This window comes from Brassica oleracea, chromosome C7 (genome assembly GCF_000695525.1).
Source record: "Brassica oleracea var. oleracea cultivar TO1000 chromosome C7, BOL, whole genome shotgun sequence".
In the NCBI taxonomy this organism is placed as follows: domain Eukaryota; kingdom Viridiplantae; phylum Streptophyta; class Magnoliopsida; order Brassicales; family Brassicaceae; genus Brassica; species Brassica oleracea.
Genome location: NC_027754.1, coordinates 18,598,905 through 18,652,304, shown reverse-complemented (window position 1 = coordinate 18,652,304; position 53,400 = coordinate 18,598,905). Strand labels below are relative to the sequence as shown.

Sequence of the window (53,400 nt, the reverse complement as noted above, 5' to 3'; positions counted from 1 at the left end):
GCTCAACAGGCGGGCTATGAGGCACAGAGGAGGCTGAACCAGCAAATGATGGAGATGATGCAGAGGATGTACCCGAACGAGGTGTTCCCGGACGTGCCAGACCCGTAGTTTTTTTTTTTTCCAAAAACTCGGAATGTTTTATTTTTATTTGTGAAACTTTGAATATTAATTAATATGATTTCAATTTTAATTTTAATTTCATATTTTCGAATTTAAATTTCAGAAATTTTATTTTTTTTAAAAAAAATAATATTTTTTACATTCCGAGGAAATTAGTTATATTTTTTACTCGATCGATCGATGCGTTTTTGGACATAAATCCATCGATCGATCTGTTTACAAAAAAACGTTCGGAATATACTGAGGGACCTGTTCCTATTGATCGATGTATATATGTCTAAGAACGCATCGATCGATGAACGTCCGAGGAAATATCCCGACGAAGTTCTCCCTCGGTATATTCCGAGGACCTTTCCGACAAACTAGTGATCCTCGGAATTTCCTCGGAAGTTTGTTTCCTCGGAATTCCGTCGGAAAATTCCGAGGGATTTCCGAGGAAAGAAGAAATTCCGAGGAATTATTTCCGACGACTTGTTTCGTCGGTATGTCGTCGGAATAACGATATTCCGACGAAATTCCGACGATTTTTTTCCTCAGAATCCTTGCTGTTTTCTTGTAGTGGCAATGTCGTAAACTTTGGATTGACGCATCCGAGCGTTGCTCTGGATTCGCTGTCCTACTATCTTAGAGCGTTTGCTATCTTTTATGTTGTATTGTCTTTTGTTTGGAGAGTTCTACACAACTTTCCTTTTAATTGTAATTTGGATTTGGATGTTTAAGTATGAATGAAAGTGGTGTTTCAAACAAAAAAAAGATTATACTATAATGAAGAACAAAATTTAGGAACAATATATGTAGAAGAACTCTACAAATCTTGGAATCTCAGTGATAGAATCACGGAAAGTAGTCGTACGTAACTGTTAAGAGTACGGTGGGTTTCTTTTACGGTGAAGCCTGATCTCATTAGGTTCATGCAAAACTATGCTATATCGAGTTTGCGTAGTTACATGCATTAGTATTGGGCTTCAAAGAGATTTAATAATATTGGTAGATATAGTAGAAGCATAGAACATCGTCTTTCCAATTATATGAAAGCATTTGTAAAACAAGAAATATTATAGCTTTACTAATTAAGGTGAAGGAGAAGCCATTTGTACGTATGCTAGATAAAGAGACTTGCTATGGCACGTATTGCAAAGAGATCTGCAATCTCTCATAGTCACAATGCTAAGGCTAAGATTAAGTGTTTTGTTCTATTTCTTTAAGTTTTGTTCTATTTTCAAGCTTGTGGTTACGTTTTTTACATGATTGTACGCCACCCTATGTGATAGAACCTTTTGAAACCGAGAACAAGAAAGCTTCTGAGTGTAAAGTGACAAGAAGCAGAAATGGTATGAGTGGATGAACATACTGTATGAGTTTGGAGAAAAGAATTTGTATGTGTATAAAATTTGAGATTTGCGGAATCTCGTGTTGCATAAGAAGGTTGCCCCTGAAGAGTTCGCCTGTCATTGGTTCCGGACATCTATATGGAGAAAGAACTATGAAGAAGGACTTCTCTCGGTTAGAGGTACTCTATTTTGGCCTACAACAGATTTTCCTAATGTTCATATGCCGCCTGAGCCAGACTAACCGGGGAGGAAGAAGATAACTAAGACTGACAAACAAAGGGAGAAAGGTGTTAACGAAAGCATGAGAGTAGGACTATGCACCGTGTAATATATGATATATGGCGAACCTGATCGAAATCAAGGTTTCACACGAAAAATAGGCTCCTCAAGGTACTTCTCAAGTTGCTTGGGAAGTTGCTTCTCAAGGTGATTATCAAGTTACTTTTCTACTTGGTTGTCATGTAATTTTTTGATAAGAAGATATGTGTTGATGGTTGGTGCTTTGTTATATATTATCTACTAGGGTCAGCTCCCCCTACGGGCGGAAATTTATAATAAAAACTATTTTATATGAATTTATATTAATTTTATGAAGAAATGATATTATAAACAAAAAATTATGAAAATAATTCTGAGATCATATTGTTATTTTTAATAAATATTTTTGGTTTGAATTAAAATGAAAGTAACTTTCATTATTCTCTATTTTTAGATAATATAATATTAGAAAAAATAATTCAGAAAATGTAATAATATAAATATTCTTATCATTTCTATTTCAATTTGACACAATAAAAAATCTAAAGTTTATATAAATAATACTATATTTATTTCAAGAAGCTTCAAGTTTTTAAAAACATTAACATAAATTATTTCTTTTAAAATAATAAATTAGGCTACCTCCAAGCTAAATCAGCAAAAAATATAATACAATTTGAAGAAAAAAAAATCTCAATTTTAAAATAATATATATAGATACTTTAATAATATCATCAATAGTTATTATTATTTTCTCATTTAACAGGAAGATGATGTTTTAGAATATATTTGTTTCAGATCATAATTATATTTGGAATGATATATTAATTAAATTTTAGGGTTTTACTGGTTATGTTTTGTAACTTATTAATTATAGTTTTTGTTGAACTCTGTTTAATAAGATTTCGTTGAACTCTGCTTAATAACAAAATGATTCGTTAAGAATTTTTTTCATGCTATTTTACAGCAGATTTTTACTTTATTTACATACCACTTCATATTAAATAGCTTATTGGATGTTACACTGAAGAAGTTAGAGCGAAGATAAACATAACTAAACAATGAAGAACTAAAATAATATTTAGTTTAACTAATAATAAATTCTTATTTAAAATTATAGGTATCTAACTAATAAGAATTTATTTATTTTTAATCATGTAATCATTTTACATTTTTCAATACTGGTTTTACCTCTATTATAATAATAAAATAAAATTATTCAGAATTACAATTGAGATTCTTTCAACACATAATTTTTTTCCTCTAATATACATTTGTTTTTTGAATACATTTTACTCATTTTCTTTGAAATCTATTGTTTTAAATTATACAAAAAGTAAACTTTAACTATCATTTTTTATTCAACTTGAGAAATCACCACATTACTATTTGAAGATTTACCTATTTATTTTTAAAAATTATCAAATAAACCATATTATCCAAAATAATTAAACCTTTTTTGAAAAATATTATTGTTTAGTTTTCAAGGTATAATTAGTGATTATATTATTTTCGATTTCTTTTTGTAATATGTGTTTTTTACATTGGTTATATATCTGTATATATAAGTATGGTTATGGACTTATATTGACGATTTATAATTAAATTAACTCCTAACCAATTTAAACTATGGTTAGAAATCCTAACTTAGGATTCAGAAATGGCAGATAAGAGTATAATAACGTTGGGATGACTTAACAATTTTAGGTACAGACATGAAGACTCTGACCTCTGTTGTGAGGATCCATAAGCAAATTATAAGAGATGAGCCCGTATATAACATGTAAAGACACTTGAATGAGGAGGTTAATACGCACTTTGTAATTGCACATGTGAGAAACAGAGAGCGAACAATATCCGATAATAGATATGTGTTTGTGTAGAGAAATAAGACTTCAAAGAACCCCTATGAACAGTCTAGCAATAGAGATGTTTAGACGGTGGTTGGCAGGTACACTCGGTAAGCTTATAAGGAACAAAAGCACATGAGCATAAGAATTTGATTATACAGTAGTCTCAGGAACCTACAGTCCAGTAAGTGAAGAGCCTTGTATTATTGTCACCATATAAATCCGGCTAACCTGTAATAAACACACACAAATCATTATACAGAACAGAGGATCAAAATCAAATTCACATTCCCTAGAAGTTAACTAAGCGTACCTTCCAACCAGCTTCTATGTTGTTAAGATATTTTCTGAATAAATCACTGAGAAGTCATATCTGCAAGAAGGTGAACTCGTGCTGCTGTTGTATCTTTGGCTTCCACACATTTATAGTTGCTTTAGCTCCATAGTAATTATCCACTTCCAGATAAGCTATGGCATTCTACAGTTCAACAAACCAAAACAAATAACACATCTCAGATCAAGAAACCAACAAAAAAAATAAAAAACTTTGACTCATCTGATGACCACTGGTTCATGCATGAGGTCATGTTCCTCAGATTTAGGAAACGGGAAAGTTCTATGCTTTTTCATGCCATATCTTTTGTATGAACTTTCTCTCAAGACAACATCTTCCTTTGGCATCCTCATGGGAATGATTCCTTCGGCACATTTACCATATCGATGCCATAACTGAGGGATATGTATGTCTTTCTATTTCTGACTTCGTAAAGACAGTTTGTTGTTATCAAAGAGTCCCTCAGGATGGTAATTATGCTTCATCTAAAGAAGGAACCGCATGTAAACTAAACTAACCATCAGCACTTAAAACATAAAACACAAAGCTCAAAGAAAATCTAAGTATACGTTGTATCTGTGTACCTGAATGTCTTTGAGTAAAGAATGGTCAAAAGCTGGTTGCTTTGTGATAGGAACACATGCAATTACATCTCCTTCTGGGTTTGTTTATCACATCCAAAAGTTATAAATTTTCTTTAGATAAACCTTTAAAAAAAATCTCGACACAATTCAATTAGAAATTTTTTTTTTTTAAAAGCCAAAAGGTAAAAGAAATAGAAATTGGATTATGATACTTACCAAAATCAGCCCAAGCAGAAAAGACTCAAAAAAAAGATAATGGATTTATCTTACCTAAATGCTCTTGACAGCAGATTTGTTCAGCCAGTTCAAATGTTTCTTCATTTCAAACTTCTGCTTAGATATGTCGGACCTTGCGTAGGATGGCGAGACGGACCTCCATAGCCATAAACACAGTAGGAACTTCAAGCTTGCTTCTCCCTGCAAGCTGACATGATTTAAGATAACAAAAAAAATTCTGGGGAATAATTTTGATAATGAAGACATTAATTACGAACTATTAGGGTTGAAAGTTTGACAATCAAAACATGTTCAACGCGAGACGGGATAAAAAAATAAAAATTAAAAAAAAGAAACCGGAATTACCTTTGCGTCCGGAACGAGGAAAGAACTGATGCATTTCATGGGGTCAAACATAGCTTTTTATAGTTGAAATTTATGGTGAAGGCAGTAAATGAGAAAGCATTGAAGGATAGATCGACAATGGTTGACGACTGCGTTGAAGACCACCCTTAGCTTGAGCTAACCGCAAAACGTTTCTAGTTTCTCGCGATCAGGAAGATGAAGAGAATCATGGATTTGGGTTTCAATGAATTTTTCTCTGGAGACGGCGAAGTTTCTTAGAATGGACCAGATATAAGGCCCAAACAAATAGCAAAGCCCGCATGCATCAAAAGATTATAAATGAAACGATGAGTTTTAAAAATAGGGACAGGTGTCGCATCAGCAGCGTCTTATTTGATGACATGGCATCAGACGTGGACACTCTGGGAAGGATTCAAACTGTTCTTTATATATAAGGATGGTGTTTTAGGAACCTTTGTCTCGACATTTGTAGTTTAATCTTATCTAGAATTCTTTTAATCTGTTGTAAGCTTTTATGGATAGCAGTATGTATTTAAGCATAAATTTTGTTTAAACCAATGCTATTTTAACCTTATATATTTTATTTTATTTCACAATATTATATATTATTTTAAAATATACAGTTTAATATTGTCTATTTTAATTAGATTATTTGATATATTTATGTATGTTGAATATATATGGTAAAATACAAATATGCTTTATATGTAATTCGGTAAAATAACACCAAAAAATGAAAAGTTCAAATAGGGAGGAAATTAATTTGAAGACAAATAAACAATAAAATATTTTGTTTATTCTTATATAAAATTTTTATATATACTAATAATTAATTTATGACCATATATTAAGCTAAGATTTTTTAATCTTATTATCATATTATCTTATCGAACTATGTTTTATTTTACACCGGCTAACTTGGGAACGGAAAATATTATTAATTTATATCGAATATTAATTTATAAAGTTTGTATTGAATATAGTTTCATTATTTTTTGTTTTACTTTTGTATGATATTGTGTTATAAATCAGTTTCAGTAAAACAAATGCTAAAGAATATATAGTGTCTTTATATATAAAACTGCGGCAGTTAATTTTATTTAAATGTATCTTACGATACTTTTTGGCAGTATTATTGTATTTGGAAAAGCAAATCATTTGAATAAAATTAACTGCCGCAGTTTTATATAAATGATGTGGTGATGCATTTAAATAAAATTAACTGCGGCAGTTTTATGCAAATTAATATTTTTGTTGTTTTGCTTTTGGTAAGAAGTTCCGATATGAGTAGTTGGCGTTTCCGCGGAGCTGCTTTGAAGACATGACAGCCCAATCAATCTGGACACTGAGAATGGGCAGAAAATAATATCTTTTCTTTTTCTATCCAAAATTATAAAAAAACATACCGCTCAAATGCTAAACGCATTCTTCCCATTTAAAAAATCAATTAAGCATTCTTCGCATTTTAAAATGAATCGCGATAGTAATAATTCAAAGATTTTTGTATTGTATGATTCACGTGGCAGTGAGTATTGTATGATTCACGTGGCAGTGAGTATCGTATGATTTTTGTATTGTATGATTCACAATAATAATACATGTGAGTATGTGACAGTGAAAGTGTTGAAAAGCAAAACGAGAAAATTTGTTTGACGGTGAGTTTGAATAGAAAATCTAAATAAAGAAGATAATATATTGCTTTGTAGTCATGATTTTGATAACATGACAATGCTATTTATTTTCAGTGACAAAAAAAAGACAATGCTATTATTTACTTGGAGTTTTGAGCTGTTTTATGTGTAAAAAAAACTATCAAATGTTGCATGTTCTGATCCGTTTTATTTTGAAGCTAGAGAGAAATTTATAGATAAGTTATTGAAGAATATATATGGATTAAAAACATCTATCTATAGAGCATAAATAATTTTGTTTGGTCCACCATGTGGAACCATGTGGAAACCACTATCTAAATGTGACTTACAAGCGAGAAACCACTAGGACTCACATGCACAGTCGACTATATAAGTGTTTCTTTATATCACATAAAGCTCCTTACACAAAAGATAGAATGGGTTCTAAGTTTGGAATCGGCTCTTTGAGCATTGTAATGACTCTGCTTCTTTCTTTGGTTCCAAAACTTGAGGCAGAGTTCACAACGGTCGAACAAGCAATAAAATCTGATGGCTCGATCAGTTTCCTGGTGATTGGAGATTGGGGAAGACGTGGACTCTATAATCAATCCCAAGTTGCCCTTCAGGTCTCTCTTTTTTTTTACAGAATATATACATACATATACAATATACAATATACCCATCTCTGCTGTATATTATAAATTATTTGATAAAAACGTAGATGGGGAAAATCGGGGAGAAGATGGACATCGATTTTGTGGTTTCCACGGGTGATAACATCTATGATAACGGGATGAAAAGTATTGACGATCCTGCCTTTCAACTCTCCTTCGCTAATATCTACACTTCTCCTAGCTTGCAAAAGCCTTGGTACCTTGGTACGTAATATATTAAGTTCATTCTAAAGTAATTACTGCTAGAACCAAAAAGAGAATAACAATTATTATGTCAATGTCCATGTTCTATTCAGTATTGGGGAATCACGACTACAGAGGAGATGTTGAAGCACAGTTGAGTCCAGCCCTCAGATCAATAGACAGCCGTTGGATTTGCATGAGATCCTTCATCGTAGACGCTGGTACTAGTCACATTATTTAGATATAGAGTAATGTTTATACCTAACCATATTTATGGCTTGAAAATCCTGGCAGAGATTGCAGAGCTCTTCTTTGTCGACACAACTCCTTTTGTAGATGCTTATTTCCTCAATCCCGAGGGACAAAATTACGACTGGAGAGGCGTATCACCGAGAGAATCCTATCTTCAAACCACTCTAAAGGTATCTGAGAACACTATATATATATCTTAACCATCAGTTTATAGGATTATCCTTGAGATCACAAGTGCCAATTGTAATGTGTAGGACTTGGAGACGAGTCTGAGAGAATCAACAGCAAAGTGGAAAATTGTGGTGGGTCATCATGCCATCAAGAGTGCTTCCATTCATGGAAATACTAAAGAGCTTGAATCTTTACTCTTACCCATCCTTGAGGTTAATTTTCTTCCTACTCTTATTAGAGTGTCTCCAACGCTATTCAAAACAAAGCCAACTTATGCCTTTGGTCTTTATATTTATAAAACAAATAAATAAATATATAATTGCGAAAATTTTGGTAACAAACGCAAATGAAGACGAGTTGACAGAATTTTTGTTTTATATACCAAAAATTGTGATTTGCTTCGGAGAATAAACAAGCTAATGTAACATGTATTTTTTTATTTTTATTTGGATTATCCAGGCGAATAACGTTGATCTCTATGTGAACGGTCATGATCATTGCTTGCAACATATTAGCACATCTCAGAGGTAACACCTATTGTCTTCTTTTGGATAAAGTGGATAGTATTATAGTATACGGGTGTGAACTATAATTGACTATAAATATATTTTTTGCAGTCCTATCCAGTTTCTAACGAGTGGTGGTGGGTCAAAAGCATGGAGAGGCTATTACAACTGGAAAACCCCAGAGGATATGAAATTTTTCTATGATGGGCAAGGTTTCATGTCGATTAAAATCACTAGAACTGAAATGGGTATCGTTTTTTACGATGTCTTCGGCAATATTTTACACAAGTGGGACACATCCAAAGTGTTGTACACGGATTTAGATTTCTCATTGTAATTACAGTACAAATTACTCACACACCTGGTGTTCCATAATGAGTGACTCCGAAAATTGAAAAAGAATATGAAGTGATAACATTGGAGAAATTTATACAAAATGTTGGAGAAATTGCAATGTGAGCCCCTCCCTCACGTCACAATCTTTACCTTTCAACTAATTATTAACCCAAAAAGATCATATGACTTGCCTACTGATTAAGCACGTGGTCCATGTTTTCCATAAAACGCATCGCTTTACCTATCAGCTCTCTCAGAGTCTTCTTCTTTATATATAAAAAAAAGTTCATCTCTCTTTTGGAAGCAGAGAAGGATCTTTTGATTTCCGACAATGGCGGCTAGGACATTGTACAAGTAGTCTTTGTCCCTTGTCTTCTTCAACCCAAGTCCCGCTCCACCACTCGCCTAAACCCTTCTTCTCCTGTCAAACTCTCTCCTAATTCGACCAGTAAGTTTCGCTGAATCTCGGTTTCTTAGGCGTTAGTCGAATCAAAGGCTCAATCTTTGTTCTGTTTCCTCTGTGTGATGGGATAGGAGTTTGGGTTAGTAGACATGTCGCTACGAAAGCTTCAATTCCTCTAAGAAGCAGAAGGGTCCTATCATCGTGATTGATAATTACGACAGCCTCACCTACAATCTCTGCCACGAATCCTCCTTTTACGCCTCTTTATCAGCTGAAATGATTTGATTAATAAAATAGCCAAGAACACAAACTTAACAAAACGGTTTCTTTGTTTTATTAACTCTTTCTTTCTTAGCTTTCTTCATTACAATTGATCCTCTTAGCTTAGATCTCTTTATATAGGTCCTAACTTCTCCTATTATATGTTTATCTAGGAATCCTTATCTTTATCCTAACCTATAAGTTATTCTACTTATCTTTAATGAATAACTTAATTACCAAGTTATTTTTGAAGCTTATCCAACATTCGACCCCTTAAGCTTCAAGCTCTTGTTGAATGTCTCTTGTACTCCAATCTTCTTTTTCATGTCGTTGAACTTTGTCCTTGCCAACGCCTTAGTTAGGATGTCTGCACATTGGTCTTCGCTTCGTACAAACTCCACTTCGATTTGCTCCTTTTCAACACACTCACGGATGAAATGGAACCTCTTTTGTATGTGCTTACTTCTACGGTGAAAGACTGGATTCTTGGCAAGTGATATAGGTGACTTATTGTCAACATAGATCTTCGTTCTTCCTTGCTCTTTTCCTGTAACTTCACTTAGGAGATCTTGAAGCCAGATGGCTTGCTTTGCAGCTTCCGTAGCTGCCATGAACTCAGCTTCGCAGGAAGATAAGGCCACCGTTTGCTGCTTTTGAGAACACCACGTTATAGGTGTGCCTCCAAAGAAGAACATGTGTCCTGTAGTACTCTTCCCGTCATCTGGATCGGTATTGTGACTGCTGTCACTAAAGCCAACGAGCTTCTGCGTTCCTCTTTTCTTGAACACCAAGCCATTGCCAAGAGTTCCCTTTAAATACCTTAGAACTTGCTTCAGGGCGTTTGCGTGTTGCTCTCTTGGAGACTGCATATACCTGCTTAAGATCCCCACTGCAAATGCAAGATCGGGTCTCGTATGCATTAGATACCTGAGACACCCTATCCTTCTTCGGTACAACGTTGCATCGACTTCTTCATCATCATCGGCCATTGATAACTTTAAACCAAACTCCATGGGCACTTGAGTTGAGTTGCAGTCGTCCATCCCAGCTTCTTTTAGGATCCAACTAGCATATGCTTCTTGCTTAATCATTATACCGTCAGTGCTTTGTCTCACCTCAATACCCAAGTAGTAAGTCAGCTTCCCTAGATCAGACATGTCGAACTTACTTGCCATTCCTTTCTTGAACTCCATGATGGTTTTCATCGAGTTTCCTGTTACAAACAGGTCGTCGACATAGATAGCAACAATGAGAAGCTTGTCTCCTTCCTTCTTTCGAGACTGATGACTCCTTTGAGAACTTCATAAACTTCATGTCGATCAAAATCTTGTTGAGCTTTGTATTCCAAGCTCTTGAAGCCTGCTTTAAGCAGTACAAAGCCTTAGAGAGTTTGAAAACCTTGTGCTCTTCTCCCTTCTTTTCAAAACCCTCAGGCTGCGATACATACACATCCTTAGTTAATTCACCATGTAAGAACGCCGTCTTGACGTCAAGATGATGAATCTCGCATCCCTTTATTGCAGCCATTCCAATCAGGAGTCTTATAGTTTCTAGCCGAGCAACAGGAGCGAAAACTTCATCATAATCCACTCCATGTTCTTGCACATATCCTTTTGCTACCAAGCTTGCCTTGAACTTATTGATTGTTCCATCTGCGTTTCTTTTAACTTTAAACACCCACTTAAGACCTATGATCTTGACTCCTGATGGTTTATCAACTAAGTCCCATGTTCTGTTCTTGTTGATGGAGTCAATTTCATCCCTGTCGGCGTTTGTCCACTGAACCAACTTCTTTGCTTCTTGGTAGTTCCGTAGCTCGTCGTCGAGTGAGAGAAGGAGAATCTCGCACTCTAGGTCAGCTAACAAGATGTAGTCTTCGAGATGACTTGGACAGCTTACTTGCCTAGTCGATCTTCTAGGGAGTTGAGGTTCGGTTTGGTCTGTGTTTGTGTTGACAGTGGCAGAATCTTGAGATGTCTGCGCTTCAACCCCTGCAGCCACGTCTTCTTCTTGGTGCGTACTGATCAAGTAAGGACCATAACCGTTATCCATGGCGTCTCCCCATGTCATTCTGAACATTCCCGATTCTTTTATCTCCTCTGTTTCAGCTCCCTTCCAGTTCCAGCTTTCTTTCTCATTAAAGACCACATCACGACTTACAATTATTCTTCTGGTGGTTGGATTGTAAAGACGGTAAGCCTTCGTTCCTGGTTCTATTCCGAGATGCACCAGCTTCATTGATCGATCATCAAGCTTTCTTAGTTGCCCTGAGTCGATCTTTGTGTGTGCTATGCATCCAAAAATCTTGAGATGAGCTATGCTTGGCTTCCTGTTCTTTAGACACTCGTAAGGAGTCTGGTTCTTCAAAGCTCTCGTGGGAACACGATTAATTATATATGTGGCATGACGAACTGCTTCTCCCCACATATAATTAGGAACCTTCATTGCTTTTAAAAGGCTTCTTGTCATCTCCATCAATGTACGGTTCCTCCGTTCAACCACACCGTTTTGCTATGGCGTATATGGCGCTGTTAAGTTGCGTTTGTTCCCTTTCTTGTTGCAAAAATCTTGAAACTCATTTGAGGTGAACTCTCCACCTCGGTCTGTTCTTAAAGTTGCATTCTCCTTATTGATATCCTTCTCAACAAGTGACTTGAAAGACTTAAACTTCTCAAACGCTTCATTCTTTTCCTTCAATAGTATTGACCACATGTACCTTGTGTGATCATCTATGATGACGAAAATGTATCTGTTGTGTGACTGTGTCGCTGGTGAGATTGGTCCACAAAGATCTGCATGAATCAACTCTAACGCACGACAAGCCCTGTAACTCGTTGCTTTTGGGAAAGCCTGTCGAGTTTGTTTCCCAACTAGACACGAATTTCACATCTGTTTCTCTCCTTCGATGCTTGGTAGTCCTAAAACCATTGACGCCATAGTCTTTATGGTTTTAAAGCTAATGTGCCCGAGTCTTGTGTGCCACTTCCATTGCTTGTCATCGAGTTTCGCAAGAAAACAGGCTAACTGATCTTGTACAGCCGGTTAGGAGATCTTGGTACCTTCACAAGCAATCTTCCATTAGGGTCTTGTAAAGTCAAGTAATCATCCTTCATCCTTACTTCACAACCCTGTTCCGTAGCTTGTCTGAGACTAAGAATATTACTCTTTAGTTCAGGTATGAAGTAAATATCTCTTAGAAGCTTCTGCTCCCCTGTCTTAGCCTCAAATAATATTGATCCTTTGCCGTTGATGCTGACACAAGATCTATCTCCAAACTTTACTTTTCCCTTTATCTTTTCATTCAGCTCCGAGAAGTATGACCTTTCACCAGTCATATGGTTACTTGCGCCGTTGTCTAGGTACCAAATTGCTTCTTCCTTCTTGCTTGCTTCATACGTTTTTGGCATCACCTTCTCTTCGTTTAAAAACACGACTTCGTGCATGCACAGAGCTGCATCCGCAGTTTCCGTCTCTGTCTTATTTACTTCTTCTTCATTCTGTTTGTCGGGACAGAAAGAGGCAAAGTGACCCTTCTTGTGACAGTTGAAACATTCGATTTGAGAGTAGTCTTTCTTCTCCTTGCTTCTCTCTTGTGAATTGTCTCGTCCTCGTCCTCTTCCTCTGTTGCCTCTACCACGTCCACGATTCAATCCTCTTCCTCTTCCTCTGTTGCCATACGAATTTCCAGAGTTGGAGTAAAGAAGATTGCCTTGTTGCTCATGTGCTTCTTCTTCCTTTATTCGTTCTTCGTAAGCTTTGAGCCTCCCCACAATGTCTTCATACTTTATTGTGTTTAAGTCTAACAGCTGCTCCAAAGATGTGGCTATGTGAATAAACTTGCTTCTCGGTAGGCTATTAAGCAACTTCTTCACAATCTTAGGTTCTTCAATGCTTTTACCTAACGAAGTTGCTTGAGACGCAAGTTCCGACAACCTTCCTGAGAAAGTGTCTATCGTCTCTGAATCACTCATCCTCAGGCGATCAAAATCGTTCATTAGGGTCTAGAGACGAGCCTCTCTTACGTGCTCTGCACCAAGATTCCTCGATTTTATAGCTTTCCATATATCCTTCGGAGTTCCTTGATCACCAACTTGCATCAACAAATTCTCTGGTATGGATTGGAATAAAAGAGCAGTAGCTATATCATTCTTCTCTGCTTCTTCTGTTCCCGGATCTATTACTTCCCATACCTTGTAGACCCGAAGAAGAACTTTCATACGCATCACCCACACCGTATAATTTGTCAACGTGAGCATCGGACATACGACCGCACTCGGAACAGCTTCCTTCAACTTCACCAATGCTTTAGAATCATCCATCGTATTATCTTGACTATCAAAAGAATAATCAACCTGGTTGCTCTGATACCAAATAAAGTAGCCAAGAACACAAACTTAACAAAACGGTTTCTTTGTTTTATTAACTCTTTCTTAGCTTTCTTCATTACAATTGATCCTCTTAGCTTAGATCTCTTTATATAGGTCTTAACTTCTCCTATTACATGTTTATCTAGGAATCCTTATCTTTATCCTAAACCTATAAGTTATTCTACTTATCTTTAATGAATAACTTAATTACCAAGTTATCTTTGAAGGTTATCCAACAATTAATTGAAGAATTTTAAAGTTCTGATTTTCGCTCAATCAACAATATTCATTAGGTTAAGGTGTGCCTTGTGATTAATTGTTAGAGTCTCATTATTTCACCATCCAATCTTCGTTTGACATGCTTTATTGTCGCCAGCTGAGTCTTTATTGTCGAAAGCTCCTGTGTTGTAAGAATTCGTTCTTGATCCAGCAAAAGCTAACACACACTTCTTTTCATAGTTTTTTTTAGTGCTCTGATTATCTCACATAACGCATAGATCCATAATGTACAATTTGATCTTGTCGCATTCCTAGTGCATTCCATTTGTATTTACCGTTTTTAGTATATGGTTGTGATAAATAGTATACCTATTTTTTTTTCATAGGATATGGGAGAGCTAGGGTGTAATTTTGAAGTTTACCGCAATGATGAACTTACAGTAGAGGAGCTGAAAAGGCGAGAAGAAACCAATGTGCATTCAAAACGTTATCTGGCTAATCAAGTGGTGTTGATTCCTTTATTACGCTCTCATTTTTTTTTGCAGTAAAAAGCCAAGAGGGGTGCTGATTTTCCTGGCCCTGGTAAATATTTTAGTCTCCGATATCTTTTAAGACTCTTATAGTGAAGGAAAGGTAGATAACAGCTCTCTTAATATTGATAGGTACCCCCACAAGACTCTGGGATTTCCTTACAAACTGTTTTGGAACTCGGACCACATGCCCCTTTATTTTGGAGTATGTATAGGAGAAGCTTTTGGAGGTTAGTTTGCATAAGAAACAAAATACATCTATATTGCCCTTTTGTTGTTCTGACATTGTTGTATAGTTTGTGTAATGGATCCCTCAAGTGTAATGCACTTTTGTATGAACTTTGGTTGTAGGAAAGATTGTGCGGTCACCATTTGGTGTTATGCATGGGAAAAGCTCCATGGTTTACTATGATGAGAAAGGAGAAGAAGGCTTGTTCTCTGGCTTATCAAAGTATGAATCTAACAAGATTTATGAATAAAAACTGAAGATTTAAGCCATTGTAATGTGAAGTCAGTGTCTTGTAGAACCCATATGTATAATATATATGTTATGAATCTTTAAAACAAGATTTATAAAATTTAACATAAGCGTTCTGAAATAATGATAGGATGAGCATATATTAAGGAGTGGTGTTAGGACCAAGTCTCTACACTCCACCACAGTTGTTTGATACTTTAAGGAATAGCAAAGAAGTGGCACATGGGTGCGTGCTTCCCTTTATCCTCCCTTTCTTTCCATATTAAGTGGCGACGTCAAAACAGTTTGGTGGCAATACCGTTTGTTAGATAAAAACAAAAAAAGAATCGGCGGTACAAAAGTTATGGTGTTTTCAAATTAACTGGTGACGTTAAGATCGGTTTTCAAATATGGTGGATATGATCTAACGTGAAAATACCGTTTAGTTTTTTTTTTATATATCTTATCAGCTGATCCCGTTAGTCTACTGCTACAAAATAGATTGGTTATAGCACTATCTTATCCGAATTTAAAGTGTTTTCCGACTAATACCAGAGAATAACTAGACTAATATCAGAGGATAGCCGGATCGCAATCCAGTTTGTTAGACAATATTATAACGAGCTAGCGGTAAAACTAGTAACGTTATTGCTCTGCGCCGCATATATCACAAAACATGTTGTAAGATGTTTATTAAGAAGTATATACGAACTTATACTTTTGTAGTCATAAAACTTTTTTTTTTTTTGGAACGGTAGTCGCAAAGACTCTAGAAATCGATTTTAATGGCTTTATGCAGTTGAAGTACTGAATATGCTTCTCTGAAACCCATACTGCAGTTGGTCAAATGCCGGAAAATGGTCTATTTCAATCTAAATTTTCCCAGTCGTGTTTTTTTTTCTTTTCAAACTTTGTAGTAGTTTGAATTCTCTACTGAGTTGAATATAATTTCAAAATATAATACATGAACTTTACGCATCATGTTTTTACCTTTCCGAATTTATGTTTATTTCATATTAAAATAAACAAAAATTTGAAAATACTACATGAACTCTCAAAATCGTGCTTATAGATATATTGACCGTCAAAAGTTTTAGTCATCTATTAATTCATCAAACTGATGTAATTTTGGATAAATTCTATAAAATTAAATTTTTTAAAATACTATATAAACTCTCAAAATTGTGCTTATATATATTGATTGTCAAAGGTGTTAATCATCTGTTAATTTATCCAAAAAACGTCATTTTTGATAAATTTTGTAAAATAAAATAAAAACAATTTTGAGAGGTTCGAACTCTTACACAGGTGGACAAGTAAGAGCATACTAACTTCTAGATCAAAGTAACTTTCTTGTATAAATTGTATAAACATTAACTTATATATAAGTTTTAGTTTAATCAAATAAATGTTATCAAATTTTTATTGTTTTAGTTTTATCAAATACATCTATAATTATTTATGTTTTTTAATTTAACTTTAAAATAGTTATTTTATAAATTTAAATTAATAATTATTAATTTAAATATTTACTATATAGTATTACTAAAAATAAAATATATTGTAAAATTTAGAATTTTGTGTTGTTTATGTATATAAAGTTACATTTAAAAATATAACTAAATTTTCAAAAAAAATAATTTTAATAATATTAATAACGTAATAATTTAAATTAATAACATTGTTTTATTAATTTAAAATGTGACGGTCAATATATATATATATATATAATCATGATTTTCATTTTTGTAGTACTTGTCAAAAACAACATCGTTTTGATAATTAATGGTTGGTTGATAACACCTTTGACGTCAGTATATATAAACACGTTTTAAGATTTCATATAGTATTTTTGAAATTTTGTTTAGTTTAATATGGAATATGCACTATTTTAAAGTTTGAGAAGGAAAAGACATGATACATAAAGTTCATATAGTATTTAAAAATAAAAATTTGTGTAGTTCAATATGAAATACGCATTACTACAAAGTTCAGGTAAAAAAAAACGCAGGACGGATAAAATTCAGCACAATTCGATACCTTAACCCTCCTTATTTTTGTTTGTCGCCTCCTCTTTCTCTTATTCTCTTCTTCTATCATCTCTTCTCTCTTACCTTCTTCACCACGCTACCTCATCACCATGTCTGAAAACTCAACTCCGACCACTGCTCACGAGACCATCGTCGTCTCCAACAACTCCACCATCCTTAACGTTAACATGAATAAAGTTACAAAACTAACCAGCCTCAACTTCTACATGTGGAACCGACAAGTTCATTCTTTGTTGGATGGGTACGATCTTGCTGGCTATGTTGATGGATCTACCATTGTCCTGCCGCCTACTGTTACTGAAGATGGAGTTGTCAAAGCCAACCCGACGTACGTTCTCTGGAAACGTAAGGACAAGCTGATCTACAACACCCTACTTGGTGTGATCTCCCCATCGGTCCAGTATCTACCCTCGACGACCACCACCTCGTCTGAGATCTGGGAGACTCTCTCCTCCACGTATGCGAAGCCCAGCTGCGGTCACATCCGCCAACTCAAGCAACAGCTCCGCCAGTGGACCAAGGGAGCCAAGACAATTGATGAGTACTTTCAAGGGCTTACTTCCCGATTCGATCAGCTCGCGCTGCTTGGCAAACTAGAGGATCATGAGGACAAGAATGAGTATGTTCTTCAAGGCCTCTCTGACGACTACAAAACCGTCGTGATGTCTCACCGTCTCTAACTGAGATTCATGAAAACTCATCAACCATGAATTGAAGCTTGCGATGAAAACAGAGGTGATCTCATCTCTTCTGATCACTGCTGACGTGGCCAATGTTCGAGGCAATAACAATGCCTCTCGCAATCAGGGCCGCACAACAACAGAGGCAATCACATCAACAACAACTGGGGCAATCGACAACATAACACTCCACAGAACCAGTATACTCCGCGCCCTTACAATGGGAAATGTCAAATCTGTTGCGTTCATGGACACAACGCATGCCGCTGCTCTCAGCTCCAACTCCCTGGTGGTTATGGTGGCTCAAATCAGTCTTCTGTTTCCTCCTATGCCCCATGGCAACCAAGAGCTCACCTTGCATCCTCTCATCCCTACAACGCAGCCAACTGGCTCCTGGACAGCGGTGCGACGCACCACTTGACGTCTGACCTGAACAATCTCACCCTTCACCAGCCTTACACTGGTGGAGAAGAGGTTACAACTGCCGATGGTACTGGGTTACATATTTCATATACTGGTTCTGCCTTACTCCCTACACCTAATCGTTCATTGTCTCTCAAAGATGTTCTGTTTGTGTCTGATGTTCAACGCAACTTGATTTCTGTTCACCGACTGTGTAACACTAACAAGGTTTCCGTTGAATTCTTTCCTGCACATTTTCAGGTGAAGGATCTCAGCACGGGGTCCAATTGCTCCAAGGTCGAGCTAATCGGGAGCTGTATGAGTGGCCAATGAATCCCAAGAACCCGACCTCACTCTTTGCTTCCCCATCTCCGAAAACAGACCTCTCCTCTTGGCATTCCCGGCTTGGCCACCCAGCTTTACCGCTTTTAAAAACTCTTGTTTCCAAGTTCTCCTTACTTGTTTCGTTGTCTTCACCGAAACACTTATTTTGTTCGGATTGTTCTATTAATAAAAGCCACAATCTACCTTTCTACTCAAACACAATTGTCTCAAAACACCAACTCCAATATCTCTATACCAACGTTTGGACCTCGCCAATCGTCTCTGTTGATAACTACAAATACTACTTAGTTATCGTGGACCTCTATACGAGTTACACATGGTTGTATCCGCTGAAACAAAAATCGCAGGTCCATGAGACGTTTGTGACTTTCAAGACACTTGTGGAGAACAAGTTCAAAACAAAGATTGAGACTCTATACTCGGATATTGGTGGAGAATTTGTTGCTTTGCGATCGTTTCTAACGACTCATGGTATCACACATCTGACCACACCGCCTCACACTCCTGAGCACAATGGTGTCTCAGAAAGGAAGCATCGTCACATTGTCGAGACAGGTCTCACCTTGCTCAACAAATCGTCAATGCCTAAAGCATATTGGAGTTATGCGTTCTCTGCTGCTGTTTATCTTACTAACAGGATGATCACACCAGTTCTTGGTAATGAGTCTCCATATGCGAAGCACTTTGGTCAGGCTCCCAACTATCTCAAGCTCAGAGTGTTTGGATGTCTATGCTTCCTGTGGCTTTGTCCCTACACGAGCTAGAAGCTAAACGATCGGTCAAAGCCATGTACCTTCCTTGGCTATTCCTTAAGCCAAAGCGCATACTTATGCTTGGAAAAAGAGTCTGGACGAATATATGTCTCGAGGCATGTCCAGTTCGTGGAGACAATCTTTCCGTTTGCCAAACCTGCTTCAACGGTTACTCTGGAACCGATTACTGAAACTTCAGCTGGGATTTTGAGTTCTCCAGTGACTCCAGTACCGATTACGCCACTCGCTACAGCTCCCTTGCCAGCTCCCCTGTGCAACAATCCTCACCTGCCTCGGAACCAACAACACCAACATGACATCTCGACGTCGTCTTCGGATCCTGCTGCGCCTCCAGCAACTTTAACACCTCCTACAGACCAAGGCCAGACTTCCAACCAAACCGTAAACCCAACTACACAACCTTCCTCTGTTTCTCCAACCCAAAACAGAACAACATCCCCAACACCACCTCCTAACCCGACAGCACCACCTTCCACATTACCACAAAACAACCCGATACCACCACCACCACAAGCCAATAACCATCCCATGAAAACTAGATCCAAAAACAATATCACCAAACCAAAAACAAAGCAGTCATTTACCGTCTCCACTACACCACTCAAACCCATAATCCCAAAAACTGTAGCTGAGGCAATGCAGGATCCCAATTGGAGACAAGTAATGTACGATGAGATAAATGCTCAAATCCGGAATGGAACTTCTGAGCTTGCTGTCCCAACTGATGACATGAATATTGTGGGCTGTAAGTGGGTTTCTACCTTGAAATATTTACCTAACGGACAACTTGATAGGTACAAGGCACGGCTCTTGGCGAAAGGCTTTCATCAACGCTACGGCCATGATTTTACAGAGACCTTCAGTCATGTCGTCAAGTCCACAACGATCAGAACTGTTCTGCATCTAGCTATTAACAAAGGCTGGAGTGCTCCCCAGATAGATGTCAACAATGCGTTCCTTCAGGGTACACTCGAAGAAGAGGTATATGTTACTCAGCCTCTGGGATTCATAGACCGTGATCATCCACATCATGTGTGCTGTCTTCGCAAAGCCTTGTACGGACTTAAACAAGCCCCTCGGGCTTGGTATCAGGAGCTGCGACAATATCTTCTCATACAAGGCTTCATCAACTCCACATCAGATGCTTCGCTCTTCATCCGGAATACGGGCCGCGACATCACATATATCTTGGTCTATGTCGATGACATGATCGTTACGGGTAGCAACTATGGACTCATCTCCTTTATCATTGCAAATCTTGCGCAACGGTTTTCTTTGAAGGACCTTGGGGAACTGAGTTACTTTATGGGCATCGAGGCTACTCGTACATCTAAGAGATTACATCTAATGCAGAAAAAGTATGTGATTGATCTCCTTACTCGGACCAACATGCTTCAGGCTCGACCTGTTTCTACTCCGATGTCTCCGACTCCTAAACTGTCGCTCCACTCAGGCACACCACTGGAATCGTCTACAGAATACCGCACAGTCCTTGGCAGCCTCCAGTACCTGGCGTTCACGAGACCCGATATAGCCTATGCAGTTAATAAGCTCTCTCAGTTCATGCACAAGCCCACTGATCTTCATTTGCAAGCTGTGAAACGGGTTCTTCGTTACCTCACAGGCACGTCGGCTCATGGAGTATACATCAGGGAGAACACACCATTGACACTCCATGCTTACTCCAATGCTGATTGGGCAGGAAACGTCGATGACTAAACATCCACAAACGCATATGTTTTGTATCTCGGTGCAAATCCAGTCTCCTGGAGCTCTAAGAAGCAACGTGGTGTTGCGCATTCTTCAATGGAAGCTGAGTACCGCTCGGTCGCAAACACAACTTCTGAGATACGCTGGGTCTGCTCTCTGAACTTGGCATCTCCTTATCCACTGTACCGGTCATCTTCTGCGACAACATAGGTGCGACGTATCTCTCGGCTAACCTTGTTTTCCACTCTCGCATGAAACACATTGCCCTTGACTACCACTTCATTCGAGATAATGTACAAGCTGGAGCTCTCCGCGTTTCACATGTCTCTACACGGGACCAACTCGCTGATGCTCTCCCCAAAGCACTCCCGAGACCACGGTTTGATGAGATCATGTCCAAGATTACTCAAGTACCTTCATTTTGATGGGGTTTATAAGAGATATATTAGGAAAGGATATAATATATTAGACAAGTCTTACCCTAATCTCTTGTATAATCTCAGTATATATTGTAACTCTACACGTCTAATACAATCATTCAGACTTCATATCACGTTTCTTTATTCCTAACTTAATACCGATATTCTCGAGTGATCTCTAAGAATCTGGATTCTACATTGTAGTAAAATAGCTGTTACCCAATTCATATACTTTTCTTAACGTCTTTTATTGGTTTTTACGATGGAACCCAACTACCTTACTTGGAGAAAAAAAGAAGAAGCATTATCCCTCGAAAAAAGGAAACAGTGAAAACAAATATTTGGGACATCGAACATTTTCTCTCTTTTTACGCGCAAAGCATATTCACTAATTACTAATTACACATTTTTCTTTCTAATAATAACTAATCAGATAATTAAAACATATTGACATCATCATATTTTCACCATATTTTATCAGCAATTTTTTTTTTGTTTGACAATATCAGCAAAAGTAAGATCAAAGATCTCATCATAAAAGATTAACATTTTACCAACAAAAAAAAAAAATCTCATCATATATAATATAAACCGCTTATAATATTAAATAGTTACATAAAATAAAAACTGAATGGTGTTCTCTCTTCTATAATTATATTTGTTTTTTGAAGAGAATTTTTTTCTATCTTACAGAAAAAATTAAAATATTTATTAAATTAAACGAAAAACAACTTTTTCATAAAATCTCCAAACAAACTCTTATGATATAATATTTTTTTAAAGGGAAAGTTGGATACCGTTGTCAATAATTTTCTTCTTTTATATATAAAAACTAGAATTTTATTCTACAAAACTCAGATTTATTCCATCTAATATCACTTTTATATTATAAAAACAAACAAAAACAGTGAGCTATAAAAGATCTGGCGACATAAATTACTGTAAGCTAGTACTAAATAAAAACAGTAGAAAACGTAGTGCTAATCCCGATTTTGAAACTTAGTTTATTGACTAATCTGAAAAGTAGCATGTTCAAACTCATTGATTAAGCTAAGAGATAATGGATTAATTATATAAACCTCCGTCATCCTCTCGTGTCTTGTCAAATCTAATCGAAAGAGAGAGAGACAACTGTAACATCATCATTTAAATTTCTCTTCTCCCTAATTTCATTTTCATCTCGCACTAGAAAAATAAAGAAGAGGAAGAAAACGAAAGAGTTCTCAACTCTCTCTCTCTCTCTCTCTCTCTAGATTATAGCATCATTCTCTCCTCGTGTGTCTCCTAATCTGAAAACAAAAGAGCATTTGTATGTCATTACTCTCTCTCTCTCTTGAGCTCAGCATTATTCAGCTTAGTGCAGTGCTGATACTCTTTTGGTTGGCATATATCAGTCTGTAGCATTTTGGATTATAAGTGATCTGATCGGAGATGTCGGATGTTTCCGGTGACGGAGATGCAACGGCGACGTATCCATCACTGACGGTGTCGGCGTCTTACAAGGAGAGCGGGGGAGGAAAAAGCTCGTCGACGCGAAGGCCAATTAGGCCGAGCTTCGAAGCAGCGGCCGACAATGAGCTCATCACTCTGCTTCATGGCTCGGATCCAGTGAAGGTTGAGCTTAATCGACTTGAGAACGAAGTTAGAGGTTAAACACATACTTGCTCGATCTTTACTTGTCCGATTCTGCTTTTTGTTTTTTTTTGCTTCTTCCTGATTTGATTTTTTCTGATGCAGATAAAGGTCGAGAGTTAGGGGAAGCACACGCAGAAATCAAAGCGTTAAGGTTGTCTGAGAGACAGAGAGAGAAAGCTGTTGAAGAGGTTTGAAATTATTATTACATCATGTGTTTTTTTACTGCCACTTCTTGTTTGATCAGTTATGACATCATGTGTTTGCTCTTTGACTTTTTGTCTTAAAAATGTCAGAGACTTAGTATACATTCTCTTTCTTGGTCTAAGTTGATTTTTTTTTTTTGGGAATATTAGCTTACAGAGGAGCTTGCCAAGTTAGGAGAGAAGCTCAAGTTGACCGAGTCCATTCTCCAAAGCAAAGTATTGCTCAATAATCTTTCCTTAAGCTCGATTATGTTACACCTTCCATTTTGTTTATATGACTTTAGACGTATGATATATTATCCATGGTGCAGAATCTAGAAATCAAGAAAATCAATGAAGAGAAGAAAGCATCAATGGCTGCTCAGTTTGCTGCTGAAGCCACCTTAAGAAGGGTCCATGCTGCTCAAAAGGATGATGACATGCCTCCCATTGAAGCTATTCTGGCTCCATTAGAAGCTGAACTTAAGCTTGCACGATCAGAGGTATTTCCATTTACCTTATAAATCTCTAATTTGCTAGTGACTCATTATCTGCCTTGGATAGATTAGGAAGCTTCAAGAAGATAACAGCAACAGGGCTTTGGACCGTCTGACTAAATCAAAAGAAGCTGCCTTACTTGATGCTGAGAGGACCGTTGAAGGCGCCCTGGCAAAAGCAGCAATGGTTGATGATCTTCAAAACAAGAACCAGGAGTTGATGAAACAAATAGAGATCTGTCAGGTTCTCTAGTATTCATCTTATTACATGTCATGTGGCAACAATCTGATTAATTATATCATTATTTTTTTGGTTTTAGGAAGAAAACAAAATAATAGACAAAATGCATAGACAGAAGGTTGCTGAAGTGGAGAAGCTGACTCAGACAGTTCGAGAGCTGGAAGAGGCCGTTCTCGCAGGTGGTGCTACCGCAAATGCAGTGAGGGATTACCAAAGGAAAGTCCAAGAGATGAATGTTAGTAATTACACTTCACAAAGAGCCATAAAGTCTTTAGTTTCTTGCCTATTAATGAAGGATTTGTTCTTGCTGTATCTTTTAGGAAGAGCGGAAAACACTTGACAGGGAGCTTGCACGTGCGAAGGTTACAGCAAACAGAGTTGCCACGGTGGTAGCAAATGAGTGGAAAGATGGTAACGATAAAGTGATGCCTGTGAAGCAATGGCTTGAAGAAAGAAGGTTTCTACAGGTTTAATCCCCTCTCCTAGACTCTTAGGATGCAAACATCTTTGCAGTGAGCAAGACACAGCCATGTCAACATTCTCACATCTTGATTCTCTACTCTTTGCAGGGAGAAATGCAGCAACTTCGTGACAAGCTTGCCATAACAGATCGAGCTGCTAAATCAGAAGCACAGTTAAAAGTAATGGATTTTATGCGTTCTCATTTAATATATTTTGGATCATTTATTTACTCTATATAAAATTTTAACAAAAAATACATAAATTATGTTCAAAACAAAATATATTAATTATGTATAATACTTAAAATATAAAATTAGATTAAATAATTATATTTTATTATACAAGCTTAAATTTTATTAACCAAAAATAATTTTGTAAAGTTCAGGTCAAAATCCAGTTTAATCTTGTTACATAACACATCAAGTAAAAATATTTGTTTAATGCAATTACCAGGAAAAGTTTCAACAGAGGCTTAAAGTGCTTGAGGAGACACTTAAAGGAACTTCAAGCAGCAGCAGCACCACCACTACCAGAAACTTATCCGAGACAAGAAGCATGAGTAACGGACCCTCTCGCAGACAGTCACTTGGTGGATCTGACAACTTACAAAGACTTCCATCAAACGGTTCTTTTCCAAAGAAAGCTCCAAGTTTTCAGATGCGACATTCCTTGTCGATTAACTCAACTTCTGTGTTGAAGAACGCTAAAGGAACATCTAAGTCGTTTGATGGAGGCACAAGATCCTTGGACAGGGGCAAAGCACTCTTAAACGGACCTGGGAATTATTCTTTCAACAAGGCTTCTTCTGATGAGTCTAAGGATTCGGAGGAGAAGCCACAAAGTGAAAACCCTGCAGCAGCAGCAGCAGCAGCAAGTGAGGATAGTGTCCCGCGTGTTTTGTATGATTTGCTGCAGAAAGAAGTAGTTTCTTTGAGGAAAACCTCTCATGAAAAGGATCAAAGCCTCAAAGACAAGGATGATGCCATTGAGGTGAGTTTCCACATTTATTTCTTTTAAACGTAATGATGTATGATAACATTGATGTTTGTAGATGCTAGCGAGGAAGGTGGAAACATTAACAAAGGCAATGGATGTTGAAGCAAAGAAGATGAGAAGGGAGGTAGCCGCGATGGAGAAAGAAGTTGCTGCAATGCGTGTGGAGAAAGATCAGGATAATAGAGCCAAAAGGTTTCCAAATAGCAATAGCTCATCCAACACCGCTCAGATTCTTGCTGCAAGGTATATATCTATCTAGTTTCACTATATATCCCCCCTTCATGGTCAATCATGATCAGTTTATGGTTAAGAGTGATAGTCTGGTAGTGAGATTTAGTTTGGCGTTTGGATTTGTGCAGAGCTGCTGGACGAAGCAGCTTAACGAAGAGTACCCAGTGAGATGAGATTCCGAAATAACAAGTAAAAAGAATTTTATAGGCTCTGGTTATTAAGTTGGTTAACCTTGTACATTTTATTTAATTCACTTGCTTATACTTATTTTATCACCATATAGATAACATGCTGATAATATCATCCTCACACCTATATATACCGAGTTAAGAGAGAAGAGTTTGGCTAACATTTTAAGTTTGTTTGGGTGTATAGGTTTTAAAGAGCTGTGGATTGGTTTCTCTGGAGAGAGTTTGTGTACCTCTGATTCCTTATTTGGTTTTACTCTACTTTCAATCTTTGTGTGATTATTCGTTTATATGTTGAGTTTGATAATATATGAGATATGATTAATATAAATGATCTAGCATAATCCAACACATGCAAACCGGAACCCATCTTAGGCGGGCAAGAACACAGGGCAAGAGAGAATTAAAGCTTATTACAACTTAATTAAACAAAAATTAAGAACACTTTGGTACTTTGGTGAATCTCTTTAATCACACAAGGCGTCTGCAGAGAGTGACACCATCACCAATGGAGACTTGAGAGAGCTCTATGCGAGGATCAGAAGCGAGCTGCTTGTTCAGCTCCATGAGGGTTTTTCTGCACACCCTCAAATGCTCTGGCACACACTCCTCTTCCTCAGCCACATACCCAAGCCACAATGTGTTATCAAAAGCTATTATCCCCCCAACCTTCACCAGCTTCATTAGTCTCTCGTATGCGTCGGCATACTTTGTCTTATTAGCATCAACAAATGCGAAATCAAACTCCGGTTTTGGATTCTCCTGTTGTCCACCATCATGTATAAACCAATTTCATCATCATAAAACGTCTATTTTGACATCTTCATTATAAGAAAATATAACAAAAGATAATGAGAAAAAGACAAAAATAGCACTAAATCAAGTTTATGTTCCCAAACTAGCATTCAAGGTCAAAAGTCACAAAAATAGCACTTAATGTTTTATCAAAAATCACAAACTTAGGGTTTAGAGTTAAAGCTAAACCTTCAAATCTAAACCCTAAAACATCAACTCTAAACCCTAAACGTAAACTCTAAACCCTAAAACCCTAAACCTTCAAATCTTAGGGTTTAGGGTTTAGGGTTTAGATTTTAGGGTTTAGGGTTTATGATATAAAGTTTAGGGTTTAGAGTTTAGGGTTTAAGGTTTAGAGTTTAGGGTTTAGGGTTTAGGGTTTAGAGTTGATAAATGAGGTTTTGGGGATAAGATTTCAAATTTTGAAAAATAAAAAAATTAAAATTTTCAAAGGATAAACTTAGAAATGTGCTATTTTGATCATTTTAGTTTTTGAATGCTATTTTTGTGATATAAACTTAGAAATGTGCTATTTTGGAGATTTGCCCAAAGATAATTGCTAATGCCTAATACTAATACTAATATAACAAAGCAAAATAGTTGAATGATAATTGAAAAATAGAAAATTCTGATTGAAAAACACGAAACAAAAATAGTTGAAAACAATAATATAAAGCGATAATATTAAAAAAAAAAAACTTGTTTCAACATTACGTACACTCAACATCTTGTCTAAGGCCTGGAGACCATCGGATTGGGTGAAATTGATTTTGTGATCAACACCTGCGTTCTTGATGAACTCTAGACCCAACTCGTAAGCTTCTTTATCAATGTCTATTGCAGTAATCTGTAATATCTCCAAACAGTTCAAAGATGTTAGCAGTTGTCATCATTTATTTTTTGGAAATTAAGGATTAGTGTTGCATGCATATATATACACGGCCATCTTCAGGCAATGCGAGAGCCGTCGTGAGCAACGAATAGCCCGTGAAAACACCGAGTTCCAGCGTGTTCTTCGCATTCATCATTTTTATAAGCATCGATAAAAATTGGCCCTCATCAACTGGTACCTCCATCTCGCTTCTACACATATGAACGCAAATACTTTTTGTTAGTTAGTATAATCCTTGAGTATATTCAGTTAGTATACTTCGATCTAAGCAATATATATGGTTGAATTAGGTCTTTATTTTTTGTTTGCGTTCACTTTTGTATTCATCTGAAACTACACCTTTATTAATATTTCAAATAGGCATGGGCATTTTAACCTGGACCCGAAAACCCGAACCGGAACCGACCAAAAAAAACCTGACCCGGAACCGAACCGAAAATTTACAAGTACCTTTTGGATCTAAATTTATTTTACCCGAAAGAACTGGAACCGAAAGGAACCGACCCAAATAGACCCGGACCTGAAAAGAACCGACCCGAATAGATCCGACCCGATAAGAACCGATTTGTACCCAACTTAAAAACATGTATATCTAAAACTATGATTTTTTGTGTTCTATTTTATATATCTTATTTTAGGACTTAGTTGAAATATCTTTTGTTAACAATATTTGTTATTATTTTGTAACATTTTTTAAGTAACATGAAGCGTTAAAATGTAAAATTTAGAGTTTAAAAATGTTTTATTTAAATTATTAATAGTTTCATTTAAGTTATTTTGTAAAATTTTAGATATATATGACAAATATTGATTAAATTTGATAGAGTTGGGTATGTCATGTTCTTTTAGATCTTAAATACCCGAATCCGATTCGGACCCGATATGGACCCGAAAATTACATGTATTTTATGGGTATTTTAGTTACAGATCCGAACCGACCCGAACTCGACCCGAAATTTTTTAAGTACCTATTAGATCTAAATATTTAGGATCCGAAAGACCCGGATCCAAAAAGAACCTGTCCGAACCCAATCCGAAGATCCGAACACCTAGGCCTAATTTCAAAGGGTTGACATCTGAAGTATCGTATTACATCAAATACAACCCAAACTAAGATCCCACGCTAAATTTTCCGAAAAAAGTGCGAAACCTAAATCTTCCCAATTAAAACTTTGAAACTTTGTATTGGTTATTTTTTGTAACCCAAGGATAGCTAGTTGTTTACACTTGGAAACGTAAGTCTTTTAGTTAGTGTGAACGCAAATGTTAAAAATAGCTAGTTGTGTTTACACTTGAAATAAGATTTTACAAAAAAAAAAAATTGAAAATGACTTATGTTTCAAAGTTTGAAGATACAAGGTGCGAACATGTCTAGGATAAGACTCTTGACGTTATAAAACTTGCAATTGATAGAAAGAACAAGGGTGTGATCATGTACACCCTCACAAGATATTAGCTCAAAGTCAATGACGGTTCATTCAAACATGGACTCAAGGGAGGTTGTAGTCAGACTTACAATTTTCCATACTTGTGAACCGTAGCTTCACGTAGTTTCTTGAGCTCTTCATGCTCTCTTGGGTATGCCGTCGTTTCAAAGATGTACTGTCTCACAGATCACAAGTTATAATTCACAACTACATCCGTATTACACAACATCAACCTAAATCATTACATAACAAAAGCTTTTTCTCGTCCGGAAAAAAAGGGTTTAGTTATGCATAATGCATATCAAGCAAGAATTTCAATTCGAACAACAGTAGGTAAGCAAAAACTAAAGGGGTTAACGAAAATACGAAACCTTTTTGAGAGCCTCGGTCTTGAGAATTCCTTTGATCGGAATCAAATTTTCCATAGCTCGTTGTATCTCGTGATGCCTTGAACTTCAAAACCTTTGCGGTGCCATGAATATATAACTCTAGGTACTTCCCTTTTCATCTTTTTTTACAATCTCTTTACAATAAAAGTCATAAATAATACTTTATGACAAAAGTACGTTGGGTTAGTGGCATAATTATTATATCAATAATTGGCCCCACCCTGTGATTAGTATATGATGGATTTGATATTCAAAGAGATATTAAAATACCCACGTTGATGGATTTGAGGTTATTAAATTACATAATTTTTAATTCAAAATTAATAATTAATAAATTGGTTTATTATCCCTATATATTTTCTTCTTTCTTTTTTTTTTCAAATTTGACACACGTCCATTATTTTCTTTAAATCAATAAGTTGTTCCTAAATTTTCTTCTTTATATTTATTTCAAATCTACTGAAAATATTTTGGCAACCCATTTTTCCTAATATTTATTTATTTTCAGTCCATCCAAAATTTGACATCATTTATTGGTCAATAAATCATTTTAGTAAAAAAATATATAATACAACTAAAAAAAAAAATCTACTTAAGTAATTGTATTTAGGGGAATTTACCAAATATGACTCAAAAATTTACTTTGATTGCAAAAGTATACCCAAACTTGAATCAAATGCAAAAGTAACCCAAAAGCCTTGTGAATTTACAGACAGTCCCGACCAAACAAAAAAATAAAACTCATTTTTACGAATATAGCCCCGAAAACTCTTCTGAGTCTTCTGGGATATTGTACGACGTCCATGAAAATCTTATGGTATAGCTGATCTTAAAAAATAATTTTTAAATTTTTTTAAAAAAAAATTTGGCAAGTGAAAAATTAAAATAATGTAATTATAAACAATTTTAAGTGATATAAATTAAGATGTAAAAAATTGAATAGTTTTCAACATAGACGAGTGAAAGTAGTTAATCATGATATTCTTTGGCTTAGGGGTTGACAACATTCGTTTCAAAGAAAGAAAAAAAAGGGTTGACAAAACATATGTTGTAGTGTTGTATGTATTCTTAGGGTTAGATTTTGGAAAGCTTAAATGTTTTTTTGAAAAATTAAAATTTTACCTATATGTGTTTATTTATGTGTAAAGTAAACACTTTTTAAGTTTAATTTGATTTTATGAAGTGTTTAGTTAGGGTCTAGACGACTAACATGTTAGTTGTCTGGCGATTATAAGACTTCTCTGAAAGTCTTCTAACTCCCGCTAAAAATATTTGAGTTTCCCGCTAAAAATATTGAAGTCTTCTGGGCGGATCATTCTTGTGGTTCCGAAACCATCTTTCACTAATCGAGAACAATCTGTTGCAAACTATAATTATATTTGTTTCTCAAATAAGTATTTCAATAAATATTATTGGTCGCATCCATAAAAGTATATTTAAATAAAAGATAATTTTCTCAAATAACCATTTTTAAATTTTTGTCACAAAATAGCTCTCAAAGAAGAAAATGACCAAAATAACCTCTTTTTATTTCAAAAAATTTAATTTTAATTTTTTATTTTTTAAAAACCCTATCACCAAAACTCAACCTTTAAACTCTAAACCATAAGTCTAGATTAGTTAACCATAGGATAAAAATATATTTTTACCATTTAATAAATTTTATTTTAGTTATTTTTTTATTAAGTGTTATTTTTGTGAAGATAAACTAAAAAGAGCTTAGAATTTTTCTTAAATAAACTACATCATTCTTATTGTAAGTATGATTATGATTGTTTTTCTCCAGTGTAATTATTGATTCAAATCAAATACAGGAGTTTGATACAACCATACATCAATAATAAACAGACCCCAATATCTATCCTCAGTACAAAGCCAAACATTATATAGAACGATGAAGAAGTGAATTTTCAGGACGATGCTTTGGATACCCAAGCCTCACTCGCCAACAGGTTGTTATTATTAGGCTTGAGACTTTTATCCGAGATCCGGATTCGATCTGAGATTCGATCCGAAAATCCGGATATCCGGAGGAGCCGAATCCGGATCCGAATACTAAAATATTGGATCCGTCAAAGCCGGATCCGGATCAGGATATCTTGATTTTTTAGATTCGGATATCCGGATCTGTAAGTTTTATTAATAACTATTTCAAAATTAGTAATATCGGATATCCGGATCCGTAAGTTTTATTAATAACTATTTCAAAATTAGTAATATCTATATATAAAAACTAACTTTATTTAATATATTTTCATTTTTATAATAGTATATGTAAATTTTGTAATATTATACATAGAAATAATTAAAAACATTATATATTATATATTTTTTATTATTTTTAATATTTTATATTTATTAATATTATTTTTTTTATTTTTTTAAAGATCCAAATCCGGATCCGGATATCCGCCGGATATTACAATTTTTAGAAGGATATCTGACACCCGGATATCCGAGAACCCCGGATCCGGATAAGGATAGTAAAATTATGGATCCGTCGGATAAAGATCCGGATACCTTAAAATTGTCCGGATATCCGATCCGTCTCAGGTCTAGTTATTATTATTATTATTTAGAAACTGATTAGCTTATTTTGATTTCAAAACTCAAAAAGTTACGAAAAATAAATAAATAATTCAAAGGAAAAATATCATGGGCTAATATAGGTACACTCGATAACCCAAGTAATAAAAGCCCATTATAGGCCGAGATGACCCAAAGATTAAGCTAGGGTTTACTCACAACTCTGCCTCCCACATTCCAGTGGCATATAAATACCGAAGTGATGATGGTTTAGGTCGTAAATCCAACACAATCGTAACCTTCATCTTCTATTGAGATTCGTATTAATGTCTTTCTTTCATCAGTTTGTTTGTTTTGATTAGTTTTATCTCGAATCCATCTTCTCTGCCCAGCCTGTCTCTGCCATGTTAAATTTTTTTTTTTTTTTTTTTCAATTGCCTCCGATGATGATCAAAACATAACTTTCGTTCTTCCGAGATTCATCTTGCGGAAAATTTATGGAGACCTGAACTGAGTGGAGGCAATCTTTTAAACTTTTCTTTTTGTTATGTTTTACTGATATTTTCTGAAAATAATTGTTTTTGGTGTTAATTTAAAAGGTGTTTTCTGGGTTCATCCTCTGATGATGTCAAAACTTTCGTTCTCCTGAGATTTCAATGTGCTGAAAAAAATTGGAGACCTGAACTGAAGAGTTTCGAAAAAAACTTCTTGTGTTTTCTTTATTCAATTTCCAAGTATATAAAGTAATCAATGTAAACAATTTGCGGTGCCAAACAAGTTTCTGACCCATCTTTTGGTATTTGGAACTCGTTTTCTGCAGGTCATTGGTTTTCTGTCCAAATGTGTCATATATATTAGTCAGTTTATCATTTTTATAAGAGAATACAAAGAGTTTGTTTCTCTTATAATCCCGTAAACTGAGTAACATATATATACTTTTGGACAGAACAATGAGTAAGCTAGTAACTTTAAGTCTGTAATCTAAAAGCTATTGATTATTTTGTTCCATACCATAACACAAAATAACTTTAATCCCTTAACAGCACAAACTGTAATAACGGTGCAGCTAGTCATTTGAATGTTTATACGCAAACTAGCGTCGTTCCACAAAAATTCATAATGAAAAAAAGGAAAGATTCAGCTACAATTTACAAACGAGCAAGGATATGCGAAAATCGGGATTGTTGTTGGAACCGAATGTACTATGGAGAAGGAAACATGTCAAACTCATATTGAAGATACAGTTTGTTTAAACTATAACTCGAACAAAATTGTGATTTACGTTAACCAAAATTGTGATTTACGTTAAAACCAAAATTGTGATTTACGTTAAAACCAAACTGTTGACAATCAGTTTCAACTAGGCGTGGGCATTTTAACCTGGACCCGAAAACTCGAACCGGAACCGACCCAAAGATACCCGATCTGGACCCGGACTGAAAATTTAGAAGTACCTTTTGGGTGTAATTTTTTTTTACCTGAATAGACCCGGAACCGAAAAGAACCGATCCGAATAGATTCGGACCCGAAAAAACCCGACCCGAATAGATCTGATCCGATAAGAACCGATTTGTACCCGACTTAAAAACATGTATATCTAAAACTATGATATTTTTGTGTTATATTTTATATATATTATTTTATGATTTAGTTGAAATATATTTTGTTAACAACATTTATTATTATTTTGTAATATTTTTTAAGCAATATGAAGCTTTAAAATGTAAAATTTAGAGTTTAAAAATGTTTTATTTTAATTATTAATAATTTCATTTAAGTTATTTTAAAATTTTAGACATATATGACAAATATCAACTAAATTTGATGGAATTGGATATGTTATGTCTTTTTCAGATCCTAAATACCCGAATCCGATCCGGACCCGATATGGACCCGAAAAATTATGGGTATTTTAATTATAGACCCGAACCGACCCGAACCCGAATCGAAAATTTCTAAGTACCTATTGGGTCTAAATATTTAGGACCCGAAAGAACTGGACCCGAAATGAACCTGCCCGAACCTGACCCGAAGATCCAAACACCGAGGCCTAGTTTCAACCATTGAAACCTTTGCAACATCGTATTTAAGTTAATCTAGGTGGCATTAACACTTTTCGCAAAGTTTCACCTGTTGACACTTATTGCAAAGTTTTACCTGTTGAAATTTATGTTTTTTTTGTTTGGCGCTGTCATGTATCGTTTTTTGGTTGGCTGTGCAGATTTCTTTTGTTTCTTTTTTATCATCACCCAATAATTTAAATGCATTTATTGTATAATAATTTTTTTTAAAAAAATATAAAAATTATTTCAAAATTCAATATTTTTTATATCTATAAATAGAGGCTACTCTCATTTCATTTAGATACAGAAAAAAAATATCGTTTTTTCTTTATAATCAACTAATTAAGTGTTTTATTCCTTCTCTTTTTGTTAAATGAATCCTAATAATAATCATTTTAAAAAGTACGCTAAGTATAACAATTTAAAATAAATATTATTAAAAGTTATGTTATTTTAGTTTTTAAGTTAATTATTAATATGTAATTAGTATGTTGTAAAAAACAAAAAATATGAATAAAGAGTTATGGAGTAGGGTGTTAAATTTTTTAAAACAAACTATTGTAAAGGTTTAGAGTGAAATGAATGTTGAATAAATTAGGTGGGAAAGAAAAAAGATGATATGGAACGTTAAAAAGAGAAAATGAGAGTGTTGAAAATGAGGAAGGTATTGAAACCATCGTACATGGTAAAAAACCCAAGGATCTGCCACTCACTATCGTATGTTTTGTACCAAATGTCAAGGAAAATGCTATTCCAGGGACTAAGAGTTCAATTTTAACTGGGGTCAAAATATCATAATAAATATATTATAGGGTCAATACTAGATTTGACTACTGATTTTAGAGGGTTCAACAGATAAATTTAATCAAAAATGATGTTGATCCCTTAAAGATTTTACATACACTTAGGAGTTCATGGAATTTATGTGGTGTCATATGAACTCACATTTCTCTGAATGGGTCCGCAAGTGATCCCTCCCGACTGGCTCAAACGAAGTAGTCACGGTTGCGGGTGCAAGAGTTTGCGGATGCGGGTGGTTGCAGTTGCAAGCGTTATTAAGCGTTTTGTATAACTTGCACAACGTTTGAAAATTGTTGCGTTTGCTGGATATTTGTGACTGATTGATTATAAGATATTGCAGCGGTTTAATAATAAATTATTCATATTAAAATATTAAAATATTATAACATTATAAAAATATAAAAAACATATTATTGTAATAAAATATAATAATTATCAATATAATATGATTAATAAAAATATTATGTTTATTTATAAAAAAAACTAAATTAGTTGAAAGTAATAATTTTAATAAAATTTTTTTTGAAGATTTATATTTAAACTTTTGAAAAATATATTTTATTTATTTTTATATATGTTTATATCTTTATATATGTGTGTATATTAATGTTTAAAAATTCTAATAAATAGTTAATTTAAATTTTTAATAAAATATAAATTATGATACTATTTGTGAATTTTAATTAATATATAAAATATTTTTATATTTTTATTTATAATATTTCCATTTTTAAATAATTTTGAAAATAATTTTTTATTTTTTTTTCAACTGCAACCGCAAACGCTAGCTAGAACCTGTTTTTGATTTTAAGAGGTTTGGAGCGATCTAAAACGATTTGTAACGGTTTGTATGATTCTTTCGAAACGCTTTCAACCGCTACCAACCACAAAAGCTGTGTTTGCGGATGGTAGCGGTGAAACTAGTCAGGCCGTTAATCTTCCTTCTCTTGGATACACAAAATCTTTCAAAGGGATATTTATTTGTCTTTCCCTTTCTATTTTTGTTCCTATGCTCAAACAGGAATCTAGACAACACTCCATAGAAACGTATATCAAACAAAAAAACTACTTCTAAAAATTAGAAAAAAAAAATGAATTACCAAAACAAAAGCAGTAAAATCTTTTGTTATTAGCAAATGAATTTTCGTGAACTTTGAATATTTTGAGATTTCATTATTATTGGTTTATTGATTTTAACAATTTAGTAAAATCTTTTGTTATTAGTTTGAGAATTTTTAATATCCATTAAAATCTCTTTTTATTCAAAAAATTTAATTATTATTTATTCTAAATCTAATGTTATTACTTATTAGGAGATGAACTCTCTCCATTTTACTCATAAGACACAACTTTATCCATGAAATTTATAAAATCTATGGCTCCAATTGGTGACCATGTTGAAGGAACAAATTTATGGTGAATTTTTTGTTCTTCAAAATTTATACCAGTTATGTTGATTTGTTTTTCAAATTATTAATAAGTAGATACCACACTTTTTCTCTAAATTCCTCAAAGATGAATGAATTTATAAAGAAAAATATTCTTTTGCAATTTTGATGAAGAACAACATGAACATAAATTTCAATTTTTTATTTTTCAATTCCTCAAATGAAATTTTATTTACTATTTTTTTTCATTTATCTAGTGGTCACCAATCGAAGCATGTGTGATCCAAAAGTCTAGAAAACAAAATAATCATTCTTGCCAAATATTTTTTGCACATTCAACCCAAATTATATGTCCAAAATTATAATTCATTACATTTTATATAATTACTTTTTTGAATGTATAATCATATTTTATTGTTTATCATTAAATAAAAATAAAATATACTATAGTTTTCGAATTATACATTATTCAGAATTTTGTTTTTGAAACATTTTTCAAAATTTTGATTTTTAAGTTTTTCAAACTTTTTTCGAAATTCTCTTTAAAAGTATTTAAAAAAACATTTTAAATTTTAATTATTTATTTATTTATTTTTAAAATCCTAAACAATGTATTTTAAATTTCTTAACAATATATTTAATTTACAAAATGAATGATAGAAATAAATAATATAAATTCATGAAGTAGAAATCTAGAAAAGCTATGATCAAATTTTGTAAGTCAATGTATATATATTTTCTTAATCCAAGTAACTTTTAAAATCTAACAACTTTTAAAATTTATAAACTCTACACAAATTTCTCCCAACAACACGTGACACATGGTAGTTATATATTTAAAAATGTGATATGTGCTAAACTATATCATAATCAAAAATATATTTACTAAAATAATAAAAATGACTTTTCTTAAAAATTAATTATAAACATTATTTAATAGTCTTATTATTATTATTATTATTATTATTATTATTATTATTATTATTATTATTATTATTATTATTATTATTATTATTATTATTATTATTATTATTATTATTATTATTATTATTATTATTATTATTATTATTATTATTATTATTATTATTATTATTATTATTATTATTATTATTATTATTATTATTATTATTATTATTATTATTATTATTATTATTATTATTATTATTATTATTATTATTATTATTATTATTATTATTATTATTATTATTATTATTATTATTATTATTATTATTATTATTATTATTATTATTATTATTATTATTATTATTATTATTATTATTATTATTATTATTATTATTATTATTATTATTATTATTATTATTATTATTATTATTATTATTATTATTATTATTATTATTATTATTATTGTTATTATTATTTTCAAAAAAAATATAAAAGATAAACATTAACTTGTAAGAAGAAAAACGTTAAACAAAAATAAATTGTAAAATCCTACAAGTACAATAAATTATTTAATGAAAACATGAAGAAAAACTAACTTTAAAATAAATAATATTACTTTTTAAAAGCATAATTAAAAGAAAATTGAAAAAGTACTTTTATTATTTTATTATAAGTAAATAACTTTCCTTTTTAATAGATAATTGTATGTTAAAAATTATGAAAAAATAGCTACAAATATTTCACATCTATATTTAGGTTTAAGCTTTCACATATTATTTTTACAAAACACAATAGTATTTACATGAAAAGTATTACCTGAGTATTTTTTTTTAAATTTTTTGATACAACTCTAATTTTTATTATCCTTATTATATCTTATGATGCTAACATAACTTTTAATTTTGACGTTGTTGTCGTACATGAGTATGTGTGAATATAATAAATATGCCTTTGTATGTATAAGACAAAATATATAAATAATCAAACATAATTTTTCTACTAAAATAAAATAGCTGTATAAAAATCTGAAAGAAATAAAATAATTAATTTCCTTTTTTAAAAGTCTAAATAAAATAAAAACGTAAAAGTAATCATATTTTTCTTATAATTAACTAACTTTACTTTTTAATAATTTTTTGTTAAAAAATATAAACCAAAATTAAGTTCAAATATTTCACTTGATATGATTGTGATATGTGTTTCAATTAAAAAGTTAGATTGTGAATGTGTCAATAAAAACTTCCATTATGTGAAAATAACTTTTTCTTTTCCTAAAATCTTAAATAAAAGAGATTTCCATAAGAAAATTCTTTGTTAATCTGACTTTTCCCCTCTTTTTTTTAAATCGTGACTATAGAGAATTGTAAACTTTTATTTAATAGTAATTTTTTTAAAAACAATTAATTATAAACATGATAGTAACAATTATTCAATTAACAAGAAAATTTAAAAATATTAATAATACTGAAAAAATGATTTTTGAAAATTGTAACTCTTAAAATAGTTAATATTAACTGGAAATAGTTATTTGATAGAATTTTTTTTTTTTTTAAATCTTAGACACAATATAATAGTAAAAGATTATGTAATATTAATTTCCTTTTTAAAAATCCTACAAAACTGTAAAAGAATATTTGATAGTTGTTTTTCTTTTTTTTTTAAAAAAATCATAAACAAAAGAATTTTTTATAATACTTTTAAGTTCTAACCAAAAGAGAATTGTAAAAATTTATTTGATATTATTTTTAATTAACAAAAGAAGTGTAAAATTAGTATTGATACGAGTTGTAAAAAATAGCAATATTTATTAATAACTAAAATAATTATTTGATAGCAAAATTCTTTTTTTTTGAAATTCTAAACATAAGATAATTGTAATAGGTTATATGCCAATAATTTACCTTTTCTAAAATCTTAAACAAAATTGTAAAAGAGTATTTAATATTATTTTTAATATTTTTTAAGTGTAAATAAAAACGAGATTTATAAAATAGAATGTTTTCATTTTTAAAAATCCTAGAAAAATAAAATTTTAAAGACAAATTTAATAAAACATTAAATTAGTACATAAAAACATGTATATTGATTCGATTGGTATATTTAACTTTCATTTCTTTTTATTTTTCATTTCTTATTTTAGACTGTGTTCAGTTTAAATGTTTATGCATAATATTTTGTCTAATCCTTAACATAAAATTTATAACAACTCATCTATGCACCATGATTATAAAATACAAATATTAACTTGAACTTATGTGTGAAAACAAGTTTTAGTTATAAAATAAATCTCAAACAATATATGCAAAAAACAATCATAATACTATAATAAAATGATTTATTATTTTATGGTTATTATTAAATTAAATATCAAACAAAAACTCGTTGCAACGCAACGGACTCATATCTTGTACAATATAAAACAGAGGGAGTATAACTTATGTATATTGTTATACTTTTTATTAATTAAAATTGTGTCAACAATAAATTATCACGTGCTTTGAAAGTACGGGTCAAAATATAATTATAGAATTATATCAACTACTACACATGTAAGAAAATATATCAATATCTATTTAAATGAAGACAAACACCCGCACGGACGTGCAGGTCAAGCTCTAGTCATGTATGTATTATAGTTACATAATTATAGTTTATGATTTTGCATTTTTTTTTCTTTTTTTGAAAAAGGGCTTGATTTTGCATATCTTGAGTTCTTAGTTTGTAATTCTGGCAATTAATCAACACAATAATGGAGCAATGTTCTCTCCAGCTATTGACACCTCGGATTTTTAAAGCTTCGAGGACATGAGATGTCATTAAATGAAAAAACTTAAAAACCAATGAAAACATTTAATCTATACACATCACAGTACACATAAATAATCTTCCTTTCTCAATGACTTTTTTCTTGTCGACGTCTTTTTCTTTTCTGAGTGAGTGTTTCAGGATTTATTATTGCTCTGATCGGTTGATCCTCCGTTTGGATTCATCTTCGACACCTTCAAACTCCAATCAAAGAGTCGCTGATGAATCTAGAAGCGATTTAGCAAGATGTGCCCATGCCTATAGAATCCACAACTTTAAGCTTGTCCCACATAGTCACATTGAAAGGCGCCAATTGAAATATTCTTCTTCTCCCTCACGAAATCTGTGATTCTTTTCATGATGATGATGATGACATCAAAGAGTTCTCTTCTCCATAAGTAATTACATTATGAACTCTGCTTTCTCATTTGCTTGTGCTTCTGTCCCTGAGAACTTCTCAGTTATGCTTATGTTTAAGGAACCTTTTGTTTCATGCAAATGGAAGTCTGTACAGTTTGGATATTCATGGACTTTATTCACCTCTAGATACATGTTAGGTTTATGAATCTACTGCTCTCTACTGATTTTATTTGATCTGATAAGTGATTTTGATTTATGTTTTATGAATTACTCTAGAAGTGATTATTTGGAGTTCCTTTTTGTGTGTACGACTTTTGTAGGATATATTAACTTCATCTAAGCCGCTGGTGGATTGACCTTTTGTTTGTTTTACAAAGTATGTTGTACGTATTTCAAATAAAACATTTATGGTCTTTGAGTTCAGATATCCTTGGTGTAACTAACAAGAACATCACTTATTTGAAATTAACTGCCATGATACGTTTCTTATATTGTGTTCTTAGTCTACTCAACCAAAATATTAGTTATTCTTGACAGGGGTGTGTCACCTGAGACCGTTCATCAAGCAAGGATGAATGACAGAGAGAGAAGAGCAACGATAGACAATAGTGAGAAGAAAACAAAAATCAATAAGTAAGTTTGAGAATCACCAAACTATGTAGAGAGTAATAAACTTTCTTAATCGCTAGACGGTATAACTTGGGAAAAAAAAAAGATATAGCTAAGCTCTCATTGTTTGGGAGATTTTCAAATGAAGGCCCGTCCCTTACGTTGTTGATTGAGATAGCGATGAGTGAAATCGATGATTCCGCTCTTTCCAAACAGAGTAGAGCCAAGCTTGCATGACCAACTTCAAAATAAGTGAGCTTATTTGTATTTGGTCAGGGAGATCGCAGCCACACTGCAAGTCCTTCAACTTTGTTGTTGGCGCCAACATATTGAGGGAAGAATACTTTAGTTTGTTTACATACTTTATACTGTTACTAAACTTTCCATGGTGGTTTATGTTTACAACTTCAGAATATTTATAATATTTACACAGTGTATGTATAGCACAATATACAAGATGAATAGAGCAATGATTTTCCCTTTTATGTTTCATCTCAGAGAAACCATCATGAAACACTTCAATTTTTTATTTCAAAGTTGTAGATAAGAAGTTAATCTAACAATCAAGTATTAACATTAGTTATAAATAACCACTAATACAATTTATAAGCGTAGAAACATATATAATTCCGTATGGTACGCTTTTCAAACTTTGTTCCTAACAGAAGGTAACACAAAATGTGACCAAAGAGAAAAAAAATTTAGTGAACAAACAACAAGAAATTTTAATCAGAGAAATATTTGAAGGAAAATGGTTGGATCGCTAACTGCATCAATTCATGAGTACCAAAGAAGAAAACACAAAGGCTTCAGAACTTTTCCGATGGCTAATAGTTTGCTGATTGTTGCTTTTTCGTAGATTTTTATATTGTATAAATTTCAAGCTTTTCTGATTTTGATACCTAACAAAAGAAATTTTGTGTTGTTTGTCAAATAATACATCAATCAATAAAACTGAATTCTGGAGTCAATGGGGGCAATGCTCACTCTAAAATGATCTAAATGTATAGGATGTGCAAGATATAATTGTAGTAGACCATGACACGTTCATTTAAGCACACGGGCTTCATTCCCGCAAAAAGGAAACCTAACTTGAGAATCAAGGTACCAAAGAGAGATATTCATAATCCGCAACCCTAAAACAAGATCTCATCCAGCAACAAAACATTAATTTTTCCTTCATCGAATTCTCTAACACACTTACCTACCTTGTCCTGTGTTGAATATGTTGTCAATCTGGCGAGGTCGCGAAGGTATACTCGTCAAAGAATTATCTCCAAAGAAAGATGAATCATTGCTAGTTCCCTGTATCATCTCCGAAAGAGGAGGAGGAGGTGCATCATAGTCGTTTCCAGAGATATCTTCATCTGGTTTCCACTGGTCAAGGAGTGAGGCCAACACTCTAACCACATGACTCATGTCTGGTCTCTGATGTGGTTCCCTGGCAGAGCAATGACAGGCAAGCTCAGCTACTTTATTGATGCTTGGGAGTGTCTCTTCGTTGATGTCAATTGATGCGTCAATGGCCTTTGGGAATGAGTCTTTGTTGATGAACATTCTCCTAAACCATGTGACAAGGTGCACATCTTCCTCAGATCTTTTCACGTCAAGAGCTTTTCTACCGGTTAGTAGCTCCATGAGAATGACTCCAAAACTGTAAACATCGACCTTTGTTGTAACTCTTCCGGTCACTGCAACGAAATGATCAAGATCTCATTGTTTTGATTTTGGTGAGTTAAAGTACAAGTAACAAAAGACATAAGCATTATTAAAACCATACCTGCATACTCTGGGGCAAGATAACCAAAAGTCCCAGCAATTTTAGTCTCAATCGATTGTGTGCCTTCTGGCGCAAGCCGGACTAAACCAAAGTCAGCAACTCTGGCACGCATATCATCCCCAAGAAGAATGTTGGATGGCTTGAGATCTCTATGTATGAAACTTTGATGCGCTTGACTATGCAAATACTCTACTCCTTTAGCCACATCCGATGCAATAATCAAACGTCTAGACCACTCTAGAGGTTGTAACCCTTCTTCCTGCCAGTTAAAAAGATGACTACTCAAAGTTCCTAGCGGCATGTATTCATAAACCAGAAGTCTCTCGTTGGACTCTAAGCAATAACCTTCAACTTTCACTAGATTCCGATGACGAACTTTGGTTAGAACAGCAATCTCTGACTTAAACTCATCCAAACCCTTTCCACTCATAACCGAAGATTCCATTCTCTTCACCGCAACGGTCTTCCCAGATGGCAATTCACCCTTGTAAACTATTCCAAATCCACCTCTCCCAAGTATATTCTTCTCGTTGAAATTATCGGTAGCATCCCTCAGTACCTGTATTGGCATCACAGGGTTCTCAGGTTCCACTAAAAGACCGTTGCTACCACTTTCACTTCCACCAGCACAAAGATTATCTATTGTGATCTTGAGTGCATCTTCTTCACCAGAATGTTGTTGTGGATACTTCTTCCGATTTTGCTTCCTTTTCTTGACCACTAAGAAAATAATCAAACCCATAAGAAGCAAACCCATCACAACTCCAAAAACAGAACCCACAACTGTCCCAGCATTACTTCCGGAAGAACCAGAAGCATGTCCAGGATCATCTTTTCCTAGGTCAGGGTTCCCAGTAGTGATCAAGACATTAGGACCAAACACAGGTACCTTGCCATACAACTGATTGTTGGAAACATCTAGAGTTGCCAAGCTACTCAACTTAGTGAGTTCCTGTGGAATAACACCGGTGAGATTGTTCTGAGAGAGATTGATAACCCTAAGAGAAGTAAGATCCGCAAAGCGTGGAGAGATAGTTCCCTTGAGACCCATCCCTTTGAAGTTGATAACCGTGATGTCAGCTCCGGTGCAAGTTATGCCCACCCACACGTTTTTACTGCTACAAGGATCGTTTCCTTTCCAGCTCTGCGCAAATCTCACAGGGTAACCAAACGCTTCAACGATAGCAAGCAAGCTGTTGACGCGTGGATCACAAGGCACACCGGGAGAATCTAAACAGAAACTGTTGAGCCTTGGAGTTATATCAACCGCAATGTTTTTAGCCTTGAAGGTTGGTGTTGATCCTTGAAAAAGATTATTAGTCATATTCACCACAGCAAGAGATTGCAACTCGGTGAAAGAAGATGGAACCAAACCGGTGAGCTGATTCTCCCTGACGTTGAACTTTGTCAGAGAGACAAGACCAGACATGTCCGGTAATGGACCTGAGAAGGCGTTTCCTTGCAGGGACACCTCGGTTAAAGAAGTCATGTTCTGTAGAACTGAGATTGACCCGTTGAGCTTTTGCGGGGTTTGCCCGTTGAGCAACAGAGTTTGAACAGGTGAGTTAGCAAAGCTCAACGGAAGTTCACCGGAGAGCGAGTTGGAAGACAGGCGCAGCTTCTGCAAGCTAGGGAACGTTTGTCCGCCGAGAAAATCCGGAATCTTCCCGGAAAGAAAACAGTTAGCGGCAGAGAAGTCTACTAGAGAAGTTGCACTCTTTAAACTCATAGGAATCTCCCAAGGACTAAACGGGTTACCGTCAAGGTACACATGTTGAAGAGACGTCAAACCGGTGAAGATATCAGCAGAGATCGAAGTGAAGCTATTGTCATGAGCGTTGATCGTTTGCAACGCGTTTAAACCAGCGAGACTAGGTATCCCTCCGGTTAACTTGTTTCCCATGACTTCGAAAACAGTTAAAGACGAGAGGGTGTTGAGATCAGAAGTTAACGTTCCAGATATTCCTTTATTACCGATCTGTATCCGAGTGATTCGGTTGCTTCTGTCGCACTGTACACCGCTCCACTTACAAGGATCCGGTCCTGTCCAGGAGGAGTCTTTCGGAAACTTGAGGGAGTCTCTTAGAGCGTTCATGGTAGCTAGATCAGGACTTGGTTGCGCGGACACCAAGGCGATGGCACAAAGGAAACAAAACAAAACATTCACGATGATGGTCATCTTCATCAGCGTTACAAACAAAGGAGGCGTTGAGTAGAGGGTTTTAAACTTTGAAGGGTGCACAGAGAGAGATAGTTAAGGAAGGAGTTTATTTTGTGGAGATATTGTTCTTGTTTAGTGAGCAAAGTGGAAACGAAACGGTAGATTTATTGCTTTGGAAATATCAAATTTTCCCAAATTCAAGCAAGAAAAAAAATAAATCAAATTTGACTTATTTAAGGGAGGGAAATGCTATATCTCTTATCTCTCTTTACTAAATAGTAAGATTTGTTTCCTTTGGCCAATGAGAAAAATGGAAAGAGCCAGCTAGAGATTGAAAGGCGCGTATACTTTATGTTTTTTGTGGTTTAGCACTATAAGTATGGAAAATAACACCTACGCCCCCGTGGTTAGAAAAATAATGGAAATTTATCCTAATTTTGTTTCCATTGACAATATAATCTTCTAAAAAGTTATTTTTTTTGTTATATTATCCAAGTAAAATTTAGAGAATATATATTTATCGATAAAGTGTCTTTAGTCAAGTGGTTAAATATCCGCTTGAAAATGAATATCAATTTGAAGAAAGCTCATTTTTATACATGACATTATTTCATCATGTATTTTATAATAAAATAATACTTGTGTTCTTTAAAGTTTCACACATATTAAAAATACATTAAATCGTTATAATTATCAATTTTTCTTTTTGAAGTTTACAACTTTTTCATAGGATACATAAAAAAAATATCCCTGTGAAACAACTTAAAAGAAAATATTATTTCCGTTCCCGAAGAAATGTTTTTAGAGTATTCATCCACGCATATTAAAAATAAAATCAATGGTTACAATTAAGTTTATTATTTATGTAACTTCTAATAACTATCAATTATATGTTATCAATTAAAATTTTCTAAATCAATGTTTCTTACAAGTATACAAAAGTTAATCTTTTATAGAACAAGAAAAATGTCTAAAAATCTTATTTTGAAAACAGAGGAAGTATATCTTAACGGAGTGTAAAGAGTATGTTTTTTTTGGGATATATGCTTATGGAATTTGTAGTAAAATCAATTATAGTATCGTATGAAACTATGAATCGTACAAAAAATTAATTTCTTGTCGATAAATCATAAAATAAACTAGTTATTTCAAAGATGAATCAATCAATAAAACTGAATCGTGGAGTTAATATGGACATGCAAAATTCAGCTGGTCTACTACAAAATCAGTCTCTCTCAAAGTACATATTAAGAAAAGTTAATTTTTGTCTAGAAAACAACATTAAAATTATAAATTAATGATATTCAACTAATTACAAAAATTTTTCTCTTCATAGAGAGACACATCAGATTCCAGGTCACAAATTAGTGCACCATGGTGGTGACACGTGTCCCGAACATTAAAACACATCACTTCATTACATGGAGATCAGCTGGGATTTTGCACCACTTCGTCAAATATGCTGGGCTTCGTAATTGATATGTGTGTGTTAATGTTGTTCGGTCCACAAACCATCGAGTGTTAACCCTAATCAGGCACGAAAGTTCTACTCTCCACTGCGTTGTACGGCGCCTGTGATGGTTGAGCTCCTTCGCGATTTCTAAAACAGTGTGCATTATGATATCTTCGTGTTAACTCTCATTAATTCAGACTCCCACGGCGATGTCTTCAATTCGTGGGTCGAATCGGCGAGGCGGTGTGCTTTCTGTATAAATATGTATGTATTTCCCTTCCAAAATTTGCATTCTCTTCATCTCTCTCATAGTGTAACGATTGGAGTTCCTGTCAATCAATCTTCTAAAATCCGATTAGGCCGGATTGGCGAATGGCATCTCGATTGGCTCAAAAGTCTATCTGAATTGATCCAAGAATTTCTGGAACTAGGTCATCGGGATTATCATGGACTGTTACAGTTCCTCTCGAGTCGTAAGAAACCACATGCAAATCCTTTCCTTGGCTTTTTTTTTCATTTGTGTTCCGACTGCGATGTTTCACGTTTGTAGCCCAATGTTTCAAAATACTCAACTTAAAAATTTGTTCTCCACCGGAGAACTTGTGAGAAGTTGGTGTTACCTCCTACTTTCGATGATGTTGGTAATGTTGCTCAACTCTCTACTATTTTTGGTTCTATACATAAGAAAGTTGTGTACTTTATGAATCAAAGGCCTCTTTTTGTAAACTTATGATTCTTAAGACTACAAGATCTCTGATTTGTTTTTTTTTTTAATTATTGGTAGTAGCTCAGATACGAAGAACACATGGATCTGAACAAAAGTTTCCATGGCCACCGCTTCTGTCATTATGACTGAGTGAACGTCTCCACCTTATCTGTGAAACTTTACACACCTTCCACCTATAGCTTCGTCTCCTTCGATATCGTTTCATCATAGTGGTTGCTCATTGAACGCAACAGCAACATACACCGATGACATTCTGTCAGGGAGACAGATCAATGGCTCCCATTGGTGAGGTGGATGAGACGAAGATAAAGGTTGCTTCAAGGTGTGAATGTTTTCTGAACTGATTTGTTTTTAAAATCGGTTATTCAGCTAGCAGAATATGATTTTTCCGTGGGATGTTGATACAACAGGATAGAATTTTCTGTTTGTTCTACTTATTGTATTACATTTGTTTTTCTCTAAATAATTAGGTTTTATATTATGGGTAAATCATTCTTTTTGTAGTTGATTCTTATTTTTTTATGTTAACTTTGTTTGTCGTAAAAAAATCGTCTCCCATTACAGTTAACTAATTTTTTGATTTAATTATTAAATTTTTGGCAGCTTTGTGATGCTCTTCACCATAAGCGTTACAAAAAGTTGAATCACTTGAAAAAATATTAAAGAAGAAGAATTAAGTAAAGGGATTAAAGAATAAGAATTAAGTAAAGGGAGGATTCAATGCTGTAAAATGTATCAGCTGCAGTCACCATTTGGATTTGTTTTACTCGACATATCCTCAGATTTTGGCCTTGCTGAACAGTTTGTTCATCATAATGATCAGTTGGATTTATTAAACAAAGAGGATACTAAAGCCGTCAACAAAACAAAAAAAGTTGCAAGCAAGTGCTGAGATCGGAGGACAAAATGACTTAAAACTATACGACTCTTACAAATAATACTAGGTCTGATACAATTTATATTAAAAAAAAAAAAACAGGAAAGGAGCTAGTTTTTGTAAACGATTGAGTATTGGGGATGGTCTCTCAAGTAACTTCTGGAACTAAGTCTCAAAGATTACTGTGAATTTAAAGGTGTGTTAGCCTAGGACGATGCTTCAGTTGGACCGTCCTGTAACAACAACGGAGAAAGGCAAATATAGTCCAGAAACAATAGAATGTTGTTTTTTCAAAAAAACAACAGAATGTTTTGCTAGAGTAAAACAGGGTAGCTATGGATTATGGATTCAACTATGATAAAAAAGTCAAACATGTCTCTTTCACCAAAGGACAACGATTTTGTTGTGCAAGGAAGACAAGTGTATTATGATTTATTTGGTTTGTTTTCATTTAGTTTGGCGTGCTTCTGGGGTTTGTACAAATTAGTGCAACATCAATTTCTCACGGAACAACAAAAGATTCACAATGTAAAAAACATATATAATTTTTTTTTTTTACGTCAAAAGTTCATTCTATTAGTCAAACTTGAGGTGGTCTGGGTAACCAGACCGGAATAGAACAACCAATAAAATGTAACTCCTGTAAAAAAACATATTTAAATTGACCTCAAATGTATAGTAAATAGCATGTAACATGATACTTACAAAGTAGCTTTGTGTAATTTTGAATCAAAGCTATATATTTCTAAACATAATAAAATATACATAAGCCAAAATAATAATAAAATATACATAACATAAATTGTTTTTTCTTTAATTAATGTATAGTCAATTCAAAAAATAAATATTAAAAATTATTTTTGTTACTAAAACCTTCCAAAATAAAGTTTATTTCGTGTTTATATGACAAAATTTAAATATTAATGAATTTGTGTAGGATTTTCTGGGTGCATATGTGAAATACATAAGTGTATATGTATATAAGATTAAAATAAACATTTGTAAAAACATGTTCTGCCCAAATAGTGTAAACATGATATATTTCATTTTTTCTCGTGATTATAAAGCATCACTTTGATGATATTAGTCAATTTTAAATTATTTATATATGTTTTTCATTAATTACATTTTCCCAAAATACACAAAGTTTGCTCTGTGTTCTTTGGTCTAAAATTATAAAGCATCCACTAGACTAATATTAAAGTATATTAGATCACTTTAATTCAAGAGAAATTATGATCAATATATATGAAGAATCGTGTAATTAGGCAAATAACTATAACATTTGGAAATTAGGTAAAGGTTACGTTAAACATGTGAATTGTCGATTCTCTCTTGCGCGTTTGGATATTCAGCATTTTTGAGGCGCGTGAGGTAACAGAAAGTACATGAATTTTACGGGGCAGAGTAATGCAGATTCGGCGTGTCTGCTTACGTCGGGCATCATGATATCTACAAATATAGAAAATAGCCGGTTCAACATTAATTGCGATGAGACATATAGTTTTTACAGATTTATACATTTAATTACGAAATCAATTTTGCACAATAAGACATTTTGCTATATATAGACTACGTTGCATGGAAGCGTGCCTGAAGTTGTGGTTCCTGGTTCCGAAGCGGAAACGGATTCGGAAGTGCTCGGAAGCGTGGTGGAATCGCGAATCCGGAAATATAGATTTTGGAAGCGTAATGGAATCAGTGATTCCTATTTGGAAGAGTTAAAATTTGAAATCGGAATCGTAACTTAAAAAAAAATAGAAAAAAATATATGTTTTATGTTTTATTTCCTTAATGAAAACCCTAATTAAAAAGTGGCAAGACTAAGTTAATGAAATGTCATTCCTTGTCGCTGCTTTCTTCTTCTTCATACTGGAGCCAGAGAACTAACAAGGTAATTTTCTCAGATGTGTTCTTCGTGTTTATCAGAAAACAAAAACAAAACTATTGATAAGTGATAACATGATTTTACGACATATGCTTTTCTAATGTGTTGGAGTGATGATGAAATTTTGTCTTTTATAGAAACATAAACCTCTTTTTATATATAGTTTGATGATTGAATGGTTTGTAATGGTTGGAAGTAAAATTGAACTTGGATTCTGCAACTAAAGTTAAAGTTTTATGTTAATAACTTAATATCAAATTGTGCTTTGACCGCAGAGAACGTTTTGTTCCTCCGACATAATGTACGGTAATGTCTTCATCATCACAATTTTTTTAAAGTTAATTGCCTTTTTTATATTTAGATCATTGCTGTGTGAAGTATCCGCATACATAAAAGACAAGACTTTATGAAGGTAGTATATTTAATTTGTTGGTTAAATTTTAACAATTGTTTCAGGAATATGAATCCATCCGATGATGCTGCTGTGGATGATAAAGCACTTTTATGGATTTATGTGAACAAGATTGAAAAGATAGCAGGAAGAGGGTCATGGAGGTTTGAATGCAAATTCTGCAGTAATACATATGTTGGGTCTTATACTAGAGTTCTGACTCATCTTCTGCAAGAAGGGGTTAAGGGAATCAAAGGATGTTTTGTGGGTTTTGGACATTTTTAAATTTTCAGATTTATTTATATGTGGGTTTTTATTATATATATATATATATATATATATATATATATATATATATGTATATGTATACGCTTCCAACACGGATCCGCTTCCTATTTTTTTTTAAAAACTCGTTTCTAAGCTTCCATACGCTTCCGCTTCCGTGTTTCCGCTTCCGTTTCCATGTAACGTAGTATATAGAAGCATCCAGTGAGACATATGAGGCAAGAACAATCTCGGATCTATCCAGTTAGTACCGAACATCACGGTAAAGGTTTGTCTTAACTTTTTGATCTATTAGGGCTAAAAAATGGGAACAAACGGTCGGTAGGACCACATTTATGAATCGTTTTATTTTTTTCTATTGATATCTAAGCCTATGATTCCTTAAATGCTTTTTGAAGTTGTTTATTTAACGGATCCAGAATCGTTTGTCGTTAATACGGTTTATTGTTTTAGGGTTCGATCGTTTACTAATATTCTCTTTAATTTGGTCTGCAGATGAACTCTAGACAAGTTCTAAGAATCATTCACGGAGCTTGGAATCTTCATCAAAATGGAGAGTGGAGCTTTGAAAGGAAGACAAACGATCTTGGGTTTCCATCTATCGTGCGAACATCAGAAACTTTTGATGAGCTTGAATGAATTGTCCGAAGCCTATATAACCTCGCAATCGAAACACCAATTTCGATGACATATAGGCGCTTATTCCGGACGGTAATAAAACTCCTCCGATAACAATTCTTCAAACACCTGACGTTCAAGTCATGATGGCTGTGAGAGCTTGGTTCGCCGACCTCGCTCTTTTCGTAACTATTGGAGCCGAAGATGTTGCACATTATCAGTTCTTTTGCCGAGCTGACTTTAATATTGGGTCCTCTTCTTATAAATTCGAAAACGGAAACGAAGATCCGTCGTTCGAAGGTAAATCCTAGTTTCTCGATACTTGTCATTTTGTCTATTTTAAGTTTTATGTTGTTTTTGTTTATAATTACAGAGAATCTAATTTTTACATACATTGCGTTTAATCTCATCAATAATTTCGTTAAATAATGTACATTATTTGCAATTGTTTTAGGCTTTTTAGGAGAGGCAGTGGTTGCAAGTCAAGCGGTGCTAGAGGAGTACTTTAATGACCAAGAGATGATGGTCATTCATAGGGTTCACCTCGAAATGGAAAAAGAAAAACTGAAATTGGAAAATCAACGATGTTACGAACTTGTTCATGGCAACGAAATAATTGTCATAGATGATACTGACTCCGACGGCGATGGAACCGAACCATTAGGATCAAACAAACTCTCTATAACCATGTTTAACACATGTAAGAAGAATACATGTTTATATATCACTATAAACAATCTAATTATGGAGTTGTTGATATAGGTTTATCGTCAAATCAAGAATCTCCTTTCCCAACAAATGGACTCATCATTTCCGACGAGATCAACGGTTAATACAAAATATAGTTTATTACTCCAATATATAAATATAGAAAACTACCGCAACATGTCGAAATGTTAATTTTTTTATCTCACATATTATTATAATAAATGTAGCTTACATTTAATAACTATGGTCTAACCAAATGTTTCATTGATTTAAATCACCAGATGTTGCATTAGACTTCGAGTACATTCCTCAACCTAACGTGTCTAACGGTAAGATATAAATTGAAATTTTCTTTTGCTGGATTATCTTTAAATTAACCGGCTATAAATGACATATTTTGAATTTTGTTCAAGATTCACCAATGGAATACTATAAAGGGATTCCCGTCCAATTTGCTATGGATGAAGATTTTGTTATTGTCCAGCCAAGTTCCCCTCCAATCGATGATGGCATTAGTTTTTGGGAAGGAGTTATTGCATCAGAAAATGACAACGATGTAAAGGACGAAGAACATTCCGACGAGATGGATCTCGATATTTCCATGTCTCAAAATATTTCGCAGCTCCAACAAAATGGCACCATCAACGTTGATCAGTCGATCGACTCGACTCCTGATCTCAATGAAGTAAATATTGTCGTTCTTAGTTGGGAAAATGTTTCAGACAATCTTTCCAACACCCAACCAATGTATGATAATCTCGTTGTCTCGGAAGGTATGTATTATTGTTATATGTATTTATTCTAAAAAGAAATGATATTTCGATTTATTCATAAAACCTATTTTATGATATAGGTGTTCTTGACGATACTCTCGTGATCTACAATGGCGAAACTATACCTCAGAACTCCGCAAGCGTTGACCTTATTCCCGCAACTAATAATTCGCCTTCCATCTCAGCAACCGTGGGGCTTATTCCTAATCCGGCTAATGCAGATGATAATCTGGTGATCAATCTTGATGATTCTTCATCAGAGGACTCCATGGACAGTGGTGTGTTCTAGGTTACATATTACTATTGTTTAAGTTTTATAATGATTTCGGGGAAGGAAGTGTTGTTTTGGCTAAGTTTATTGTGTGTCGGGGATGGTTGTTTTTTTGTTTGTAAAAGGGTGATCAGTTTCAATATTTGGTAATGTTGTCGGGGTCGAAAACGGTTACGACGAAGTTAACGTCCAAATCCTCGCAGAATACAAGTATGTCTTCCCGCAGCAAATCATGCTCGGTCAAAAAAACGTCGCAACGTATGTTCCCGAGATAAAGCTTCGTTCGAATTCTATTTGGATCAAACATAAGCCATCGGAAACATACCTAGACCGACTACGGATAGGTCCGAGTATGACAATCAGAACACGGACGAACCAAGCTCGGTCATTACGCAACTACCGCACATGCACGCTGTCCGGTCGCTACGTAGCGACCGAGCTCGAGCCAAGCTCGGTTGCTATGTAGCGACCGAGCTCTTCCAAAACGTCGATACGATATTGATCCATGCATTCTCGTCTACCCTTCGATCCTATCTCCCGAAGACCGTAGCGAACCCATTTCCTGTTTCCCGCTATTCTAAGTCATCGATCTAACTTTACGGTAAAACGCGCGGAAAGTTCGTTCTTTATCGAAAGAAGCCGTAATAAA

The 53,400-nt window shown here is 34.1% G+C and overlaps 4 protein-coding genes and 1 long non-coding RNA gene across 6 annotated transcripts; 3 read left to right on the top strand and 2 right to left on the bottom strand.

The window, feature by feature from the left end:
- Positions 1-7,124: 7,124 nt before the first annotated feature.
- LOC106301925 (purple acid phosphatase 4) lies at positions 7,125-8,878 on the top strand. Its single transcript, XM_013738414.1, has 7 exons — positions 7,125-7,316; positions 7,412-7,568; positions 7,661-7,768; positions 7,842-7,969; positions 8,054-8,182; positions 8,430-8,497; positions 8,588-8,878. The coding sequence occupies exons 1-7, from the start codon at positions 7,128-7,130 to the stop codon at positions 8,811-8,813; spliced, it is 1,005 nt and encodes a 334-aa protein (XP_013593868.1). The 5' UTR covers positions 7,125-7,127; the 3' UTR covers positions 8,814-8,878.
- Positions 8,879-14,075: 5,197 nt separating this feature from the next.
- Positions 14,076-15,120, top strand: LOC106301926. The gene is made up of 3 exons (XR_001262305.1): positions 14,076-14,644; positions 14,725-14,822; positions 14,944-15,120. It is a non-coding gene; the product is annotated as an uncharacterized LOC106301926 (long non-coding RNA).
- A 7,510-nt stretch (positions 15,121-22,630) lies between these two features.
- Positions 22,631-26,198, top strand: LOC106301915 (microtubule-associated protein 70-2-like). 2 transcript variants are annotated; one of them, XM_013738400.1, is made up of 12 exons: positions 22,631-23,077; positions 23,167-23,252; positions 23,418-23,483; positions 23,579-23,749; positions 23,811-23,987; positions 24,064-24,219; positions 24,305-24,451; positions 24,554-24,625; positions 24,900-25,436; positions 25,498-25,685; positions 25,802-25,862; positions 26,049-26,198. In XM_013738400.1, the coding sequence occupies exons 1-11, from the start codon at positions 22,861-22,863 to the stop codon at positions 25,839-25,841; spliced, it is 1,857 nt and encodes a 618-aa protein (XP_013593854.1). In that variant the 5' UTR covers positions 22,631-22,860; the 3' UTR covers positions 25,842-25,862; positions 26,049-26,198. The 2 variants fall into 2 exon arrangements, with proteins under 2 accessions (XP_013593854.1, XP_013593856.1); XM_013738402.1 differs by lacking the exon at positions 26,049-26,198 and having other exon boundaries at positions 22,631-22,738; positions 22,824-23,077; positions 25,802-26,027.
- A 27-nt stretch (positions 26,199-26,225) lies between these two features.
- On the bottom strand, positions 26,226-29,424 carry LOC106301917 (putative caffeoyl-CoA O-methyltransferase At1g67980). The gene is made up of 5 exons (XM_013738403.1): positions 29,347-29,424; positions 29,065-29,150; positions 27,595-27,739; positions 27,375-27,503; positions 26,226-26,623 (listed from the first exon to the last, which is right to left on the bottom strand). Exons 1-5 carry the CDS (start codon positions 29,398-29,400, stop codon positions 26,333-26,335), a joined length of 705 nt encoding a protein of 234 aa, XP_013593857.1. The 5' UTR covers positions 29,401-29,424; the 3' UTR covers positions 26,226-26,332.
- Positions 29,425-41,799: 12,375 nt separating this feature from the next.
- Positions 41,800-44,784, bottom strand: LOC106305043 (receptor-like kinase TMK2). The gene is made up of 2 exons (XM_013741423.1): positions 42,600-44,784; positions 41,800-42,510 (listed from the first exon to the last, which is right to left on the bottom strand). Exons 1-2 carry the CDS (start codon positions 44,782-44,784, stop codon positions 42,020-42,022), a joined length of 2,676 nt encoding a protein of 891 aa, XP_013596877.1. The 3' UTR covers positions 41,800-42,019.
- Between the last annotated feature and the right edge of the window lie 8,616 nt (positions 44,785-53,400).

Coding starts and splice junctions, on each gene's coding strand:
- LOC106301925 (XM_013738414.1), top strand. CDS start 7,128: ATGGGTTCTAAGTTTGGAATCGGCTCTTTGAGCATTGTAATGACTCTG. Junction 7,569..7,660: donor GCAAAAGCCTTGGTACCTTG/GTACGTAATATA, acceptor TGTTCTATTCAG/TATTGGGGAATCACGACTAC. Junction 8,183..8,429: donor TACTCTTACCCATCCTTGAG/GTTAATTTTCTT, acceptor TGGATTATCCAG/GCGAATAACGTTGATCTCTA.
- LOC106301915 (XM_013738400.1), top strand. CDS start 22,861: ATGTCGGATGTTTCCGGTGACGGAGATGCAACGGCGACGTATCCATCA. Junction 23,078..23,166: donor ACTTGAGAACGAAGTTAGAG/GTTAAACACATA, acceptor TTTCTGATGCAG/ATAAAGGTCGAGAGTTAGGG. Junction 23,988..24,063: donor AACAAATAGAGATCTGTCAG/GTTCTCTAGTAT, acceptor TTTTGGTTTTAG/GAAGAAAACAAAATAATAGA.
- LOC106301917 (XM_013738403.1), bottom strand. CDS start 29,400: ATGGAAAATTTGATTCCGATCAAAGGAATTCTCAAGACCGAGGCTCTC. Junction 29,151..29,346: donor AGACCGAGGCTCTCAAAAAG/GTTTCGTATTTT, acceptor TCTGTGAGACAG/TACATCTTTGAAACGACGGC. Junction 26,624..27,374: donor CCTTAGACAAGATGTTGAGT/GTACGTAATGTT, acceptor GGTGGACAACAG/GAGAATCCAAAACCGGAGTT.
- LOC106305043 (XM_013741423.1), bottom strand. CDS start 44,784: ATGAAGATGACCATCATCGTGAATGTTTTGTTTTGTTTCCTTTGTGCC. Junction 42,511..42,599: donor TCTTGCCCCAGAGTATGCAG/GTATGGTTTTAA, acceptor ATTTCGTTGCAG/TGACCGGAAGAGTTACAACA.